This window comes from Spea bombifrons, chromosome 7 (genome assembly GCF_027358695.1).
Source record: "Spea bombifrons isolate aSpeBom1 chromosome 7, aSpeBom1.2.pri, whole genome shotgun sequence".
Classification (NCBI taxonomy): domain Eukaryota; kingdom Metazoa; phylum Chordata; class Amphibia; order Anura; family Pelobatidae; genus Spea; species Spea bombifrons.
The window spans coordinates 16921948-16982895 of record NC_071093.1 but is presented as its reverse complement, the minus strand read 5'-3'; the positions used below and the strand labels follow the sequence as shown (position 1 = coordinate 16982895).

Below are 60948 nucleotides of genomic sequence, written 5' to 3'. Positions count from 1 at the left end.
TGCTGAAAGCGCCTACAATGTTCACGTGAGCATAAAAACGGAACCACAGAGCAATAGAAGAATGTGGCCTGGTCCGATGAATAACATTTTCTTTTACATCGCACGGATGGCCGGGTGCATGTGCGTTGCTTACCTGGAGTACACATGGCCCATGATGCACCTATGGAGGCCCCACCTTGCAACTTACAGGACTTAAAGGATCTGCTGCTAAGGTCTTGGTGCCAGATACCACAGCACACCTTGAGAGGTCTAGTGGAGTCCATACCTCGATGGGTCAGGGCTGTTTTGGTGGCAAAAGGGGGGATCTACACAATATTAAGCAGGTGGTCATACCGTTATGGCTGATCGGTGTGTAACTTTGTCCTTGAAGCAAGGGCATTGCTGTGTCTCCAAAAGATCAAGGGCTAGTTGTCACGGTCAGGACTACTTGCCAAGCTGTAACAAGGCATAAATTACACCAAATTAACCCCCAAATCCTGCCTGTATCCCCCCAGGTAGTCTGCCACCACTCACGATTTTGAGACCGGATTCGTGAGAAATCCGAATTAGAACATTTATATCTATATATATATGTCAACCCACCCCGGGCAAACAACATATATATATATATCCTCTAGAACCTCTCTTAGGGTTTGTGGATATCAATACTAGAGCCCAAAGACAGATTTAGATTATGAATATTTTAATAATAAATATTCAAAGATTACACAGTGCCACAATTACAAAAAAAAACATACAAAATAACAATAAAACAGCAAACAGTTCTTAAAAACAATGGGACTTAAACACAGGAATCTCACTCACGAGTTTCTCCAATAAGTAGGCCTGTGGGAACTCCTTAAGTCCAGACGGTTTCTTATGATGTTGTTCCGATCAGAGTATATCATGGAGTTCTGCTTTGAGCAGTGGCAGAACTACCAGGGTCGCAGGGGTTACGACTGCGACCGGGCCCTGGAGTTCTGCCAGTCAGGGGGGCCCAAGGGGTGCCGAGCGGTTGCTGAAAACGACCGCTCGGCACCTCTTGGGCCCCCCTGACTGACAGAAATCCAGGACTCCTTTGCTCCCGCTGCCGCCGCCTGCCTCAGCGCTGCCCAGAGTGCAGTGTTGGGAGCGTGAGGCGTTTGTCTCGGGTGCCGGCGCTTCACGCTGACCGCCGGCATATGACGTCATATGCCGGCGCTCAGCAGTGAAGCGCCGGCACCCGAGACAAACGCCTCACGTTCCCAACACAGGAGTTGACGGTAAGTGACCTACAAAGGGGGGTAGGGAGGGAGTGGGTAGATCGTGAGAAGGGGGGGTAGGGAGGGAGTGGGTAGATCGTGAGAAGGGGGGGTAGGGAGGGAGTGGGTAGATCGTGAGAAGGGGGGGTAGGGAGGGAGTGGGTAGATCGTGAGAAGGGGGGGTAGGGAGGGAGTGGGTAGATCGTGAGAAGGGGGAGGGGTAGGGAGGGAGTGGGTAGATCGTGAGAAGGGGGGTAGGGAGGGAGTGGGTAGATCGTGAGAAGGGGGGTAGGGAGGGAGTGGGTAGATTGTGAGAAGGGGGGGTAGGGAGGGAGTGGGTAGATCATGAGAAGGGGGGTAGGGAGTGGGTAGATCGTGAGAAGAGGGGGGGTAGGGAGGGAGTGGGTAGATTGTGAGAAGAGGGGGGGTAGGGAGGGAGTGGGTAGATCGTGAGAAGGGGGTAGGGAGGGAGTGGGTAGATCGTGAGAAGGGGGGTATGGAGGGAGAGGGTAGATCGTGAGAAGGGGGGTAGGGAGGGAGTGGGTAGATTGTGAGAAGAGGGGGGGTAGGGAGGGAGTGGGTAGATCGTGAGAAGAGGGGGGGTAGGGAGGGAGTGGGTAGATCGTGAGAAGGGGGGTAGGGAGGGAGTGGGTAGATCGTGAGAAGGGGGGTATGGAGGGAGAGGGTAGATCGTGAGAAGGGGGGTAGGGAGGGAGTGGGTAGATCGTGAGAAGGGGGAGGGGTAGGGAGGGAGTGGGTAGATCGTGAGAAGGGGGTAGGGAGGGAGTGGGTAGATCATGAGAAGGGGGGTAGGGAGGGAGTGGGTAGATCGTGAGAAGGGGGGGTAGGGAGGGAGTGGGTAGATCGTGAGAAGGGGGGTAGGGAGGGAGTGGGTAGATCATGAGAAGGGGGGGTAGGGAGTGGGTAGATCGTGAGAAGAGGGGGGGTAGGGAGGGAGTGGGTAGATCGTGAGAAGAGGGGGGGTAGGGAGGGAGTGGGTAGATTAGGAGAAGGGGGTAGGGAGGGAGTGGGTAGATCGTGAGAAGAGGGGGTAGGGAGGGAGTGGGTAGATCGTGAGAAGAGGGGGGTAGGGAGGGAGTGGGTAGATCGTGAGAGGGGGGTGTAGGGAGGGAGAGGGTAGATCGTGAGAAGGGGGGTAGGGAGGGAGAGGGTAGATCGTGAGAAGGGGGGTATGGAGGGAGAGGGTAGATCGTGAGAAGGGGGGGTAGGGAGGGAGAGGTAGATAGTGAGAAAGGGATAGATGGGTTGGGGGGGCCCTTAACAGATTCTCGCACCGGGGCCCTGAGGTTTCTAGTTAAGACCCTGGCTTTGAGGTCGCTGCATTGTCCTTAAATCAGACTCTTTTTCAAGAAAACGCCCCTCTGACCCCATGGCCAATTATATGACACCTTCCCCAAGAATTGGTTCCCATCTTTGATCTGCCAATAAGTTATGGTGGGGTAAAGGTGATGGAAAATCCCTCCACTTAAGATAGGAATGGAATTCCTACAACTAAGGATCCTTATCTGTTAGGCCATGAATCACCACAGGGGTCCTTTGGGAAGATGACACCTCTTGCCAGAACAGATACAGAGGGCATGTACAAAGAAACACATTTAAATCTACCTCAGATTAACTCATTGAATGATTAAAACAAAGAAACTAACCACCTCTGCTGGATTACCCTTCCATGCATCCACTATATTCAATCATGACACTAGTACCCATGGCAGATTTCATAGAAGTGGACTAACTAAGCTCACATGCTTGGGTAGGCATATAAATGATATATAGATATATCATTATATATATGATGCCAATGAGCAATAGGTACATATAATGGATTTATATGATGCCAATGAGCAGTATCTTTTTATGTGAGGCTTTATACCAATAGAAATATCTAAATAATGTATATGATGCCAATGAGCAGTAAATACATAAAGTTAATCATATCTCCGTTTATCGAGAAGGTAATGTTAAAGGATACATGTGTACAATATAAGTGTAACAAGGTGGCAAACAGAGTTACATAATGAATACAACGACACAGGTATCAATATATAATGAGCAGTACATAAAATTGCAATAGCAAGCCCAGTGCGATACATATAGAGAATGTAATTGAGCTCAGATGGAGTAAACATGTTTCTTAAGTATGATATCAGGAAGTCTAATCAACTGAGACATTTGCTTCAGACAGAAGGATGAAGAACAATTCATCTAGGCGTCTAGCCTGTGTTTCTACCCTGTGCCTGTTTATGTACCTCTTGTTTTGATTTTATGGTCTATGGACTTGATTACATTTTGATATATTCTACAATGGATGCTTCCTCTATATTCCTTGGTGTCAGCTGGCAACCTCTGATCCTATGAAGAAAAATTATTACAGGAAAAGAAGGAATACCATGCTGTCAAGTGTAGGTCACTATGTTAATGTCAGTGAAATGAGTCGGAAATAATGAGTTAAGTAAATACAACTTTGATACCAATGAGCCATCCTTGCCCCCGGACAGCCTGTGAGGCAATTTGCCTGCTACACTCCTAGAATAAGTGCTGTGGAGGTCTCTGTGGGTACAGTGAGCCGAATGCTAAAACTGTCTGGGATAGCACTGTCCCAGGAATAAGAATGAAAACTCTGCATATTTGGGGGCTGGACTAAAGTCTTCTGCCTATGGGCTTTAGGCCAAACACCCCCCCCCCCCGTGATGTCTCTGCCTTGGGCTGAGAGGGATTTGGGAGTTAATAATTTGGTTGGGCTAATCTGAAACAGGGCCTAGAAACTTGATCTATGGGTACGCTAGTTTGGTCAGAAGATTTTACTTAATGTAAATTTACTGCAACTTTTGTCTTTTAAAGTATTTCATTCTCAGAAATGAGTGGAGACTTCTTGATGCTGCTCTATAAAGTTTCTGAAGATCTTGGTGCAAAAGACTGCCAGGACATGATATTCTTGTGTGGTAAAGATATTACTGTTGCTGAAAGAGAGAATATACACAACGCAAGAGATTTATTTACCTGCATGTGCAAGAAAAACTTAATAAGTGAATCAGACATGCTTTATCTAAAAGAGCTTCTATACAGAATCAAACGAATTGACATTCTTAATAATCTGTACAAAAAGCTGCATGAAGATATAAAAGAACATAATCATTCACTTGCCACTCCTTCCAAAATCTCTGCATACAGGTGAGTTGTTACTATAAATCATAAAAAGTTCTTAAAAATGAAATAAGACTTTTATATTAATTTCTTTTTTTGTAACTGAAAACAATAGTGGACATATCAGGTCATATATATTAATTTATTAAGTTCTACATATTAGTAACTAGCTGTGCATTTATATCTTCTATTGATCTGCATAGGTGTCACGAAATAAAAACATTTCGAGTTTGTAAAAAAGAATAGGCATGTTCTCTTTTGTGCCTGTAACTTTCAAAAACCATATAAAATGCCCATATTGGTTATTTCAAAATAAGGACACTTACATTAATATATTTTGAGGTATTTTGGTCAACTGAACTAGTTTGGTATCAGGGGCCCGTGTGGTGGGTCAGGTGGGAGTCCATGTGCAGGGACTGTGATCAAGACAGATGGGTGTTGCAGTGTCCAGTTACAGGCCGCTGTCTGTGTGACACCTGTAGACACTAGCTTTGGTGCACCAAGGAAGGTGTAAGATATTTACCCAATTAAGAAGCAAGACAGATATGCCCTAATCCTCTCTTCTTAAATTTGCAGGGACCTACTGTACACAATTTCTGAAAACATAGATGGCCCTGGACTGGATGGACTAAAGTACTGTGTATCTATCAAAACAGCAGTAAGAAATTTAAGATTTACTGTATATTTTCAGAATATAATGGACAGCCAAATGTTTAAAGTGGAAAAGAGAGAATGTGATATTCAGCGCTTGAAATAAAAATGCCAGATATCTGGTATAATAACACAACTTAAACAAGTATAATACCTTGGGGTGCTGCAGATCCAACACACTGACCACAAGTGTGTAAAAGTACACAAAACTTCACTAGGTTCCACACTTAGAAAGCCCATGAAGCCCCTGGAATGGGAATGGAGCTTCGTCTGTGTACAGAAGAGGACCAGAGGAGAGATAGTTAAAAAAAGTAACAACTTTAATATAAATACAAAAGTAGTATCTTACATAATCGTGCCATGCTAAAGCAGTGACAGCTTGATTCTCACAAAAAAAACAATGCACCCTATGAAGCCGATTGGTGAAACGTGTTGTGCTGAATACGACCATTGAGGAAGTGGACACGAAGGAATTTTGTGAGAGTCAAGCTGTCACTGCTACAGCATGGCAGGATTCCGGTCCTCTCTACGGCTTTAAAGTAGCTTTAAAGTATTTTTTTTATGTAAGATACTACTTTTTTTATTTATATTAAAGTTGTTACTTATTTTAACTATCTCTCCTCCGGTCCTCTTCTGTTATACCGGTAAATGGAAGAAGCTCTGTTCCATTCCCCGAAAGGGGCTCCATGGGCTTTCTAATGTAGGAACCTACTAAAGAGTCCACTTAGGTAAATTTAAGTATTGTTTCATTTTCATATTGTGGTGCTTTTTGTAAAAAAAAATTTTAACATAGCAAAATTCAAATATTATGACCACAAAAAATAAGCTTGTTGTTGCTTAATTAAAAAAAGAGCCTTACCTACTGTCAGTAGTCTGTACAGCTGTGACACTAAATTAGACAAAGAAAAACAACTTTCCTTACACGATAAAAGCAAAAAAATGGAAATCTTACTAAAAGTCTGTACAAAGGAAAGATGGCAGTGCTCTGCATATAGACACAAACCATTTTGTTTTTGCTATTACATTGGCTATTAAAAAGAATACACATTTACAAGTGAAATGTAAATGCAGTGCATTGGATTTCTATGTTTGCTTTTAGAAAACAGTATTAGAGGTATTTGTGGAGATGGAGAAAGCTGGAAAAATTAGCCAAGACAATCTGAAAAACTTGAAACGTGTTTTTGAAACAATGAATCGTATGGATCTTTTGAAGTACATTAAGAAGTTTGAAGAACAAGTCCAAGGTAATGCATTAGAATTATGAGAAATAGAAACATAGTTTGCGATGGCAACTGAGAAGCAGCTTGTCAGTCTTTCAGCCTGCTTTTTCACTTGGTGAATACAATATTTAGCTTTTTACAGAGCCGGTTAGTGTGTTCAGTACCTGTTCAGATCCAGTACTTCCTTTCTATTTGTTGTCAGGGAGGGGGTCTGGGCCACAGCGGGATGACAATTGACCCTGCAGTAGTAATGTGATTAGTCTCAGCTCTTCTAAAAACCTTTCATTATATCCGACATATAGTCCACTTTAACCATGCCTTACAACTCTGCAATCAATGACCCATCTCCAAAAATATTATTAAATTAGACACTCAAGGGCTCTACATTGCAGGGCAGGCATCTTCTGGCCTGGGGCTGGTAAAGCCAAGTGGTCCAATCGACCATTAGTTACTGTTGGCTTTTCCAACAGTAACTAATATACACATTGCCACACATATATACATTGTAACATACATATACACTTATACACATAGAAACAAAGAAAGTGACAGCAGATAAGAACCATTAGGCCCATGCAGTCTGCCTAATGTCTGAGTACTTTCCTTAGTTCCTGACCTTATCCTATATCTAGCTTGGTCTTATGCCTATCCCATGCTTGCTTAAATGTCTTTACTGTATTAACATCTACCACTTCTGCTGGAAGGCTATTCCATACGTCCACTGCACTTGTAAAGTAATATTTCCTGATGTTACCTTTAAACCTTTGCCCCTCTAGCTTATGACTATCTCCTCTTGTTGTGGTAGTATTTCTCCTTTTAAATAAACTCTCTTCCTTTATCTTGTTGATTCTCTTTAAGTATTTAATTGTTTCAGTCATATCCCCCTATCACGTCTTTCTTCCAGGCTATTTGTTCCATCAAGACCTTCTGCAATATCACTAATAAAAATATTAAAGAGAATGGGTCCAAGTACAGATCCCTGAGGTACCCCACTGGTAACAAGACCTTGCTCTGAACAGGGCCGGCCGAAGACTTAACGCCGCCTGGGGCGCTATTATTTACCCCCCCCTGGTACTTACCTTTAAAGAGTCCTGCGGCGAGTCTCCCTGCTCTCCCACGGTGCCGGTTTGTAATGCTGAGCGCCGGAAATTGAGCGCTCATCATTACAGGCCGGCACCGAGACCGAGCAGGGAGACTCGCCGCAGAGGAAAGAGAGAGGGGCGCCGAGCGCGTAAGCGAAAACCACTCGGCGCCCCTCTCTCTCTCCTCCGCTTCAAAACAAACAAAAAAAAAACGCTTGGGGCGGCAAAGTGCCGCCCCTTCTAAAGTGCCGCCTGGGGCAATTGCCCCAGTCGGCTCCATTGTAGGGCCGGCCCTGGCTCTGAATATACGCCATTGACTACAACCCTCTGTTGTCTGTCACTCAGCCACTCCCTAATCCATTTAACAACATTGGGATCTAAACTCAGAGATTGCAGTTTATTTATAAATCTTCTATGTGGGACAGTGTCAAAGGCCTTCCTGAAATCCAGATTTGCAATGTCTACTGCACCACCTTGATCAATTACTTTAGTCACCCAATCAAAAAAATCAATAAGATTCGCTTGGCATGATCTTCCTGAGGTAAACCCATGTTGTTTTTTGATCTTGAAACTTGTTAATTTGTTAAATAAATCCGTTAACAGGGTGTATCCCATCAGGCCCCATCAACTTATTTGTCTTTACCTTAGAGAACTGAAGTAGAACGTTGAACTCACATATATCCAATTATGTCTTTTTTCCTAACTGAGGTCCCTTTCCTTCATTTTCATTTGTAAAAACTGAACCGAAATATTAATTGAGGCAGTCAGCTAGACACACTTACGCATACACACTCACGGTAACACTTACTCCCTCTAACACACACACTTACACACACTAATGCTAAGACATATTCCCTTTAACACATACACATGTATATACTTAGGATTACACACTTATACATACATGCTAACACACACATTCACTCTAACATACATACATAAATACAAACATACATAGATACTTACTCCCTCTCTAACACCCTTATGTCTCTCTCAGTCTTTCCCTCTCCTCTCCCTCACCCATTTACCTTCCTGCAGGCTTCTTTCTAGCTGCTCATAGACAGTTTATGAGCAGTGACGCTTCCACCCCAGGGTCACATAATATCAAATTACGTGACCACTCTGTGTTCCCACCTGTGCAGCCTAAGGGGCATCTGATGATGGTAATTATACAGTATATTGTATGTATGTACCCAAATCAGCCATAACATTATGACACCTGACAGGTGAAGTCGCTCAGCACTCCAGTAGTTAAGTGAGGTGTGTTTAATTCAGCAACAAGGGTGGAGTTTCAACCTTACGGTATTTGTCATGGCTGCCCTTACAATTGCATGGAGGGATTCTGCAGTATTCTTAAAGAGACATTCCAGATATCATATGAACTTTAGTGCATGTGAAATTTTCAGGGAGTCTAACAGGGCCCCTTATGAGGATGCACACATTGAAATCAGTGGTAAGAAAACCACTGGAGGTCTGGAGGTAAAGCTTCTTCAAAAGGTAAATCATTTTAACAGGTTGAAGAATCTATATTAAAGCACTTACAAAGTTATTTAATGTTAATTATTTGCTGGAGAGGTTGCATGGAACACTGATCATCACCACAGCAATGATAAGTAACCTCTGCATTTTCCATCTGTGTGTGAAATAACAGGGTGGGTTTTATATTACATATACCTTTTTGGCCAGTCACAGGTGCACTTTAATATGCATTGTGAGTGTAAGCTAGGGTCTGCGTAGAGACTCCCAGCTGGGACATATTTTACTGCTCCCCCTTTGCATGCACCCTGCTATTCAGAGTGCCCTGGTGCGGTGCAGCATATCTAAAATGTATTGTGATATTATTAAACATTGAAACTTCCTTAGCTGTGTTTATGAAAAGAAATATTGTTTGTGTAAGATACTATGTTTTACCCAAACATCCCATCCCATCAGGCAACCCGATAATGTTCTACTGGGCTGATTTGAACGAAGGAAGACTTGAAGGAATGTCCACTTGACCACTCGCACACTAATGCAATGGGTAAACAAGATCAACTTGTTGAATGAATTTAAAAATAAATACAACTTTTTATATTACAGGTTCCCAAGTGAACAATATTCAATATGGGATACAGGACATATCTTTTCAAGGTAAGCATATCACTTGGTTGTGGTTATATTGATATTCAGAGGGCAAAACAACTAAGCAACCAAAAGTTGGTGTGTCATTAATACACAATACTCATATTATTTTATTTAAAGTTTAAAAGCAAAATTTCAATTGACTTGCATGGGAAATTCGGTAAATCATACAAATGAGTTAAACTAATGTGTGCAGCATTTTTTCCCATGTCCATTATGTTTTTTCTTTGTAGAAAGTACAGTGGAAAATTCAAAAGAAACCAAATCGCAAGAAGAAACATTGGAGGTAACAGCCAGTTGATTATTAATAAATAAGACAAAAAAAAGTAAAACGCCTGCAAATTGTTCTGTCCCTCCCAATTCCTAATCTACAGTTTAATATGAAAAACTGCCCAACACTCGAGTCACTTGAAAACCGCCACATAATGAACAGACACTCTGATATGCCAGACAGAGCCTAATCCAAAAATATGATGCATACCCTTAACTAGGGAATATCACATAGTAGGCACCCCACAAATGCATTACCCCTATAGTTTCTTTATACACATTACTATTAAAATTAAAATCAAAATTAACCCTCTAATTAGAGTATGGGACCTAGCACATGCCTCTACCTCATAAATGTCTACATGTAATAACTAAGCTTTATGCCACTTAGTGACTGGAACCAATGGGTACCTCTGACATAGCACCATCCACAGAAATAAAATTTAAGCCCTCTGATTAGGGGATGGCATATCGTAGGAACCCTTCAAACCAGGGCCGGCCTTAGGGGTGTGCGATCTGTGCGGCCGCACAGGGCGCCATGGCAACAGGGGTGCCTGCCCGGGGCTTAAATTAAAACATCGGTTTGTTTTTTTTTACTTTATTTAACATGGAGGATGTTAAATAAAGTTAAAATAACAACAAAAAAACCCAATATTTTAATTTAAGTCCAGCACAGGGGCGCCGAGCGGTCGCTCGTGAAGTTTTCAGCAACCGCTCGGTGCCCCTCACTCTCTATGACTCCGTTGCGGTGCCGGCGTTTCATGCTGAGCACCGAAATATGATGTCATATTCCGGCGCTCAGCTGTGAAGCGCGTACCACGGCAGAGGGGGAAGACGGATGCCTCGTGCCCCCACCCCAGGACTCAACAAGGTAAGTAAGGATAATGAGAAGTAGGGAGAGGGGGTAGATAGTGAGAAGGGGCAGAGGGGCGAGAAAGGCAGTGAAAAGGGCAGAGGTGGTAGATAGTGAGAAGAGGCAGAGGGAGGAAAGGGAGTGAGAAGGGGCAGAGGTGGTAGATAGTGAGAAGGGGCAGAGGGAGGAAAGGCAGTGAGAAGGGGCAGAGGTGATAGATAGTGAGAAGGGGCAGAGGGAGGAAAGGCAGTGAGAAGGGGCAGAGGTGGTAGATAGTGATAAAGGGGGAGAGGGGGAAGGCAGTGATAAAGGGGCAGAGGTGGTAGATAGTGAGAAAGGGGAGTTTTGTTACAAGATTTTTTTACTTTCTTTTTTTGGGGTGGGGGGGCGCCAGAAGAGTAGTCCGCACATGGCGCCAGAACACCTAAGGCCGGCTCTGCTTCAAACAGATGCCTTAATCACATAACTTCACCCTGTAAACATCTGCTGTTTAATAATAAAGTTGTGTGCTTAATACCTTCACCACATAAATGTCTACTGTTTATGCTTTGTGTTGCTAAGTGACTAGTACCCCTAGTTCTCTGGCAGAGCTCAACACAATCAGATAAAGGAACACCCAGCACCCCAAACAAACTATCCATAATAAGTCTGACACCTTAAAGTGTGGATGACAGGTTCCGCTGCAAGTTAGTATGAGTCATTATTTATAGATTTTGATAGGGAAATAGTTCGAAAATCTACATTCGATGAAAAGTATGTGAAAACCCATCCTAATTGTTGCGTTTAGGTGTTTAATCCCCTATCATTGCTGTATCAAATCAAGCTAATAGGCATTCCATTTCAATAAATAAAAGCAAGCTTATGAGACACAATGATGATCATGCCTGACACTACCATTCAAAAGTTTGGGGTCACTGAGAAATGTTTTTGTTTTCCATGAAACCAGCTAGCTCTGCTAACATAATTTCCAATGGGTTTTTTGATTAGAGAACACAATGTGCCATTGAAACACAGGAGTGATGGTTGCTGATAATGAGCCTCTGTAACCCTCTGAAGATATCCCATTAAAATCAGCCATTACAATGTTAACAATGTCTACACTGTATCCATTTGATATTATTTAAATGGACACAATGTGCTTATCTTTTAAAAACTAGGGCATATCTATGTGACCCCACACTTTTGAATGGTAGTGTTGTTGTGATGGTCAGGTGTCCACATACCTTTTGTCATATAGTGTGTATACTTACTTGCTTACCTGCATGGTGTCGGTACCAGGGACACTCTAATATGGCTGCCTGGGAGTTGTATGAACACTCACCCAGAAAGCCTTCCTTTGTATCATAGTGGAAAGGATTGTTGATGAATGCACAGCCCACCCGGTGGCAACCACCTGATTGTATGCACTCTTTACAGGACTTGACATTGGAATTATACAAGAATAGCAAGTGTAGTATTTATGCAATGTAGGAATGCAGTAACATTTGCAGCATTAGTGAAGGAAGATTGATCCATGGTCTGCATCACTCTTCTATTAGTACACAGGAGACCACCAGTGGTGGAACTACCGGGGTCGGAGGGGTCGTGACTGCGACAGGGTCCTGGAGTTCTGCCAGTCAGGAGGGCCCCAAGAGGTGCCGAGCGGTTGCTGAAAATTACCACTCGGCACCCCTTGGGCCCCCCTGACTGTCTCCTCTGCTCGCTGTCGCCGCTCGCCGCCGGCTGCCTCAGCGCTGCCTCGACTGCAGTGGTTGGAGCGTGAGGCCTCTTCGCCGGGTGCCGGCGCTCAGGAGTGAAGCCATGCGCACCGGGGCAGAGCAGCGAGACAGAGGCCTCGCGCCCCCACCACAGGACTGGCCGGTAAGTGACCTACAAAGTGGGGTAGGGATAAGTAGATAATGAGAAGGTGGTAGGGAGAGGGTAGATAGTGAGAGGGGGGTAGGGAGAGGGTAGATAGTGAGAAGGGGGTAGGGAGAGGGTAGATAGTGAGAAGGGCGGTAGGGAGAGGGTAGATAGTGAGAAGGAGGGTAGGGAGAGGGTAGATAAGTGAGAAGGGGGTAGGGTAGATAAGTGAGAAGGGGGTAGGGAGAGGGTAGATAAGTGAGAAGGGGGTAGGGAGAGGGTAGATAAGTGAGAAGGGGGGGTAGGGAGAGGGTAGATTGGTGAAAAGGGGGTATAGGGAGAGGGCAGATAGCCTGAGAAGGGGGGTAGGGAGAGGGTAGATAGCCTGAGAAGGGGGTAGGGAGAGGGTAGATAGCCTGAGAAGGGGGAAGAGGGTAGATAGCCTGAGTAGGGGGTAGATGGGTTGAGGTTAGGGGTGGGGGGCCCTTAACAGATTCTCGCACCGGGGCCCTGAGGCTTCTAGCTACGCCCCCGGGGGAGGGATAGGGTAGATAATGACCCCTGGCAGCATTTTAAACTTCCCCCAGGCAGCATTAAGTCTTGGGCCGGCCCTGACAGTAACATACACAGGGGTAAATCCAAAGACTGACCTTGAGAGGGCACTTACACTAACACGGACGCTAACACACATACTAACAAACTCAGACATCTAACACACTCACGCATGCAGAAACTCACACTAACCTACCCAGAAACACACAGACTGACACACCAGACACTCACATTAACATATCCACACACATAAACAAGAGCCATACTGTAACGGGTTCACCAAGAGACCTGTAGTAACTCCCAGAGATCACCCACATGTATCCTCCTGTTGTCCCCGGAATCACTTCCAGCACCAGTCAGCATGCGCACCTTGGAACCCTGCTATGTGTACCCAATAAGTAGACACACAACTACCTTGAACTGAGTAAATCAGGAATGAACAGTTTATTGTTGTAAAACATAGACTGATATAGCCACAGAACTTCATTAACATAAATTAACACTGATAAACAGGTAGACAACCCAACCTTTAATCCCCTTTAGCTACTGAATATCCCCCTGGTAGCCATCCTGTTAATGGGATTAGTTTAACAATGGAGTTCCTGCCTGTTTGGCAGCCAGGCTGGAGCCATCTCTGAGTACCTTGGGCCCCTGTATGACAGGTCATTCTGTCACATATCTCCCCTTTTAAAAAGAAGACTGAACTGGGGCCAGACCCCAACCGGGTCTGCATCCAGTTCACTCGGGGAGCACAGCTCCGTCACTCCTAGAGTTGTGGATGCAGGGGGCTGGCAAAGGGCACCTGTCCCACTAACCAGTCCTGGGGTGCACTTAGAGACTGGGGAGTTCGGGTCCCAGACGATGACAACAGTACCACTCGTCAGGGCAGGGAGACAGGGTCCATAATTTGCGGGTAGCAGGCTTGCTTTCAGTCCTCTCCAGGGGCCCCAGTGATGGACAGTTCCGTCACACACTCCATCACATATCTCCTTTTTCTGGGGGAGACTGACGTCTGATAAGACCCCACACGGCTTGACTCCAAAGTCAGTCTGTATATCCGGACCACCACTGCCAGCCACAAATTGGTACTCCCCAAAACAATTTAACAAAGGACCAGTACTCACCCAGCCGCACTATGCTTCTCCCAAATAGTGTAACTGCCGCTGGGGAGAAGGGCCAAATGTGCCTTCTCCCTGGAGTCCTCTCAGCCGCTGGGGAGAAAACAGAGCAGCTGGGGTCCCTTCCATATGGGGTTCTGGGCTGACTGCTCGGCACCTCTGGGGACTGCAGGTGGCGACGGTAGTCCAATCCACCTGCATGGTACAAATGTTTGTATGATCCTCGGCGAGGGGAGGAAAGCCACATGCATCCCTCCTGTGTACTCCATCTGCTGGGGAGAGATGTTGATCTGCCTCTCTCCCATTGCCAACACTTCTGCTGGGGATACAGGATCCATAGAAATCACTGCCTCTGGGCAACATTGGGAGGGGTAAAGCCAATGGAGCTGGGGTCACAGAGGGGAGCGGGCAGAGGCCAGCGGCACTCTGCCCCGAGGGCAACACTTCAGCTGCATTTGTAAAATCCAGTGGCACCATCAACTCTGTGGCTGCCTGACTGGACCCTCCCTGGTTACTGCGGTCAGGCTTGGGAACAAGTGGAAGGGGTGGGCAGAGGCCAGCAATGCTCTGCCTCGAAGCCAGCAGTTCAGCTGGGGGATCTGGCTGGGACATGCAGGGGGGTCTTGGTCAGTTTCTGGGCCATATTGCGGGGAATAGGGCAAAGTGTCTGGGGTGAGGGAAGGGAGTGGGCAGAGGCCAGTTGCGCTCTGCTCGGATGTTTGTGCTTCTGGTGGGGGCAGAACACTCACAGGATCCACTGGAGCACACTGCTGAGCACGGTCAAAGAGTTCTCGGTAGGCCTGCTCCAGGAACCATTCTTGGTAAACCAAATAATCGAAATCAGCCCACAAGTCGGGCAGGTAACAGGGCACATCTGCGAGAATCCCTTCCCTGAACTCCCGGATCTCCTCGCACCGATATTTCGATGGGCTCCCAAATTCTTGGTCCTCTTGTAGGCTTTCCATTATCAATCCCGGGCCGCCAAAGTCATCGCCCTCTGGCATGTAGTCATCCTTCAGCTCTGGACACCACTGCACGGCCTGCCAATACAGGGCCCGGAATCCACAATCCACAGTCATTTCAAGCGGAAGCAACTTCTCCAACTCAGCCACCAAGTTCTCTTGAGGCTGCTCTCCCAGGTACTGCATTCGCCAATCTAGTTGTAGCACGTACCATTACTTGGAGGATGGGAGGACTATTCCCCGGACACCCTGGTCCACTCTGAGAGCCTCCATCCAGGCATTTATGTAACTTGCGACTCTGCTGTGCACCAACACGTCCTGTATTGCTGGAACCATCTTTGGCTTCCTGCTGGTATACCCGCTGGTACTCCGCTAGGACGTTTGCAAGGAGGATCCCACCGCTGCCACCAATGTAACGGGTTCACCAAGAGAGCTGTAGTAACTCCCAGAGAACACCCACATGTATCCTCCTGTTGTCCCCGGAATCACTTCCAGCACCAGTCAGCATGCGCACCTTGGAACCCTGCTATGTGTACCCAATAAGTAGACACACAACTACCTTGAACTGAGTACAGCAGGAATGAACAGTTTATTGTTGTAAAACATAGACTGATATAGCCACAGAACTTCATTAACATAAATTAACACTGATAAACAGGTAGACAACCCAACCTTTAATCCCCTTTAGCTACTGAATATCCCCCTGGTAGCCATCCTGTTAATGGGATTCGTTTAACAATGGAGTTCCTGCCTGTTTGGCAGCCAGGCTGGAGCCATCTCTGAGTACCATGGGCCCCTGTATGACAGGTCATTCTGTCACACATACCTTTGGGAAATACCTTCCAAAAATACTATTATTGCTGCTACTAATAGCCTTGTATATCCCAAAACACATACCACAATAAATAATAACAATAATAGGTTGGAAAATGTGTATGGGTGCCTCTGTGAGATAAAATGTCAGGAACTGAACTTATTAAAAACAATGGGATTCCTGCTGGTTGGCTGGTGGTTGCACTCCTACATATATTTCTAAAAATAATTAAGAAGCCTGAAGAAAAGAAGCAAAAAGATTATGAGATTATGAGATAATCAAAGTTACAGTATTAAATATAAAATTAAACTTAATATTGGGGATTATTATTATTCCCCCCTCCCCTCACAGAATTATATCGCTTTTAATAACGTTGGCACTTTGACACTTTAACATTTTAAAGAAGAATTATCTTTTTGGGAAGTATGATATTATGAAATGTATTTTGATATATATTATATATTTATGTTGAGCCCATAGATACTTGTATATGATACATAATAATTTTCTAACAATACTGTGGGTAATTTAGCTAAATCTATTTAATAAGTTTATAAATAATGAATAAGCACTTAGTAACCATATTGAACAAGCACTATTTTTTTGGTATCTCATCATCAGTGCTAATTTATTGAGATTTTAGTCTATTCTGAAACTATCTGCTATTAAATTCTTTATGGATACTGGGGCATAGGTCAAGCTTAATATTAAGGTTATTATACAGGGATAGAGGGGCAGTCCAACCAAGCTACCGGAATATTTCCTGCGGCGGCTGCAGGATATGAGTTAATAGCTAAAGATATGTTGCTTTGTAACTCATTTGTAATGGTTAATGATTGGTGGTATATATGGTGGTTAATGTGTGTATGCAGCGGGGGAAGACCTTTTAAGATGGCGAAAGAATTGGGGAGAAAACGTCTACTCGAATGTCACTTAGAATAGCTACCCAGAATGTTAAGGGCCTAAACACACCACAGAAAAGAGGCTGCCTATATAGATACTTATTAGAGAATAAAATAGATATAATGTTTTTACAGGAGACTCATTGGAAGGAACATCCTCAAAAATATGGAAATTTAATAAATATAAAGATATTCATACGGCATGTTTCTTGGGTCAAAGTAAAAGAGTATTAGAATTAATACACAAATTAGTTGATATAAATGGAAGATATCAAATTGTTATCATAAAAATTAATGACGTACTGTACACCCTCTTAAATATATACATACGCTCCGAACCAATCACCTCTTAGATTCCTGAAGTAACTTTTCTTAAAATTGGAAAACTATACTATTGGAACCCTAATCTGTGGAGGTGATTTTAATTGTGTGATCGACCCTAGAATTGATAAAAGCTATACTCAAATAAAAGAACTTCATACACATCTTCACGATACTTCGACATCCCTACAAAAAATATTAACGCAATATACACTTTATGACTGTTGGAGAGTTCTACATCCGACTGAAACCATACTCTCGTATAGATTATTTCTTAATGAAACCACAGATATTAAGTCGCATTATTAAAATAGAGATAGGTCCAATTTCTTGGTCCGACCATGCTCCTGTTGTCATGGAATTAAAAAATAATGAGTTATATAAACCACGCACAAAATGGAGACTAAATGAAAGTCTGCTAAATAATGAAAAAAATATAGATTATCTTCAAAAAGAGCTAGAAACATTTATAATACACAATGACAACGATGAAGTATCTCCAGGGACTATATGGTGCGCCCTTAAGTGCTGTATGAGAGGTGTTTTTTTTTTGTTTTTTTTCCATCTATATTTTATAAAAAAAATTAAAAATCTATATCACCATTATTAATGAATATATTTTCAACTCCATTAGAGACAAATAAATTTCCGGCAGAGATGCTCAAAGTAGATATACTTCCTATATTGAAACCAATGAAAGATTCTAGGACTATAGGGAATTATAGACCTATATCCCTAATTAACAATGATATAAAAAAATGTTTCTAAGATAATAGCTAACAGATTAAATGAATTTATTCCGAAATTGATACATACAGATCAAGTCAGATTTGTTCTTAAAAGAAATCCTGTTGATAATACACGTAGATTATTAAATATAATACATAAGATCAAAATGCAACAGCTGGGAGCAGTGCTAATGGCGATCGATGCTGAAAAAGCATTTGATAGAGTAAGTTGGGACTTCCTTGATAAGGTACTGGATAAATTTGGTATATTGGGTACTATTAAAACCAATATTATGAGTCTTTATACCAATCCTACAGCTAGAGTAATAGGACCTTTATCCCAATCACAATATTTTAACATAAAGAATGGCACCCGACAAGGCTGCCCATTGGCTCCACTATTATATATTTTGATCATCGAACCCTTAGCAAGTATGATAAGACAAAACACAGAAATATCGGGTATATCAACTTCTGAGATGGAACATAAAATAGCACTTTATGCAGACGAAATCCTATTGACATTAACAAAGCCAATTTCATCTATTCCAGCCTTATTACGCACAATTGACATTTATAGTAAATATTCCAATTATAAGATAAATTTACACAAAACACAAGTACTTAATGCAAACTTGACTAGTAATGAGTTAGAGACGTTGAGTTATAATTATAAATTTAATTGGAATAGGTCTATTGATTATTTAGGGATTAAGTTAGCCATGGATATCGAAATCATTATAGATATCAATTATATGAGTCTACTCAAAGAGATTAGAGAGAAACTGAATAAATGGAGAAGCCTTGAAATCTCATGGTTAGGACGAGTAAACACCATAAATTCATACGTCATCCCTAAGTTATTATACCTCTTTAGGACAATACCTCTAAGAGTCAAAACTAGGATACTTCATAATTTTCAAAAACTCTTTGCAGATCATATCTGGGCTGGGAAAAAACCCAGAATATCACAACGTATACTTAAACTTAATAAGAATGTAGGAGGTATATCCTACCCAGACGTTGTAAAATTACACGAAGCATCTATGTTAATGCATGCTCTTGCATGGTTTAATCCTGATTCAAAAGTATTTGCCTGGTATGGGATTGAATCAATATATTTGGCTCCTTGTCAGCTATCACAAATCTTCTGGGCTAATACAAAGAGAATTTTAAATCCATCGATTGATAATCAGGTAATTGTAGATGTATTGTTCTCTTTGAATAAATTTAAGACCACATTTAAATTAACGCAAGCAATCTCTATGAATTCTCCAATAGTCATAGCTAAATATGATATAGAAAATATGGATACAACAATATGGACTAATGCCGGTATAGTATACAAATCGGATGTAATGATTGATGGAAATACTATTTCGTTTAGGGATTTGCAAGATAAATATAACATACAAAATAGATATTTGTTTCCGTACTTGAGGCTGAAAAATTATATATCTAAGAAGTTTCTATTACCACCAGATCATCAAATTAATAGGTTATTAAATAATTTACAGAGAAAAGGTCAGCTTTCAAGAATATTGTCTTTAAGTAAAGAGTCTAGCGCTAGGGAAAAATATCCCCCCTTACTGAAATGGGAAAACTCAATAGGAAATGTATATAACATGGAAGATTGGCTTAAAGGGTTACTAATAGTTATACGGAATACCCACTGTATATCGTTGGTAGAACTCCATTATAAAATAATGTACCAGTGGTATTTAGTCCCAACAAGATTACACAAGATATCCAATGCAATTTCGAATTCCTGTTGGAGATGTCAGAAGGACGTAAGCGATATGTTACACATATGGTGGGATTGCCCGTTACTTGATTCCTTAAAGGATAACCTCAATAATACTTTGTCTAGGATGCTAAACATAAATCAACTCATTACAGTGGAATCCTTCTTATTTAATATTAATCTTCCGGCAGTGAGTAAGGTTCAACAAATCTTAATATCTCAGTTGTATTTAGCATCAAAATTATGTATCGCAAGGAAATGGAAACAAGCGGAAAAAATAGATTGGAGAGATGTTGTTGTACAGTTCGAATACCAAAACAAGATGGAAAAAAGCTTTTTTGGCTCTAGAGGTCAATTTAATCTATACAAACAAATATGGAGACCGTGGGAACAATTTTATAGTGATAAAATAGACTAGACGCTCCCCTGTGGGAATTCTTTCGCCTAATACAATCTAATGTTTACCCCCAAGTATACGTGAAAGTTGAATGATAGATGTATGTATGTACAACTTGAACATTATATATAAAGTTGGTAATAGAGACTGTAACGATTATTTACCTTCCTATAAATTGGTGAAAGTATGGAAAATATATTTCTGTTTTATTTTCTATGTTAATCATGGAAGGAATGCCTTGATATGTATAAATTTGAAAATCTTAATAAAAATAAAAAAAAACAAAAAAAAAACAATGGGATTCACCTCTTCAATATGGAAATGTTCCAGATATGCAAGCTGCAGCTGCGGCGTCTACCACTATTTTTTTATTTTTGGAGAACGCATATTAAAAAAGCAATTTAATATGCTTTCTTCTTTAGTAAGGGTGCCATGGTCAGTAAACTACTGTTTTAAGATAGTTTAGTACTTAATTTTTAATGTGCACTATACCTAACGTCAATTTTTTATGTTGTAGCATTTAGAAACATACGCTATGAAAAAAAAACCACACGGCTGGTGTGTAGTCATAAATAATCGTGATTTCACTGAAGCAAGGTCTTTATGTAAAGAGATTGAAGACAGAAATGGAACAGATTTGGATGCAGGTAAAACACTAAAATGCCTTGTTTGATATCCAAAGAAAGCTAATTGGGTAGGGTTGACAGGGTTGGGTAGCATCTAAAATATTCAAAAGTAGAGTACATATCTAAGGTTTGAAGTGCTATCAAGTACTAGGGACTTTAAAGTAAGCTCGCACATATGTTTGATTATCAGTGTCACTCTTTGACAGCTATATACAGGCCCGGACTGGGACCAAAAATAGGCCCGGGCATTTAAGCCTGGCCAGCCCATATTTATTTATTTATTTATTGTTAAAGCCCACCCGTACCATCTTTGCATTTAATCATTCACACAAATCATTAACACATTCATTAATGCAGTCTCACAAATCATTCAAGCAATTCATCCTCACATGAATTCATTAATTGTCATACGCATTCACACAATTCATCCACACATTTATTCATTCATTCTCATACGCATTCACACTACCCCCTCTCTTCATCTTATCTGCCCCTTCTCACTATGTTCCCCCTTTTCACTATGTAACCCCCTTCCCCACTTCTCAATATGTACCGCCTCTATCTATCCCCTTTCTCACTATCTAACCCCCCTCTGCCCCTTCTCACTGCAACCCCCTCCCTCACCCTACTTACCTTGTTGCCGGAGCAAGCAGCAACTGCGACCGCGCCTGTGCCAGGGCAGGCTTGACTTAGGGGCTGATGGAGCTGCAGCTCCAGGCCCCCCCCTACCTCACATACTCTTACACATACACATTCATGCTAGCACACACTTAAACATACACTCTTACTCTAACATACATACATACATACATACCTACATAGCCTCATTCCCTCCACTTACCTCGCTCTTGGTTTTCTTTTACCAGTGGTCACTTCACCTTGCGTTATATAACCTGCTGCGTAACCACATCCCCAGGCAGGTCAAAAAATTATCCACAAAGGCTGGCCTGACCTGGACTAGCCCTTTGTGAAGAATGTTGGAATTGCCCCCCTAGTTAAACCTTTAAACACACAAACATTAAGTTCCACAAAGTTGGAAGCATAGCATTGTCCAATTCAGCATACCAAGACATTTTTGACAATGCTTTGCTTCCAAACAGTTTGTTCTATTTTTATAATCATGGTTGGATGAGTTTGGTGTGAAATAACTTGACTGAATCTCAACCCCATTGAACACCTTTGGGATGATCTGGAAGGGAAATTACAAGCCAGACCTTCTCATCCAACTTCAGTGCCTGACCTCACAAATGCTCTGCTGGATAAATGAACAAATATTCCCACAGAAACACTCCAAAACCCTTCCCAGAAGAGTGGAAGCTGTTATAGCTGCAAAGGGGAACCAGCTACATATTAATGTCTATGTATTTAGATGTCATAAAAGTCCCTGTTGGTCTAATGGTCAGGTGTCCCAATAATTTTGTCTATATGTGTATGTGTTAATCTCATTTCCTAAGTAGCAAGGATGAGGAATGTCGATAGACTTTTATGTAATCTACACAAAATGGCATGGCACCTGCAGCCTAAAATGCTAGGACTGTTAGGAGTGTTTTTAGTAAAATGATTGTACCTGCATAGGCAATAAAAAAACTTGTGTTTGCTATTTAATATTATTTGTATAGATTTTTACAGAACTTCTGTAGAGTCCTCCAGTGTTTTACTTTTCTTTTAAATTCTTTACTTCCTAGCTGAGATAAAGAATGTCTTTGAGTCACGGAATTACATCTTTAAAGAGCACAAGAACTTGACTGGTAAAAGAATACTGGAAACAATGGAAATATATGCCAACGAGAGCCACGATGATAAAGATAGTTTTGTGTGCTTTATCCTTTCCCACGGGAAGTTAGGAGAAATATTTGGTACTGATGGCGAACTAATACCAATCAGGAGACTTACAGCTTGTTTTAATGGCCAGCATTGTAAATCATTAGTTGGCAAACCAAAGATATTCTTCATTCAGGCTTGCCAAGGTGACAAATTACAACAGCTTGTCACTTATGAAACAGACAGCCCTGAAAACACAGACGATACTAAATATGATTGCCTTCCAGTTCATGCAGACTTTCTTACTGCTTTTGCTACTGTGGAAGATTATGTGTCAATTCGGCATACAAGAAGTGGATCGATTTATATCCAGACTTTATGCAAGGCCTTAAATGATCCTGAACTCTAGTAAGTATTCAATATTTTGTTCAACTCACACTGCTGAAAACTAGGATTTTATAACTAACTATAGTATTAGAAATATAATTCATAGCAGTGGCCAGAGTCAGGGTCTCCCTTTCCACATATTTATTTATTTTTTTCTTTTTCTAAATGACAGTGTCCAAAAATATGCCTGATAATAAAATAAATTGAAGACATATTTAGCAGCAAGTATCACCGTGAGAGCTTCCAGGTCCCATTTGTGCATATAAAATCATTGGGAGTCCTTAAGACTTGGGGGTGCCCCTTTCTTTTAAGGGACAGTCTGTTTTACAGCCATAATTCCCAAAGGCCTAAAACATAAAAGTAATGTTATAATCCTATTAAGCTTTGCCCAGTTCCTATTATTTTCTAAGAACTGCTTAATTCAGTTGTCTTCTCATATGCCACAAGAAGAAGACATTGATTGAAAACATTGTTTCCTTTAGTAACATGAAATAATGCTTAAAATTGACAAAGATATAACCATCATAAGATTATAATATAATAATAAGATGCTCTATATATACAGTATCAGTATTTTTTTCTATCTTGTGTATTTTGTTTTAGCATGTGGCATTATATTTTCTTATAACCAATTATAATTATTCATTATTGTAAAGTGTTAGTGACAGTAGCATTTCATCAGAGCTGTAAACTTCCTGTCGGTGCTTTGAATCTCTGTGTTGTAACCCGCTTACTGCCAACATTTTAGGTATCTAAATGAGGACACCAGTGTTAGGGGTGCAGCTAGGGACAGTGAGGAGCATGGTGAGACCTAGGGAGGATATGGTCATGGACGGGGTCCACCATCACATTAAAAAAGCCATCTTGCAATTCTGAGCTTCTGAGATAATCCCTGGCATGTGGACAGCTCTTAAACTATATATGTGATATGTATTGTTGTTGCTGTGATACACTATTTCCTGGTGAAAGGCAATACTTAGTCTTCTGTTTTTTTGTTATATATTACCATGGATTGGTCTGTAGGCTGCTTCTACTCACTATAGCACACTATATGCGTACCTAGGGAGCATGTGTATCTGCTAGGGTATTGCTCCCCCTCCGGTGACCTTTTTTTCTTTTCCCTTCCTACTAGAAGTCTATTAACCAAGATCGATCATTGCTAATGTCAGTTGTTACTCTAATTGTTTGCTGTACAACCTTTATCAATGCTCTTAAATAACATGTCCAATTGAGGACACTTAGATACAGTGGTGAAACTGCAAGATTTCTGACAGTTTTCTAGTATGATATTACTCAGCTGTACTTTGATTATCATGCATTTAAGGTAAAATCTTTGTTAGGGCTCTGCAAGAATATGTTAAATGGCAGAAAGGTTACTACACCTATGAAATTACTGATCTTTTTCTAATATCTATTGGTACAATATCATATTAGCTGGCTGTACATTGTTTATCATGTACTAATTAAATACAGACATTTGGGGAATAAAATCAATGGGAGTGCTTTCTGCACATGTGCACAGTAGTTCATTCAAATCCCTGCGCTCATGCGTGGAAAGATTTCCTATTTATTTTTTTGCCAAATCACTTCTCCAGCACACAAAATAGCTGTGGGTGGGCAATGCATTTGTGGGAAGATCATGAATATTTAAAGAATAACTAGGTATTCTATAAAAAATGCATGCCCCCCAACTGTCCTGATTTGGGCAGGACAGTCACGATTTTGGGTCTCTGTCCCACTGTCCCGCCTATCCCTACCTTTGTCCTGCTTTGCAGGGGAGGAGGAAGGGTGAGACGAGAGCGGTACTCACCTCAGGTGCAGCTGCGGGGGGCGCACAGCCGCCCGATCAGCAGTTGCAGCCTGCAGGACTAGTTGGGAGATCACAATCTTCCTCTAGTCAGCTCAACATTAAGGAGAGCGAGGTCTTTCACTTCAGACCTTGCTGTACTGCTCCCTCATCACTACGCACTGGCAAATAATGCCGAGCTCGGGGATATGATTTCATCCATGTGCTCTGCAGCAAAAGCCGGCGCCTAGTGATGAGGGAGCAGTAAAGCGAGGTCTGAAGTGACAGACCTCACGCTCCCACCACAGGATACAGGATGGAGGATGAAGAATGAAGGAAGGAGGATGGATGAAGAGGTAAGACATGGGGAGAAAGGGGTGTAATGGCAGTGTATATGTATGTATGTGTTTGTAAGTTTGTGTGTGGGCAGGTGTGTGTAAGAGCAGTATAGGTATTTGTAAGCTGTGTGTAAGGGCAGTGTATGTGTATATGTGTGTGTGTAAGGGCAGTGTACGTGTATTTGTGTGTGTGTGTAAGGGCAGTGTATATCTATATGTGTGTGCAGAGCCGGCCTTAAGTGTTCTGGCGCCCTGTGCGGACTACACCTCTGGCGCCCTCCCTTCTGCCCCTTCTCACTGCCTCCCCCCCTGCCCCTTCTCACTGGAGAAGCGTGTGTAAGGGCAGTGTAAGTATATATGTGTGTGTGTAAGCGCAGTGTATGTGTATATGTGTGTTTATGGACAGGTGTGTGTAAAGGTATTGTGTAAGGGTCCTGGGAGGGAGGATAACATTAGCCTTTTTTTAAATTAAAAAACAATCTCTGCTGTTGTTGACTACTCTTCCAATGATAATCAGTCAGCATTATGGTGGACACCTGGCTGGCTGAGAATCATAGGAATTGTAGTTCACAGCTAGCATCTGCAGCTTTACTGTTGACTGCACTTCCCATGATGCTCAACCAGCATTATGGAAGCAGTATGTCTGGCTGAGCCTCATGTGAACTGTAGTTAACAGCAGATGATGTGACAAAACTCCCACGATGCCCAGTCATGGTGGACACCTGGCTGACTGAGCTTCACAAGAATTGTAATTCACAGCTAACATCTACTGTTAACTGCTCTTCCCATGATGCTCAGCCAGCATCACGGAAGTAGTATATCTGGCTGAGCCTCATGGGAATTCAATGTGTTGGTTATTTTTAATATGCATGACTTTGCTGACAAAAATTAAGTGTGTTTTAAGTAGCGATACAAGTAAACTGCAATTGCTTGTATTGGTGAGTTCCGTGAGATCGATTAAAAAAAGAAAGTGTCCCTCTTTCACATTTTGAAATGTTGGGAGGTATGGAAATGTATTTCTCAAAACTTACAAATATTCCCTGGAGCACTGGATTTGTCTATATATTCATGCCAGTTTATGATGTTTGAGAAAACATGCCTTTATTTGTAATGCAGGTCTTGTAGCTCATGATTTTGATTTGCCTCATAATTAATATATGCACTATTTTTTTTTTAATCTAGTAATACAGAATTATGCTATATCCTAACTAATGTGAACAAGAAGATATCTGAAGACATTTTTAAATTAAGAAACAAGAACATCAAGCAAATGCCATCGTTTAAATCGGAGTTACGTAAACGCCTAATTCTACCTGCACCAGTGGCTGCAACACAGTCTTCAGAGTTAACCTCATAATCCTCATGTAAATCTTACAAGCCATTGGGAAACCTGTGCATATCTAAAGATCCTCTGACTGGAGTGACTTTTTCTTTTTTAACAGGAGTAAAGAGATGTGAGGTGTGTGGTTGGAAGTGCAAGACCGTGGAAAGTGGTGGATTAAATGAAAATCTCAAAGCTTGGGCAGCGATGTATTTCTGAAGGTTTCTACTCCTGACTTAAGCAGCACCCCAGCCACCCCCCCAAATAGTATTAACCCCCTCATCCATTACTTGCATTTACCTGACGAGAATGGCTTCTCTGTGGTAGTTCAATGGTGCAGAGTTGCTTGTCAGCACAGATCACTATTATTTGCTATTTCTAGGTGCACTGAAACATTCCAATGCTCTGATTACCATGATGTGTGTTCACAGATTTCCACTCCTTCATAGATGGCATCCATACATTTTTCAGAATTTTTATTCAGAATCTCAGGGGTTTTAGGTTAGTCTCAGATCCTAGGTTGAATTAACAGGTTCTCAGGGTCACATAATAACATAGTAACATAGTTCATAAGGTTGAAAAAAGACCAAAGTCCATCAAGTTCAACCTATATACATATTGTGTCCCTACCGTGTTGATCCAGAGGAAGGCAAAAAACCCTTATGAAGCAGATGCCAATTGCCCCATACCAGGGGGAAAATTCCTTCCCGACTCCAAATGTGGCAATCAGAATAAATCCCTGGATCAACGTTCTGTCCCTATTAATCTACTATCCATAACTTGTAATATTATTGCTTCCAAGAAACACATCCAGGCTCCTTTTAAACTCTTTTATTGAGTTTACCATTACCACTTCCTCTGGGCAGAGAGTTCCATAGTCTCACCGCTCTTACTGTAAAGAACCCCCGTCTGTGCTGGTGTTGAAACCTTCTTTCCTCCAGCCGTAGAGGATGTCCCCTTGTTATAGATACAGTCCTGGGTATAAATAGGTCCTGGGAGTGATCTCTGTACTGCCCCCTTATATATTTATACATAGTTATTAAGTCCCCCCTAAGCCGTCTTTTTTCCAAACTAAATAACCCTAATTCTGATAATCTTTCTGGGTACTGTAGTCCTTCCATTCCCTTTATTACTCTGGTTGCCCGTCTTTGAACCCTCTCCAGCTCCACTATATCTTTCTTGTACACTGGTGCCCAGTACTGTACACAGTATTCCATGTGTGGTCTGACTAGTGACTGGTACAATGGTAGAATTATTTCCTTGTCGTGGGCATCCATGCCCCTTTTGATGCACCCCATGATTTTATTTGCCTTAGCAGCAGCTGCCCGACACTGGTCGCTACAGGTAAATTTACTGTTAACCAAGACTCCTAAGTCCTTTTCCATGTCAGTCGTCCCCAGTGTTTTCCCATTTAATACATATTCCCAGCCTGGATTTTTCTTCCCCATGTGCATAACCTTACATTTATCTGTGTTGAACCTCATCTGCCACATCCCAGCCCAAGCCTCCAACCTATGCAGATCCATTTGTAATTGTGCACTGTCCTCTATTGTGTTAACCACGTTACAGAGCTTAGTATCGTCTGCAAAGATTGATACTTTACTATACAATCCCTCTACAAGGTCATTAATAAATATATTAAAAAGAATAGGACCCAAAACTGACCCCTGTGGTACCCCACTAGTAACAGTCACCCACTCAGAGTATGTACCATTAATAACCACCCTCTGTTTCCTATCACTGAGCCAGTTACTTACCCACATACACACATTCTCCCCCAGCCCAAGCATTCTCATTTTATGTACCAGCCTTTTATGTGGCACCGTATCAAATCACATAATTTGCTTGTATTTTATGATATATCTGTGTATAGTAATTTGATTCACTAGTATGCAAAAACAGATATCACAGGTGTAATGAAGGTGGTTTCTTTTATAAAATCTTGACTAATAGTTTTCATAAAGATTGCCAAACAACCAGGCCCAGACTGGGTATGACGAGGTGGCCCAGGCAGTTTAAGGCCATTGGCTAGATATGGAAGGCCACATGTTGGCAATTGCAACACAGGATTTTTTTTTTCTTTATCAATTCTCTGTTTAATAGAAAAAGTGAAAACACATAATGTAAAACAATATTTGACATGGTGTTTATCATTAGTGCAGTGCAATACAATGTTACATATCACAGCACATGATAAAACAATGTTAAAGTGTTACAAAATAGTCTGTTGCCATTATCGAAAACATTGTGGTGCATTAGAAGGTGTGTTGCAAACCATCATGTAAATCATGAAGCCTCACAAAAATGATATATTGTAGTAGTAGTAGTAGTATTGAGATTTACAGAGCCTAAAATGGTGGTAAAGGATGATAAGGTAGCCACTTTAAATCAGTTTGGTAGCCTAGGCATTTGGCAGACATCACCAGGCCTGCCATTGGAAAAAATAAATCCCACCCTTTTGAACCTGTCGCTGAGGAGTGGGGCAGGTATTTACAGAAGGAAGCGGTCAAGCTTAAGAGGTACTTTTTACCAGCGTGTGAGTAGTTTAAATGAAGTTTCCAGGATTTTGCTTGAGATAGAGACTTTATGAATAGCTGGTAAGATCTTTTCCCACTCTTGAGGTTGCAAGTTGATTGAAAGACCCCTCTCCCAAAAGCTCATAAAGTATGACTTAGATGCCAAATATGTAGACAATAGGAGGGTGTCAGTTTTGGATAGAAGGCCAGAGTTCTCAGAACTGCCATTGCAAAGACTTTCAAATGGAGTAAGCAGTCTACAGAGTTGGGGCTCTGGTAGTAGTGAGGGATTTTTCTTGTTATCATGGCACATGTCAGTAGGTGGGATATATTAGGCAGCAAGTGAACACCTTGTCCTCAAAGTTGATGTGTTAGACTCGTAAGGATCTGAGCGACTTTGACAATGGCCAAATTGTGATGGCAGACGACTGGGTCAGAGCATCTCCAAAGCTGCGGCTCTTGTGGGCTGTTCCCAGTCTGCAGTGGTCAGTACCTATCAAAAGTGTTCCAAGGAAGGAAAAGTGGTGAATCAACAGCCGAGCTACCATAGTTCAAATTGCTGAAAAAGTTAAGAGTGACCATTAGTGCGTTGCATAAAGGATCTGCTACTAGCGTCTTGGTGCCAGATACCACAACACACCTTCAGAGGTCTATTGGAGTCCATGCCTTGACGGGTCAGGGCTGTTTTGGCGACAAAAGGTGGTCATAATGTTATGGCGGTGAATGTATGTCTACCCTGTGTCTTTTTATCATTAAACATGAAATGGCTTTGGAAAGTCTCCAAATGTTATGGTGAACTATGGTACAATCGCATTATAGAACTGAATCTGACCAACTGAACAAGGTGAATCTTGAAATCAAGTTGGAATCAGAGAACTTATAATACTCATTGGCTTTCTGTGCACTTTATGTCCACTTAGCTGTTTATAATTAATAATTGGTTAATTCCAAACAACATGTAGCAGAACAAATAAACCAAGAACCTGCTAACTTAAATCAATGCAAAACTACTAAACAAAATAACTAAACCAGCTACAAATAAAAAAATAGTAAGCAACTAAACTAATATACAAAAGAAATGTATTGTAAATGTATTTTTTCTGAAGTTTGATTTTATTAAGAGGGGAGCTCAGTGTAGCAAAACCACAGCCCCTGACTGCTGACAGGCACCTAGATCATCTGGCAGCATGATGGCCCTTTAGTCCCCCCGGCGTTTCTTACCATGATAGCAAGGAGCCACATTTTTATTTGATTTTTCAATGCCAGTCTCTGACCAATCAACAGAATTACCTCTCCCTCAGAGGGAGTCTCGCATTTAATAGTAAACAGACATCTTGCCTGCACTATTAAACATTTGGGACTTCCTCTTGGAAAAGGTAAGACTGCTAGCTCAGCAGCTTCCACTTAGTTTGTAGTGATTGTGAAGGGGGACAATACAGTACCACAGTGTATGAGAAATGTGGTCGGCTCCAGGCAATGGCGACTCTAGAAACAATATATAGGGGGGAGCACACAAGATACCACAGTCAAACTGGGGAGGCATTAATAATTTCCACCATTAAATCATACCACTGAAAAACATATGTATATATATTGCCAAAAGTAATGTGCTATGGAATGATACTTTTGTTTTTGGACAATACAATACTTGATCATTCAACATGGGAAGCCTAAAGCTACAATTTAGTACGACTAATCCTTGAAATCCTTTAAACAACACAATACCTTAACTTTTCCACTGAATGATTTCAGGGCCTAATATTAGACACTGCTGCCGACATATATATAAATATTAGATCCTGCTGCTGATATATATTAGCCCCTGCTGCCCATATATATTAATATTAGCCCCAGTTGCAGATATATATATTAATATTAGTCCCTGCTGCCGATATATATATATAAATATTAGACCCTGCTGCCGATAGCAGGTATAGATCAACACATTAACACACAAACCCAGCTTTGCATGTATAGATCAATTGAAATTCACTTGTGATCTCAGCACTGATGGTATATATCAAATAAACAGAATCAGACATACAAATCCTGTATTTGCAGGTATACAATAAATAATAATATATGAAACATAGCATTGCAGGTATAGATCAAATAAATACATGGAAACAGCATTGCAGGTATTAATCAACTGAACAAGACATACAAACCCTGTATTTGCAGGTATACATAAATAATGTATGGAAACATAGCATAGCAGATATGAATCTACAGAATAACACACAAACCCAGCTTTGCGGGTACAGATCAATTGGAATTCAAATAAAAACACGGCATTAAAGGTATATTTAAAACCCCCTAAATTACAGGCATTGATCACAGGTTGCACACCCCAAAGCCAGCCCTGGCGTCCACACTGCCCACATAGAACCTGGCCAGCACCCAGATAACACACATAAGATTTGCCATCTTTGTCCCCAAATAGCCCAGCACAAGTCAACTTTGTCCCCAAACAGCCTGGCCTGTGCCATCTTTGTCCCATATACACCCTGCTTGTGCCATCTTGGTCCCCAAGGCTCAAACATCCTGCTAGTGTCTGTCGGTCCGTGGGCAATTGCCCCCCAGGCCGGCCGAAATCTAATCTAAACGGCTGGTGGTTGCTGATGCCGCCGGCCGGTGCTACTTTAATACTTTTTTTTTAAATTTAATATGGCAAATTAAAAAAAAATCAGCGCCCAGCGGCCGCGTGTGAAAGCCGAGTGCGAGGAGCTTTCACCCCTCACGCTGCTCCCATCATTATGCGGCCATTAGATTGCTGGAAAACTAATCTAAACGGCTGATGCCGCCGGCCAGCGCTACTTTAAGACTTTTTTTTTAAATTTAATAATCCGGCTTGCCATATTAAATGTAAAAAAAAGTATTAAAGTAGCGCCGGCCGGCGGCATCAGCACGTATCGGCCGTTTAGATTAGTTTTCCAGCAATCTGATGGCCGCATATTGATGGGAGCAGCGTGAGGGGTGAAAGCTCCGCTCCCTCGCATTCAGACTGCTGGAGCACCGGATGTCGTGTCACTGACATCCTGTTTATGTAGAAAACAGTCTGCTGCTACCAGAGGAAGGAGGTATAGACGAAATCCCCCCAAAGTGGAAGAAGTAGAAGGTTAGTAAACCAATTTATTTTTGTACAAACTATGTAATATTTTTTTGTATTAGTTAAAAACAAAAAAATAGGTATGTGCGTGTATGTAAATGTGTCCGTGGGGGACAAACAACATAATGCTTTTTTAAATTATTAAACAAAAAAAGAAATCTGTGTCTGTATGTGTTCACAAGTTCAGCTCCCCAGTGTCACCTCTGTCCCCAATCAGCCCCTCCTAGTGTCACCTCTGTCCCCAATCAGCCCCCCCGTGTCACCTCTGTCCCCTTTCAGCCCCCCATGTCACTGCTGTCCCCATTCAGCTCTTCAGTGCCACCTGTGTCCCCAATCAGCCCACTTTAAGATATGATCCTGGTAGGGTACTCATATTAGCCTTTACAATTTCCCTGCTGCTGTGTACTATAGTTCCCATAATCCTCAGCCAGTATCATGGGGGGCATTTAACTGGCTGAGCATCTGGGGGACATTAGGTTTTGCTTTTTTTACCATCATTTGTTGCTATTAAATTTACTTATGTTAAACCACATTTGAATCATATTTGTATTTTTTATAATCAATACGCATTAGAAAATCAGGAAAAGCTGGGCATGTATGGTGGGCTGATTCGGTGACATAATGGGCCACTTGACTTGACTTGCCCCCCCCACATTCAAAGTGGCTGCCCGGCTGTAAAGTTCAAAGCAGCCATTGTGCGGCTTTGAACACGTGACGTTCGAGGGGCGGCCCCACAGAAGGTGTTCCTCGTCGCAATCACACTCCTATCATGCCAAGTCAGCCAGTGCATGCTGGAATCTGGGTATGCCTGGGCATGATAGGAGTGTGATTGCTGTTAGTAATCATATATTTTTAACATAGCAATGAGACTCCTATCATGCACAGGCAGCCAATACATGCACATGCACAACCTACAGCCTCCCTGTGCCCTGCCCCCCTACTTACACATCCATGCTATCACATGCATATTCATTCATCACAAACATTCATTCCCTCATTCACGTATACTCATTCATACACCCAACCCCACCCTTACCTGAACTGCAGATCTTCTGGTGTCGCTCGCAGACTTACGCAGGGAAACAGGAACGGAGCGGAGTCATGTGCGGTGACGCGCATTCACGTGAGTCCGCTGGGTTCCTGCATCCCCTCAACGGAGCAAGAGACGCTGCTGAGCAACACAGAGGGAAGCGGTCCCCGGTCTTGCGGGGGACATCTATTCTACGCAGAACGGTATACGACTTCCGACATCTATTCTACGCAGAACGGTATACGACTTCTGCACTGGTAAGGAGGATTGTTAAAGCTTACCGTGCAGACGTTCACCGGCGAGCGTAAACAACCTCCACTGCCGGCTTTAACAATCCCGGCAAGGGAGATTGTTAAAGCACACCCAGCAGACGTGCCGGCAGCGGAGGTTGTTTACGCGCATCGCCGCTGCCGGTGAACGTCTGCACGATGCGCTTAGACAACCTCCTGTGCCGGCATATATATTCCTTTTGAAATTAATTGAGATTAATCAATTTAATATAAGAATATAACAAGCATCAGATCTAGGGATGCTTATTTTTAACATACAGTTTTAAGTAGATTTTTTTGAGGTGATTATTATTTAGGTGCAAATAAAGTTATTTTAATATTATACAATATTGCATAATGTCAGTTTCTGATCATCCGATACACGGATGTATACATGTATGGTATTTTTACCACTGTATTTACTATATAGCATGTCACAACAGTATGCTATCAGTTATACATTTTTAGTTTATTTATATTCACTAATTCAAAGTTCATCACTTCAATAAGCACAGCAAATTTCTTTACAGGTATTTAACACATCCTTCAGAAGTACCATTATATAATTTTAACATAGCACCATTAGTATATTCACTTTCTACTTTCTGCACTAACCTATCATCTAGATTGGCAGTTAAATGCTACGCTTAATCTTATATACACGGCACTTAGCCGCATTCACATAATATACACATACACAAGTGTAGTAAAAGGCACTACACGCCGGTTGCATCCCAGCATACATTCACTTAGGTGGAGTAAGTTCATTGTATATTTAGTTGCTCATTAAGTTAATTGATTACATTGAATTGCATTTACTGGTTTAATGGGTTGTGCTATATATGTATGTTCTGCTCATATACTCATTTGTGTCCTGATGAAAGTCAAATAAAGACTGAAACATTGACCTGCAAAAGAGGAATCTGTATTTATTGGAAAAAGACCTAGAGTGCTGGTAACTATCCATAGACTGTGTATATATGTGTATATATATATTTTGTTGGAACTGGATGGTTCCCCTGATGATGACGCCATCACTGGATAATTATTTTTACATGTTACCACATTTTTGTTTATTTTGTTAATTCTTTGTATACATTTTACTAATCACACTGTGCTTAGAAAGCTCCGTTGACTTACATGGTTAAATTCAGTATCTGTGGAGCCCAGAGTTCTCAGGAGGGTATGAAAAAACCCTCTTGGAAACTTGTTTATTTTTTAATGGGAACCGCTATCTTGCAATGATGCTTGTGACTGCTCTCCAGAGTTCAGTAACACAGTTGAAGGCGACCAGCGAAAGCTCTTTTAAATCAGGCATCTGCCACCATATTGTATATCGTGGACATTGATGCCCTGGGACGGGGGATAACACGGAGTCCTTGGGGCAGATTTCGGTCTTGCTGAATGCCTCAACGCCGGCAACACAGTTGAATGCCTCAATTACAGCAACACAGTTTAAGCAAAAAAAGCGACATTTGATCACTTTCTACACTTATTTAATAGCATAGGTCATTTACTGACTGTTTTTCCATGATGTGCCTAGCACATCATTCGTTGTTAAGGGGTTAATGAGATCCCTGTACAATGGGACTTATATGCACCAAGAAAAAGAGCAAATAAAATGAAAATAAACCCTGCTCAATGTCCTATCTGAACAATTAGCATCCTATCTATAGTCTTTCAGCTACTCTACTTACTATTCAGCATTACCCTGGGGCTGTAGAATTATTATATGGGGACTAAATTGTGCAGAATGCCGAGTCATATGTACCTTCCTTCTTCCACAAAACCCTGGATAATGTCACATATACACAGGCACACACCGATATGCATACACAATTTTTTCTTTAAATGCTGTACCCTTTGAAGTGTTACAAAATGTGTGCCAAAGAGTTAAACTTTCTAAATACACTTTCAAGCACATTATTAAACACCTCCCTTTGAAGTTACGTCAAACACAACGTAAAGATTTTCAGGAAATAATGTACAAACGTGTTTCCTTATTCCAATGATGCAGCCGTTTCGCCTTGTAACAGCTATGCAAGTTTTTCTCTAGGTAAGGACAGAAATCCAATTATTGGTTTTGTCTAGAGACTTACTTTTTTCCCTTTATGTTAAGCTTACTTTATTTCCTTGTGTTAAGCTGGCCATACTGATGGAATTTAATCAGAGTTAGTGTTCTTGGAGGGTAGTTTGCAGCTATGATTTTGACATCCTTTTCCTCTAGCTTATTTTGATATAATCCTAAATACCTGGCGGTACAGAATAACTGTCAGGGTAGCTTTCAAGCTAATTCAAACATAAGGACATGGTAATTCTATTTAGAAATGTATCATACATCTGTCATCGAGTATCGACTTTCTCCCAAAGCCTACTTCTGTGTTTGGGATGAAATATCACTCCAAACCAGGGTTGTCTTTAATATTGATTGGACCCTTGGCAAGCATTTGCTTGCCACAACACCGCCCCCCCGCCCTCGCTGGCATGCAATTATGCCCTCCACCCCGACACAAAAAGAAAGTACTCGCCACACTTACTCTGCAGCGCTGCTATGGCGACAGAAGCCGCCGTTACGTTCCCGATGCTCAGGACTCTCCCTCCAGGCTACTTAAAGCTGTCTCGCCCTTATGCCAGTGCTCAGTTGTACTGTGGCTCCCTAGTGGATATTCATGCTTCTCAGCTTACTTCTGAGCATTTTCCGTGTATCTGATTTGTTCCATGACCTCTGGTATCCTGACCCCGGCTTGTTACTCGACCACCCATGCTTATTATTATTGTTTTGTTTTATATAGTGCCATCAAGTTCCGTAGCGCTGTACAATGGGTAGACAGAACATAACAAGTACTATGTAACATAACAAATTGACTTACAAAGACAACAGGTGAGGAGGGCCCTGCTCAAACGAGCTTACAATCCTATAGGCATTTAGGGTGTATTACACAATAGGTATAAGGTAAAAGTGCCATTGTAAGGGATGGACCAGCCACAATAGTGTAAGTATTGCATTAGAGGGACTAGGAGAGGTGAGCTAAGGGAATATGGGGGTGTTAAAGTGCAATATTATAAGCGTCCTTAAAGAAGTGGGTCTTGAAGGAATTTTTGAAGGACCAAAGGCAAGGGGAGAAAAAGGAATAGACTGGGGGAGGGCATTCCAGAGGATAGGGGCAGCCCTGGAGAAATCTTGTAAGCGTGCATGAAAGCTAGTAATCAGAGGAGATGATAGAAGGAGATCATTGGATGAGCGGAGAGACCGGTTAGGAGTGTATTTAGAAATGAGTGAAGAGATGTAGGGAGGGGAACCGCTGTGAAGGGCTTTGAAAGTAAGAGTGAGGATTTCTAAATGAATCCTGAAGCACACAGACAGTCAGTGAAGAGACTGACAGAGGGGAGAGGCAGCAGCATTCATTGTGGATTGTAGAGAGGTGAGACGGTTAAGAAGGAGACCAGCTAAGACAGAGTTTACAGTAATCAAGACAGGAGATAATCAGGGCATGGACAAGAGCCTTAGTGGCATGCTGTGTTAGGAAGGGACGGATGCGGACAGACTGAATGTGGGGGGTGAACGAAAGGTCAGAGTCAAGGGTGACACCAAGACAGCGGGCATGAGTAGACGGGGAGATAATGGCACCATTAACAATGAGGAAAATTGATGGGGGAATCTTAGCATTGGAGGGAGGGAAGATGAGAAGTTCTGTTTTGGAGAGGTTGGGTTTCAAGAAACGTTTAGACATCCAGGTAGAGACAGATGCAAGGCAGTTAGTTACACGATCTAAGACAGAGGGAGAGAGATCAGGGGAGGATAGATAGATCTGGGTGTCATCAGCATACAGGTGGTATTGAAAGCCAAAGGATGAGATCAGTTTGCCAAGCGAGAAAGTGTAAAGAGAGAACAGAAGGGATCCTAGAACAAAGCCTTGGGGTACCCCAACTGAGAGAGGGAGGGGAAGCGTTACTGGAGACGCTGAGGGTACAATCGGAGAACTAGGAAGTGAACCAGGAGAGAGCAGTGTCACAGAGGCAGAGATTATGGTAACCCCACAACAGTTTCCTGTTATCAACCCCAGGCCTCCCAGTGCGTGTTCCGTGTTGAGCATCGTGTTTATTCCTGCAGTTCGGATTCCTTCAGGTAAGACGTGCTTACAGACCTCACACCCTGTGTGGGCCCCTTCACCGTCATCCTCCGAGTAACTGTCCCCTTCATTGTGTCACGCCTCTCTTTTCCTTCTTCATTTAGCATCGGTATAGATCAAATAAATAATACATGGAAACACAACATTGCAGGTATGGATCAACTGAATAAGACATACAAACCCAGGTATATAGACTAAATAAATAAGAACATATAAACATATTATTGCAGGTATAGATCAACTGAAAATTGCATGTAAACTGAGCACTGAAGGTATAGATCGAATAAATAATGCACTCGAAAGAACAGCCCTGGCACGTAGATTGCACACATAGGACTTGTCCCAACACCCATAATGCATCCACAGGACCTGCACCCAGATTAGATCCATAAAACTTGCCATCTTTTTCCCTCAACCAGTGTCTGTGCCATCTTTGCTACAAACAGCCTCTCTGTACCATCTTTGCCCCCAAACAGCCTGCCTGCACCATATTTGCCCCCCATTTACAGATCCATGCTATCACACACTTATACATACATACATACATGCATTCACTCATTCACAGGTACTCATGAGCTGCACCTGGGTTCCTACCTGAGATCGCTGACATTCACAGTAAAAATTAAGGACAGGAAGGATGTGTGCATGCTGACCACCACCCACGATGATGGCACTGTGCCTGTTTCTGAGGTCCGTTTAAAACAAAACGGCCTTCATCAAGGCCTATAACAGGCATATGAGGGGAGTTGATATGGCAGATGGGGTGGCCACATGTCTCAGATTTCCCGGAACAGTCCCGCTATGGGACTTTAAGTCCCGGGCAGCCTCAATTAAAACGCCCTCCTTTTTCTGACGAGGAAGAGAGAGAGGTGCGCCGAACGGTCGCTGAAGTCGCGGCGCTGGTATCTTATGCTGAGCGCCGGAATATGATGGCAGAGGCCTTGTGCTCCCACAGCAGGACCTCTACAAGGTAAGTGAACTTCAAAGGGGCAGTGTTGATGCCAGGGCTGGCTTTGGGGTGTGCAACCTGTGATCTGTGCCTGCAATTTATCTATACCTTTAATGCTGAGTATTTATGTGAATTCCAATTGATCTGTACCTGCAAAGCTGGGTTTGTGTGTTATTCTGTTGACCTATACCTGCTATGCCGTGTTTCCACACATTTATGTATAACTGCAAATACAGGGTTTGTATGTCTTATTCAATTGATCAATACCTGCAGTGTTGTTTCCATTTGGTGTTTGTTTGATCTATTCCTTCAGTGCTAAGTTTACATGGGATTTCCAGTTCATCTATACCTGCAATTCTGGGTTTGTGTGTTCTGTTGATCTATACCTGCAATGCTATGTTTCTGTCACGTACAAGTAGTAGGAGACACCGTAGTCAGGTAGGACTCCAGGACAGAACAAGTTCAGACAAGCCGAGGTCAGGATTCAGGAGATCAGGATAAACAGTAAACGAGCCGAGGTCAGGATTCAGGATAACAACGTAGTCAGGCAAGCAGAGGTCAAACACAGGAATCAGGAAGGTAAACGCTATCTGGGCATTGACGACCATCAGAAGGCAAGGTGTAGCTGGTCTTAGCGGTTTAAATGGGGAACCGCGGAGGAAGTCCGAATCTCCCATCAACCCATCATGACATCACTTCCGGAGTCCGGGAATCGCAACCATTTTGAGTGTGGCGTAATCTCCCTTCATAAAGACCTGCAGTTAGGGAGTTTGCACCAGGAGGTCTGCCTCTCCTGTGCGGCACTTCAGAGAATGGCAGCGGAAGTGACCGTGCGGTGGAGGGGGGTCTCCCTCTCTTCCGTGGCGGCTGGTGCGGAGGTGGCCGTGCGGTGGAGGGGGGTCTCCCTCTCCTTCGTGGCGGCTGCTGCGGAGGTGGCCGTGTGGTGGAGGGGGGGATCTCCCTCTCCTACGCGGCGGCTGTTGCGGCAGCGTGGGAACCGGGGACAGGTGAGTAACAGTTTCAATACGATATTATTGTATACGCAAATACAGGATTTGTATGTCTGATTCTGATTCAGTGTGGCAAATAATGTTTTGGGTGCAGGAAAAAGGGAGTGATTGCATCCTAGGGACCGTGCAGGAGGGCCCATTTTTTTCAATATAAAATGAATTGGCAACAGGGTCTAATATTTATATATATCTGCAGCAGGTTCTAATATTTATATATATCGGCAGGAGGTTCGAATATTTATATATATATCAGCACCAGGGGCTAATATTTATATATATATCGACAGCAGGGGCTAATAATATATATTGGCAGCAGGGTGTAATATTAATATATTGGTAGCAGGGTGTCTCTGTAAGTCAAATTGTTGTGTTATATATAGGGCTGCAACTAACGATTATTTTCATAATCGATTAGTTGGCCGATTATTTTGTCGATTAATCGGAAAAAAAATGAATGTAAATTTTTCATTTATTTCATAAATCATTTATTTAAAATAATTTAATAAATGATGTTAAATACAAACAGCAGAATAAAAAAAACTTGCATTTCTTGTCTTTATTTCCCAACCAGCCCCCACAATTGATGCACATTTGAGCCCAGGCTTGCCATGCTGCCTCCCAGACATGCCACCCTGCCTCCCACATATGCCACGCCACCCTGCCTCCCACATATGCCACGCCACCCTGCCTCCCACATATACCACTCCACGCTGCCTCCCACATATGCCACGCCACGCTGCCTCCCACATATGCCACTCTACACGCTGCCTCCCACATATGCCACTCCACGCTGCCTCCCACATATGCCACTCCACGCTGCCTCCCACATATGCCACTCCACGCTGCCTCCCACATATGCCACTCCATGCTGCCTCCCACATATGCCACTGTGCCTGATACGCCTTATACCCCCTGATACACCACTCCATCCTCCCCAGACATGCCACACTGCCTCCCAGACATGCCACGCTGCCTCCCAGACATGCCACTCCACTCTACCCCCAGATATGCCTTATACACCCTGATACACCACTCCGTCCTCCCCAGACATGCCACACTGCCCTCCCCACATATGCCTTATATACTGTATATGCCTTATACCCCCAGATATGTCACTCCATCCTCCCCAGATATGCCTTATACCCCCCAGATATCTCATAGTCCCCTCATAGAGTCACAGACCCGTTCGCATCACACTGACACCATACTTTTATAAATAAGTACTGGGTTAATCTTCACTGCCCCCAGGATTTAGATTCCCCTTAGTCTGCCCCCAGGATTTAGATTCCCCATAGTCTGCCCCCCTTTATCTCTAACTGCACCTTAAGTTAACTTTATTAAATTAATTAAATTAACCCTCAGTCCTCATCATTAAATTAACCCTAAACACCCCATTAACCATAACTGCCCCTAAATTAACCCTAAACACCCCATTAACCACAGCATCCCCTAAATTAACCCTAAAGACCCTGTCAACCACAACAGCCCCTAAATTAACCCTAAACACACCATTAACCACAACTGCCTCAAATTAACCCCTAACACCCCATTAACCACAGCTGCTCCTAAATTAACCCTAAACACCCCATTAACCATAGCTGCCCCTAAATTAACCCTAAATCCCCTATTAACCATAGCTGCCCCTAAACACCCCACTAACCATAGCTGCCCCTAAACACCCCATTAACCATAACTGCCCCTAAATTAACCCTAAACACCCCATTAACCATAGCTGCCCCTAAATTAACCCCCACCTCCCCTAACTTTCAGCAGCCCAAATATTAATTTTATACTTACAGTTAGATGAGTGTCACAGCCATGTGGTTCTGGCCTTCTGGGAGAAGGAAGAGGGCGGGGCCAGTTGTCACAGTGATTACAGGGAGGGACTGGTAAGTAGGAGCTGCTGCTGTGAGTCACTCAAACGGATTATATAATGAGGGATATTTTTCAGAGCGTTTGCTCTGAAAAAACCCTCATTTTATAATCGATAATAATCGATTCAACTAATCGATAATGAAATTCGTTGGCAACGAATTTCATTATCGATTATTATCGATTTTATCGATTAGTTGTTGCAGCCCTAGTTATATACTACTTGTGTCCTGTCCACCCATTGTACAGCGCTACAAAATTTGATGGCGCTATATAAAACAATAAATAATAATACATCGGCAGCGGGGTATAATATTAATATATATTTGCAGCAGGGGCTAATATTAAAGAATAAAAAAACTGCCAGTTCAGCTGTTATTTTGAAATTGTATTTCAATCGCGGTCTTTACTTCAAAGAGATAAGTACATATTAAGTAGATAAAAGTATATATTATATATACCATTACTTAAGTTATTACTGGATAGGCGCATGCAAATAAGGTTAACAATTATCACCTTTGCCTCTATATCCACTTTATACATGGATATACCCCCATATATATTTCTACTACCCCTATATATACCGTATTGGCTCGATTATAGGTACTTTTTTTTCAAGAAAAAATTTTGTAATAGATATGCTACCACTCTGCCCCCCCTGAGATAGGCTGCCACTCTGCCCACCCAAGAGATATGCTGCCACGCTGCCCCCAAGATGTGCCCCCCCCGACTTACCAGAGCAGACTCCCGGGTGTCTTGCGGGGCCGGCGGGGGACATCTACACAATACACGTATACAACTTCCGGTGCTGGCACTCAGCGGAAGCGCAAGACACCTGGGAGTCTGCTCTGGTAAGTCTAGGGGGGGGGCACATCTTGGGGGCAGAGTCAAAACGCATCGTGCCGACATTCACCGGCTGCGGCGATGCGCGCCTAAACAACCTCTGCTGCCGGCACGTCTGTGCGATGCGCTTAGACAATCTCCCGTGCCGACACTCCCCCCCCCCGTGGGAAGTGCTGGCAGGGGAGGCTGTCTCAGGGTATTGGAGAGTAGGATGCAGGTCCCCTGCAGCCCTGCGGGGGATCTGTATCCTAACCCCGCCGCCTGCGCAGAGCCCGGAACTGCATGTCCCGGGCGTCGGGCGATACGAATTGTGCATTCCTGCGCTAGACCCCGAATATAGGCGGCACTCCCACTTTAAAAACCTAAAGTGTGTGTGTGGGGGGGGGTGCGGCCTATATTCGGGCAAATACGGTGTGTATGTGTGTGTGTATATATATATATATATATATATATATATATATATATATAATATATTTATACACAGGTGTGTGTATATATATATATACACAGCTGTGTGTGTATATATATATATATATATATATATATATAATATACACAGGTGTGTATGTATATATATATATATATATATATATACACACCTGTATATAATCTCACACACCGTTGGCAGAACTAAAATGTGGTCTCCCTATAGGCAGATCAACTTTTTTGTATCCATATCTCATCATAAGGAACACTAAAGCCTTGTATAAGAAATCTTGATGCAGATTGCAACCCATAATGCATTTTAGAAAGGCATACCCTGCCAATTTTACAATTAAAACTCTAGTTAATTAGCAAGATTTTAGTGCAAGATGATCCTGGTCCTTCAGGATCTGCAGGAAATCTTGCAAGAATTGGGGCAGCCTTCAATTTCCCTCCTTAAAAACTAAAGCACAGAAACGATGGTGAGTGTGCTGTGCTAAAGTATACTGGACAGACAACATTTTACTGTCCTGATTACCCTGATAAGCCTAGTCTGTGCAATGACAGCTTTTCCAAGCAGTACCATGCTGTTGGCAATTATTGAAAATAAGATTTTTATTTAGTTTATGTATTGCTTCTCTTCCCCAATCATATGGTTAATATTTTTAGTTTGATGTCACTTCATATGGTTTCAAGCTTACAATCTGCTATTAAGGGCCAATTTAATTACCATTATGAAATTCATATGAGCACATTACATACAGTGGAGACATAGCTCAATATAATTTAAATACTGCAATTTAAATTTGGGGCATCTAAACAGAAATGCACTACACAGATTTGCAGAAGTGGAGCAACTTGCAGTTATATACTTAGTAAATTCATTACTATGGGATTTAAGGTTTTCCTAAAACATGCCTAATCTATGGATCAGGTCAGGGGATGTATGTGAACACAAATGTGTGGTTTTCTACAGTTGCACAGAAATCTAATTGCAATGTAAAAACACAAAGATATATACCATATTTGCTCGATTATAAGACGACCCCCCCAAAATCTGAATATTAACTTATGAAAAAAAGAGAGCCTGAATATAAGACGACCCTGTAGGAAAAAAGTTTTGCCAGTAAATGTTAGTTCATGTAAACTATGTGAACAATTGTTTGTTAATAAAAGCTATGATTGAGAAAAATATTTTGTTTTTATTTCCTTTTTTTTTTTTTTCACTCTGCCCCAGGAATGCCTTATACCCCTATATATGCCACTGTGCCCCATGATATGCCTTTTAACCCTCTAAATGCCACTGTGCCCCATGATACGCCTTTTAACCCTCTATATGCCACTGTGCCCCATGATATGCCTTTTGACCCCCTATGTGCCACTCTGCCTTTAGGGGGTTAAAACTCATATTATGGGGCAGAGTGGCATATAGGGAGGTAAAAGGCGTTTCAGGAGGCAGAGTGGCATTAAAGGGGTTAAAAGGCATTTCACAGAGCAATCTGCCTCCAGAAATGCCTTACACCCCCCCCATTTAACACTCCCCCTCCCTCCTCCAAACTTACCGGTGCTTCTGAGTTGGGGGGGACGCATAACACAGGAGGATCCAGGTCCCCTGCATCCTCCTGTGTTATGCCCCCCCCCTCCTCCAATTTACCGGTGCTTCTGAGTCCCCAGTGCTTAGTCCGGGAAGCGTGTAGAGCTCTACCCGATTGTATCGGCTCTACACGCAGCCCGGACTAAGCACCGGGGACTCAGAAGCACCGGTAAGTTGGGGGGGCATAACACAGGAGGATCCAGGTCCCCTGCATCGCTGCGGGGGATCTGGATCTTAGTCTCATAATCAGACCTATTTGAGGTCTGATTATAAGACGACCCTGATTATAAGACGAGGGGTATTTTTCAGAGCATTTGCAAACTTTAGCAGACATCCGTGAAAATGGCTCCCTGGAAAGTGTCAAAATTACACTAGTTAAATACCTTGGGTTGTCTACAGTTCGTATGCTAGTGTGTGTAGCATGAGTGTGTAAATGGGTGTGTATAAGTAGATATTAGTGTGAGAATGATGGGTGATGTACAAAAATGTAAAAAACTGCGTAAGAATTTGGGAATTGGTACACAAACTTATGAAATAACCTAGGACAGGTTTTTTCTTCTTTTACAGACCCATTTTTATATTTACAATTCTTCACACTACCATGGTCGAGTTCCAGAGTATGTTGCTCAAACTAGAACATGAACTGGATGCAAATGAGGTGAAAGAGCTTATGTTCTTGTGCAAGGACCTTATTCTACCAACACCAAATATAAAAGTACTCTTTGATAAGTTACAGGAGAATGGCTTGTTGGGTGAAGACAACATATTTATTATTAAGGAGCTTTTATACTCTATACGCCGATATGATCTTCTCAAAACAGAATTCAATACACAAAGGGAACAAATGATGGAAGATATGAAAATTCCAGGATTGTCCAAAATTATCCCCTACAGGTAAGACGTTACATACTTAAAGGTGCTTTTCCCACCAAGGGTGCCTCATTCTATATCAATAGGTAAATGCTAAATGATGCAGATAAAAGGAAAATTTGCAGAAATTTAATTTCATTTTTTCCTATGGTCAGTGCCAGGCTGGGAATTAAAACCTGCAATGGTAATAATTGAATACCAGCCCCATATTTGATGGTGCCATTTTTGGGCACACTGTACATGTCAGGTTCTGGCTTCTTTTTAGAAGACGGATAAACTCTGCATTTAAAGTATATTTGAAAAACACATTAGTCTTAAGTAAGATACATATGAAAACACATAATTCCTAATATCACTGTGTCCCATGACATCATTTAATGGCCTGGGGCCAACTGAGAGATCATCGGTATAGTTCAGATAATGTGAAAGAACATTTTAAGTATGAAATGAAACATTTTCAAATTACATTTAAATAAATTACTGAAAACAGAGTTATTTGAAACAATAACTTTGGGGCAAAGATGGCACAGGCAGACTGCATGGCACTGGAAACTGTTTGGGGGCAAAGATGACACAGACCAGCTTTTCAGAGCAAAGATGACACAGACCAGCTTTTCAGAGCAAAGATGACACAGTCTAGCTGTTTTGGTGACAATGATGAAAAAGGCAAGCTCCTTGGGAGCCAAGATGACAGACAAGCTGTTTTGGGGGACAAAGGTTTCACTGAGGGACATGTCCATCGCTTTGGGGGTTCAGAGCTCACGTTTACTTTTATAACATCGAAATCTGACTTACAGAAACAATAGGTGAGGAGGGCTCTGTTCAAACGAGTTTACAATCTAGAGTTCCACTTAAGACCAGAAGTTCTTACTATAAGCAGTCACCCAAAACATTTCCTTTATCTTGAAACAATTTGCTTTTTCAACACTCTGTATGCTTCTACGTGCTTTTATTGTGATTCTGTAGAAATGACTGATGTCTGTTTACTTTTCATGCAGGCATTTACTCTATGATTTATCTTTACACGTCTCCAATGATGATCTGAGCAAAGTCAAGCATTTATTGAGCAATGATATTTATATATCAAGGATGCAAAATATAGAAGTAAGGAATGATTTTAAACTTCATATTACAGACAGACTTTTAAGTGACTATGATAATGAATATTATACAAATGAATGGAGTGCCTTGGATTACTACATCTCCCTTTTTGTTTCAACCAAAGAATATAATGCAAGTAAAACCTTGCATGATGGAGGATAATAATGAGTAGAAAAAGTGAATTGAAAGGAAAAGAAAAATAATATATATATATATATATATATATATATATATATATATATAATTGACAAGTAATACATCAGGATTTTTAGATGTTATTGAGAGCCTGTAACACATTTTTCCAATATACTTCTGCATAGCTGCAAATGCTCCTGTACTCACACTGAGATTGGAGGTTACACGCCCTATGGCATGGAACTACAGAACTTAACTGTATAGTGTGCTCTTTGTGGATTGGGCATGAGACTCACAATTGCAGCACATGCATCTTCTCATTGCTAGTGCTGACGCTAGGAGGGCACGTAAGCTTACCTAAAGCAACAAAATAAATTAATTTCAGGGAATGGTAATTGTAGGTAAAGTGTACAAAGATGCTCATTTCAAAGTTATTTGGATAAATGATTGGTTTTATCTATGTTTTTTATATAAAAATGTGTTCTCCTTTTCCAGGATATGTTGGACATTTTTACTGAAATGGAGAAGAAAGCCATTCTACATCCAGACTCACTTGAGAGGCTTAAGAACATAATGAAAACCATTGATGAAAATCTTATGGAAAAAATTGTTAAATACGAACAAAGCAGGATGAGTTTTTAAAAAATGTAGGGTAAAAAAAAAGTATATATATATATCCAGGATCCTCCACAATCTCTACTAGTGGTGGACCTAGGGTTAGACTTAAACTCCCTCCTGAGATTCTAACACCATATACTGATACCTTGCCACACCGGTTAATCTCTTAATAGAGCTGACAAAGGCAAACGTAAAGGTTAAGCAGACCTCAGAACAGGCATTTCAGGCTTTAAAATAAGCATTATGTGCTGACGCAATTTTAGTCACCACAGACATTTTTAAGGAATTTATTGTATAGACTGATAAGTTTTTGTGCATATGGTGTTTATTGGCATGTAATGTTAGAGTGTGTATGTGTTCGTGTATGGGGTTAGTATATCTGTTACCCATCACAGAAGCACCTGCCCTTCATGTTATTCAATGGGGATCGCCACAGGCAGTCTGGCTCAACCTTTATTGTATGTGGGCGTCCTACAATGGGTGGGACACCATTTTTCTCTCCACAGAGGCAGAGAAAGCTTTTGACAGGGTTGACTGGTCATTCCTGCTGACTAATCTCCGCCATATGGGTTTTTATCGGCCGATTCCGCTATGGACAGCTGCGTCACTTTTTTCGATCTTTGAGTTGGCCTCATCCTGTCCTCAGGAGCCTTACCACATTTGAGCGTCTATGCACTGCTTCCTCGCTTCCTGCCCATGGCATCTCCCTCCTCTACGGCCTCTTTCTGATGGTCTTGCACCCCGTCCCCCCTTCCTTCATGGGCAAATGGGAGTCCTCTCTGCACATGGTCTTCTTGGAAGACCAGTGGGAGAAGATGTGTTTTCTTGTACACCGCTGTTCCTTTAGCAATAGGGACCAAGAAATGTGTTTTCTTGTACACCGCTGTTCCTTTAGCAATAGGGACCAAGAAATGTGTTACAAGCTACTCACCCAATGGTACCGATCCCCAGCAGCTACTGCACGCTTCAACTCTGCTGTCTCGGATGCGTGTTGGAGATGCGGCTTCTCGCCTTGTTCCATTCTTCACCTTTGGTGGGACTGCCCACGCATACGCCCTTTCTGGTCCACTGTTCACTTGTTTCTACAAAACCTCTCCGATAACCCTATCCTCCTTACCCTCGAGTTTTTGCTCCTTCATCACATGTCTTACCCGATTACTTGGTACAAAGCCTCTGTGATCCGTCACTTGGTAATTGCGGCAAAGGTCCTGATCCCCTTACACTGGGGGGATCCTGCCCCCCCCCACGATTCGGGAATGGTCTCAATGCGTTGAGAGGACAAGGACCCTTGACGAGCTGATATGTTCCGCCTCGGATGCGGCGTCTAAACACCTCCACACCTGGTTCTATTGGATGCAGCTCCTTTCTGATTCCCCGGTCAGCTCCATGTTTGACACGCCACCCGCGGGAACGTTGCGGAGTTAAGATGGGCTCTTCCTTCTATTCCTGTCCCCTGTTGCCCTGTCCACCCCCCCCTTTTTCCCCCTTCTCCTCCTCCTCCTTCCTCTCCTCCTCCTTCCTTTCCTCCTCCTTCCTCCCACTTCCTTTTGGGACCGCGCACACCTATCTCCCTGACATGCCCCATTTCCGCAACCATGTGTCACCATAGGATACACTGCTGTGACATGCCATGCATGTCACGGATTTGTGGCGATATACATATGTCAGGTTCCCTGTATGACTCTACTGGGATGCTTTTACATTCTGCCGCCACACGCTAACTGATGGGATCTCTCCCATGATGTCTTGGTGTTTCATGCCTCCCATATGGGTTGCAATCGCACGATCATGCTGGTTTGGCGTATAACGGATGTGCTTCCTCTGTTTGTTGATCTCACAAGCTATTGTGCAGCTGTATGCCTACTGGTGTTACCTCGTGAATACTGTATTGGTGACTGTGTTCCCCACTTTCTTTTTTTGTACCCCTGAAAAATTTGAAACTTCCAATAAATATTGATTTACCCCCTACAATGGGTGGGACAGTGGGACGAACATGGGAAGATTGGAGGGGCATGGGAGCCCAGGCAGTGCTGCAGGGGACCTGGATCTTCCTCTCTGGCAGCCGGTTGACGTCTGCATGATGCATTACATGACCTTCCAGTGCTCCACCATGGAAGCCCCAGCGGAAGTATCGGCAAGCAGCAGCAGCGGAGGTTGTCTGGTAAGTCGAAGGGGTGGGGCAAAGTGGCATATCTGGGGGACATAAAGCATATGAAGAGGCAGAGTGGCATACCAGGGGAGAAGAGTGGTTGTTTATGCCCCCAGATAAAACATATCTGGGGCATAAAGCATATCGGCATATTGAGAGGTTAGCGGCATATCTGAGGGGGCAGAGTGGCAAATCTGTGGGGGCATAAAGCATATCAGCGGAGCAGAGTGGCATATTTGGGGGGGTGGAGTGGCATATATATATATATATATATATATATATATATATATATATATACACACACAAGTAAGATGCATTATGAGGGGGGGACCTTAAAATGGCTATTGGTTTTCTGTTTGTATATAACAAACTAACTGTATAATAGATAAAAAAAAATGTTAAAATACATGCAGTTTTATTCATTAGATAAAATACTGTTTTACTATTCCGCTCATGTGTTATTTATTTTCTTTAAAATAGCACCAAACTTTAAGGGTGCGGCCTATAATCGAGCCACTACGGTACATCTCCTCCAATGCCTTCTTTAACCCCTTCAGTCCCTTATTCCCCTTTTCCAACATGCCCCCCCTGTTATGCACATCTGCCCCCAGGCTTGTCACTCTGCCCCATAAATGCCTTAAACCCCCTATATGCCACTGGGCCCCATGATATGCCTTTTAACCCTCTAAATGCCACTGTGCCCCATGATATGCCTTTTAACCCTCTATATGCCACTGTGCCCCATGATATGCCTTTTGACCCCCTATTTACCACTCTGCCTCCAGACATGCCTTATACCCCTATATGCTCCTCTGGCATTTAGGGGTTAAAAGGCATATTATGGGGCAGAGTGGTATATAGGGAGGTATTAGGCATTTCAGGAGGCATAGTGGCGTATAGAGGGTTAAAAGGCATTTCTGGAGGCAGAGTGGCATTAAGGGGGTTAAAAGGCATTTCATAGAGCACTCTGCCTACAGAAATGCACATTTAACACCCCCCCCAAAAAAAAAAGAACTTACTAATGCTTCTGACTCCCGGTGTGTTGTCCGGGCAGCGTGTAGACTTCCGCTGCAGCCGGAAGGAGGTGCGGTTAGCAGTGGGGGTTGTCTGCGTCCATCGCGCAGACCTTCCCCGGCTGTCAGAGAGAATTCCCCGGTGAATACTTGCACGCCTGGCCTGTTATTTAAAAGCTAATAATGTGTTCAAATTTTTTAATTGTAATCCATGCAAGTATTTTTTTCAGTAAATAACCTGCACCCACATCACAGGAACTACCAATGAGAGATGTATAAATTAATAATTTACAGATATAGGATAAGGATAAACATCAATCTAGCACCGTAACAGCAAAATGTCAACAGAGCACCAAAAGGTTATGTCCCTAACTTTAGAACAATTAAACTAAACATACCTCATTAGTTATCAATTCACAATTAAGATTACCCTTAAAACACACAATAGAAGCATATCATTTGACTGCTGATAAGAAACATTCGGCCCATCTAGTCTGCCCAATGGGAGACCAAATACATCATAAATGGTTTTCAGAAAGCCCATTCAAAAATATCAGTGACAGTAGCTTCTAACAGAGTAATGTGATTTTTGTACTACTTTTTTAGCTGAATGTATGACATATGCTTAAAGCTAAAAGGTAGCTTTTTGGTAGACTCCAGTGTACAACACATATTTAGCCTCAGCAGTATCAAAGTAAGGGGTTTCCAGTGTACTGGTACTTCCATCATTCACAACCATACTGTTATTTAAATGTCAGGGCTTATTCATAAACTTAGTTGGCAGGAGAGTTTGTAGAAGAGTTTTGGTTTCATCACCCTCAGTTCACTATATGGATCATGAAATACCAACATTGGCAAATCTGTGTAACAGCTGAGCAGACACTGCATTATACATAATTCAGTGGGAGAATTGCTTTATATGGGTCCATTACCATTCCAGAAGCTCAGAACTAATATATAGTTAGGTCAAACCAAAATTGTCCTGCCAACTCTCACTTTAGCAAATAGACACCATCTATGTTTTGGGTATGATGAGCTTCAGACTTCAATAACAGCCAGGGCACTGCATTACTTATCATATTTACTGATTAATGTCCACTACGACCCCTTTATCTTGACATCTTGCACCCTATGGCGATAAATATAAATTATAACAAAGCAACCGCATATAGCTCTATCCGGGGGTTTTGTGTGTAACATCCACATACAAATGTATCTCCTGTTCTACACATTTGAAATTAGGTAAATGTGAAAATGGCAGAAGCTCTATGTCCCCAAAGAGGTGAGTTTCCACAGCAATGTGATAATACAATTATCTGACACACTGAATTTGGTTCAGGATGTGTAAATTGGCTGTTAATATGGTTTATATTAGACTTGTGCATTTGTATTGGGGCGAACATGAAAACGAACACGAAGGGTGCTACTTTTCTGAAAAAGTGCCACAATGCTTGAATCCTCTCCACATGACTGGAAATATCAGCCCTTGAAGTTATCTGGCTGAACTTACCAATAAGCACCCTCAGCTTATGTTGCTCCTTAACCAGAGGGTTCAGAGGTACTTTCACTGACACATCTGCTGAGACGGAAGCCTTGTTCACCTGGATTGGTAAAGCGTTGGAGGCTCCTTTGTCTTAGATTGAATGAAATTGGGCTTTAAAACTAGTAGCCTCTGGTAAAGAGTCCGGGTCCAGATCGCTTATGATTTGATGGGGTATATTGAACTTACCAACTTCAAAGATATCCCAAATAGGATTTGTGAGTAAAATTTTCAACATGTCAAAAAGTAAAAAAAACTGAATTGTCCATGCCCCAAATGTGGCCTATTACCCCCAAAACAACCAGACAAACCCATGCATGGGAGGTGTATTGAAGTGTTGTTTGATAGTGGCATATACCAGGAGCTGAAAATTCATACCTGAATGAAAATATGTAAAAATATACAATAAAAATTACCACCACAAAGTTTGACAAAAACTGCTTTGGAAAAAAAGGTTTTAAAATAGCAAAACACTACTTTATTGCCCTATAACTTGTAAAAACACATAAAAACATTGGGCATTTCTAAACTCAGGACAAATAGTGGAATCTATATAGCAAGTGTTTTCATTAGCGATTAGGGCTGCATCGATAAAATCGATAATAATCGATTATGAAAATTGTTGTCAACAATTTTCATAATCGATTAGTTGAATCGATTTTTATCGATTTATAAAATTATGTTTTTCAGAGCAAACGCTCCGAAAAACTCCTGTCCCTCTATAATCCGATCTCAAATAGAGATCGGATTATAACTGTAGAATCCAGACCCCCTGCAAAGCTGCAGGAGACCTGGATCCTCTCTGCCGCCCGGTGAGGGTCTGTGCAAAACGCGCAGATATCCTCCGCTTCTCCCCTCCCCGTCCGCCGGGGCTTCTATTACTGAACCCGGCGTCATGTGACCTTCCGGTGCGGCTTCCATCATGGAAGCCCCAACAGAAGCGGAGGGGAGAAGCGGCTGTCTGCGCGCATCGCACAGACTCCTACCGGCTGCCACAGAGGATCCAGGTCACGTGCAGCACTGCAGGGGATTTGGATTTTAGTGCGCGATGTGCGCAACCTCGCTACTTCATCTCGCTGCCACTTCCACCTGCCCCACCAGGGGTTAATATATCAACAGAAGAAAAACAGGACAAGTAAGCAGCACTGGGTAAGTATTATCTTTATTTTTATGCTCATTTGCCCTGTGTTTCTTCTGTTGATATATTAACCCGTGGTGGGGCAGGTAGAATTTTTGCGGGATCTATTAATTAGACATAAGACATATCAGGGGGCACAGTGGCATAAAGGGGCTATAAGGCATATCAGGGGGGACAGTGGCATAAAAGGGCTATAAGGCATATCAGGGGGGACAGTGGCATAAAGGGGCTATAAGGTGTATCGGGGGGACAGTGGCATAAAGGGGCTATAAGGTGTATCAGGAGGGGTATAAGGCATATCAGGGGACAGAGTGGCATATAGGAGGTATCCCCTTATTCCTCCTATATGCCACTCTGTCCCATGATATGCCTTATACCCCTCCTGATATGCATTATAGCCCCCTATATGCCACAGTGGCATCTCTGACATATAGGAGGGTATAAGGCATATATATAGGGGCAGAGTAGCATATAGGGGTATAAGGCATTTCTGGGACAGAGAGGCAAGCTGGGGGTGAGATGTGCATAACTGGGCAAAAATAGTTTACATGAATATTTACTAGTAGAGCTTTTTTTGGTATTTTTGGGGTTCTTGTTAAAATATAGCTTTAATTATTATGTCAGTAAAATAAGAAGGCGAATCGTGAAATGCCATTGTAAATTATAAGTTTTTATTTTAAATAAACAAAGAATTTGCATATTGTTTTTTTTACCCGATTAATCGAAAAAAATAATCGGCCAACTAATCGATTATGAAAATAATCGTTAGTTGCAGCCCTATTAGCGATTGTAGATGAGTAAAATATTTTTCAAGTAAAACTCAAATTTCACAATATTTTATACTTTTCTTATAGTAAATTATATGATACAATCTAAAGAAAACCCTTCTTGACTTGAAAAAACATATAACTTGTGTGGGCGCATTAAATGAACAAGAAGAAAATTACAGCTAAACGCAAGCACCGCAGAAATGTTAAAACAGCCATTGTCACAAAAGGTTTAAAATATATTTCAAATAATTTTACAGAAAGATAATTAGAAACATCTGGGAAATACATGTGTGAAGATGTGGGTACAGTATATAGAGACTCTGACAACTCCAAAAATGCCAACCAATCCTTAAATAATGGAGACACACAAATTATATGGTGAAGACAGGCCACAGCGTTTATTAATTCACCAATAATAAAATTTTGCTCACTGCAACATAAAACATATTAATATATAATAACCCTGAAAAACTCATCCTTGCCAACCGTCATTAACAATGACATAAAATAAGTATTCGGGTGCATCTCCTTCCCCCTCGTCCACCAACCAATCGGCCTTACCTCCAATTAGTGCCAACCACTAGCTGGCTTTTAGCTCAGTGGGCACGGCCATTATCCAGTACCATTACCAGAGGCTAGGGGAGGGATAGCCCCATCAACTCCTGAACCACCCCGATTGGCAAGGACACCCCCGCCAGCTGTGACAATAAAATAACATTACCATACAAAACAAACAATAAGTAATAAGAGGAGGGCGGGTGGGAAGCTGTTACCAAGCCATCACTTTCACAGTGGATGAGGGAAGCGTGAGGGGAGATGGCACCCCTATATGCCCTACTAGACTGGACTCCTCCCCTCCTCACTATCACACCACTAGCCACCTGCCCCCCAATTCTCTATACTTGCCTCACACTCACACATGACCCTTGTCCGCCTAGCTGCGCCCTACTCCCAACTGTCCTATACAGGTTATCTATTATTGTAAAGATAAACTGCAGCATAGTTATTTAATTAAACACAATCATGTTAACAAATATTAATGTGTTAAATTATGTTATAACTTGCTTTTTGATAGCATATTAATGTGGTAGTAAAATCCAATAATACTTAAGGCCTCTGAAAAAATCCATGCCAGTTCATAACAGCTTGGGGCTTATAGATTTTGACCTGAAGTCTGTTGCTGTCGTGTTTAATGTTTCACATACAGAGGACTTGTAGTTTGACTCACAGTTCCACACTGGTTTCTGTCGCTGAAAAGCTGCTCATTCTTAGTGATGAGTTTCCTCCTGAACATGTCAACAAAAGGAGTATTGTCAGTGGAAGGACTGATGCTAGTTTCCAATCCTAGTCTAAAATAAATTAATTGATTAAACATTTGGAATGCAAAAATATGTTGGCCCTTCAAAGCTCCTCAGTTGCAAGTAATGAATATCATGCAGAAAAGATCAAATCACAACCAGTGCCATGTATCTTTAGGTGCAAAATATATGTGAAATTGTCACACACACACACACTGGTGCACTATAGAAGTCTAATAATAAAATAATAATAATAATAATTCACCACCTACCTTAAATCTGCATTTTCATTCAAAAGTGTGTGAATTCTGTGGCTGTATTTTCCCTCTACTTTTATCACTCTATGTTCAAAGCTTCTTTTGAGGTCATCTAATTGGCTTTTCTAAAACCATAAAAATTGACACTTTAGAATGCAAAGACAGCATTGGTCTAACTTGTGTACCAGAGGTATTTTTAATTTATAATTTTAACTACAACAAAACTATTTTTGCTCACTTATGACTTCTGTTTGCGCATGGGTTTGGACTATAAGTAGGCACATTTCTCTTTTGTGTATACTGCAATGCTAAGCTGAAAAAGGGAATCTGTCCTACTTTAAACTGTGAATGCAGATGCTTGGACTCTGTTTATGTTACTTACGAGGTGACCAATCTGTACATGTGCTTTCCGTATCTCAGCATTCAGTGAAATAATAACCTCCTTTTTTTCGCCTAGTTCTGCCTGTAGGTGCTGCAATGAAATATATAAACACACTCACAAAATAGAATGAAAAGTTGTATTAAAAATGATCCCTGTAAAATAAGAGAGAAGAATGCCTGGTCCATGTGATGCTAAATAAAAATCAGTTACCGTTTTCTGTATGTCCTGCATCTTTGATTCTTGCAAAATGTCTTTGTACTTCCTCCAGGATTCCTGAAGATATAGAAAATATTTTCAAGTAACTCAACCTTTACCAGTGCATGACAGGTTGTTTAACTGTATCCTACATTAGGTTCCAATGCAAAAGGGTTTTCCAGTCAAATAATAGAACAAATAAGCATAACATAATGGGGGATCTTCTGGAGGTCTTGTTTTCACATGTGTGTATGATTAATCTCCACCTTCTTCAAACCAAACTCCAAATGCGCATCACTTTGTGAAACATTGCTGAATACTACTGATCACAGCTTTGAGTGCATCCTATGTAAGGGATGCTGGATCCTCATTTTAGATGATAAAGGCTGCAATTGTATATTGTGTATATGGACTTGCTGAGTTACATTGTAACATTATCAACCTCTTGTATGAATTTGTTTATGTACTAAGAATTACTCTGTCTAATCTACTTTTAAGAGTTACTTCCCTAATACCTTTACCTCTGTTGTGCATTCACTCTTGTTGTATGTGAGATGAGATTAGTTAGGTGTAGATATTGTCTGTGTAACCCACTGCCATTATGTTATATGTTAATCCTTTTCGGTTTCCTGTATGTCAACTTTCCCTTTCCTGGTAAAGTGGCTATATAAACTATGCCCAGTCCCAGTAAAGCAAGTTTTCTTCAATGTTGAGCGGTGTGTCATGACTGGTGGTATGGTTCTTTTGGAGATCTTTTTCCGTGGATGAGCACTTTCAGTCCAAGATTTGGACCTGTTATGTTGTCATCTTGTAGCTGGCTTTCTCCACGAAGAAGTTGGCATTGATGGCCAATGACATCCCTTAGACTCCATGGTTTCTTGTAAAACAGATCATGGCCAAATTAGATCTTGATCTTAACTGCTCTTGCTTCAGTCAATAAGCTTAATTAAATATTAAAAACATTCAGAAATGGAAGATCAGGTCAAACATATTCAGATATCTTTGTTTCATACTTTATTATTTTTAAGAAACAAGGGATTACAAAAGGGTTTAAGAAAGATCACATAGAACTGAGGCCTTGGACATTATTCTAATCAGGGAACTACACACTACACCACCTGGAAGTAGTACATTCTACCAAACTATAAGGATCCCTGTCCTGTACTTCAGTATCTTTAGTGTCCTGTGTAGGAAAGAACGGCCATCCAGTGGGGAAGAAAGAGGAGACCGGAACTTTGGAGCAGGAATAAGGTATTTTGTGTAGCCTTTGTCTCAAAGAGAGCACATTTTGAGATTCCCAGTGCAAGGGTATGAGCCATCAAACTCCAACTACATCCTATAGATTTCTATGGATACATCTCATCCTGGCTCCTGAAATAGTATGCCTTTTTATTTAGGTATAAATGTGTTCAGCTGTACCCAAATGTGTAGATTATGTAACAACAAGAAATAAAACATTATTTCTTCAACGTTATAATGCAGTTTACCATATGGTTCAAAAATATTGTTACATGCTTAAGGTGTCCACATTATAAACTATAAGAAATCATTCACTCAAATTAAGTTCTGTAACTAGCCAAAACTGAATTAGATGAGGTGTGCTGTAGTAAATGTGTTAGAAAACACTAGACATCAAAAATAAACTGCACATTTTCTACTAAACTCATGGTCAAAATGTAAGCATACACAACCTTAAATAAAATGTTCTGTACGTGTAAGGGCTTCCATTTGCATTCTAAATCTTGAGGACATTTTATAAAGTGATGCATAGGAGTAATATACTTGATCCCCACTAAAAAAAAGACAGGAATTTAGGGAAAAATCAGACTACTTTTTGGATTTGTGAATCTCTGAAAATGAGGAGAGACCGCCAATTAAACAAAAAAAAAAATAATAAGAATCCTCAAAAATATTTGTTATCCATTCTTTTTTTTTCACTTCAAGCATTCTCTCCTTAACCTAATCACGTATTACCTGGTTGATGTAATCCAAGAATCAATTAATGCTTGTTATATTTTATTGGAGTCATAAAATCAACTGTTAAATAACTGCTTGGCGGAATCCAAGAAAATCTGAGCCAGGTTTCAAGTGATTAAGCTAAGAAGAGGAAGAGTGGAGGTAATAGATTACAGGTGAGTTCAGGAAGGAAGGAAGATAGAAAAAAAAAGGAGAGAGAAAAAAAAAAGAGAGAAAAGTGGGGGGTAAGGGAAAGAAAGGGAAGCAAATGGAGATATGCAAAGAGGTAGAAAGAGACAAAGAAAGAGGATGGGAGAGAGAGAGAAGAAAGTACAGGGTGTAGAGAGACATAGAAACGAAAGAGCTAAAGAGCATGTTACTTATTATTAAAGATGTTCTGAGGCAGCTCTGCCTTTTGTAGAGCATGGGCAGTGATACCTACGTATCATGTAACAAGCAACTTTACACCCAACGTTGTACCAAAAGCTTAAGTATCACTCAAGCCATTTAGAAAATGGTTCCATTTGTAGAACTGTTAAACAATGAGGAACATTGGTGCTATACAAGTAAAGGACAGTATTAATGACTACTTGTCTCAAAAGGCTGTAGTGTAATGCTGATCATGGATCTGCAACCTATTTGGTATTCATATAATGTTGCAAAAGGTACTTACATTCAACTGCTTCTCATGGCTCTGTTGAAACATGGCCATTTCTTCCATGGCCCTTCTCTTCAATTCTTTCTTCTCATCCTCAAATGTATCCAGAAGAGACTCTCCTGTAAATAATGATATTGTTTGTATATCTGTGTGCATTTGTTAATAAAACAAAAAATAACAGTAAAGAAATTCAGGTTGATAATCATGTTTAATACATTCAAACACTCTCAAAAAAGGGCTGTCTAGAGGGAGTACAGAGATTATCCAGAGCAAACTTGCTTTAAGCTCAGCTTGAACAATCTCATATACATCAACTGTTGTTAGCAATATGTAGAACTGCACATGAAAAACTGAGCTGTTGGCTTCATTGTCTGCAAATCAGAGCAACTTAATGGACAAAACTGCACATGTTCAAGATGTTAGTGTCAGGGTCCATCCAGGCTGCGGAGCTGCGTTTCTCTGTTTTTCTTTGCCTTGCTTCAGTTCCAATGTTTTGCTGTAATCCGTTCCTGGATTTCCATATGCTCTGGTCTGTGCTTCTTTTTCCTTGATTCTAGTTCTGCTCTTTGCTTCAGCTCTGTTTCCTTTATCAGGTGTCCCCCACCCGTTCGTTCTGTTTGTCAGTCTGCAGTCTAAAGGTATGTCCTTGGTTTTGTGTTTAGATTCAATGTTTGGTTTCAGCTTATTACTGATTCGGTAAGCAGGGTTTAGCGTTAGGACCCACCGAATATTGGAGTACTTTGGCGTAGTGGTGGGCTAAGCATACTATGGCCATATGATGTGACGGTATCTCCAATTGTTATCTTATAGTCCTAGGCTAGTCCTGTATCCATGTGCGTCTGTATTTTGTGTACATTTGCCCTCCTTTCCCTGAATCATCTGAGGATTTCGGTTCCTCTCTCCTCTCCCCATGTCCCAGTTAAGATGTCCTATCCTTGCTTAATGGAGAAGCGTCCGAGGATTCTGGCTCCTCACTCCGTCCCCTGTGTTCCTTGGCTTGTTCCCTGTCCTTTGTTGTGCCCTGTATCATGTATGTCTTGTCTGGTTATGTTCCTTGCTCGGTCCCCCTGTTCCTTGTTCTATCCCACTTGCTTGCTACGTTTCTGTTGATACTCTGCTTAGCTTCCATTCTTCCAGCCTGCAGCATCCTGCACATGATTCTAGTGCTATGTCTCATGCCTGCTCCAGGGTGCCTGCAGGATATCTCCTTGTGTTGCTTTGTTCTGGACAACATCAGCTGCTATGTCAGGGCGCTGGTATTTGGTTTGTATGGACCTTTAACTGTTGGAGCAGGGAGACCAGTGGTCTCTGCTGGCTAAGTTGCGGCACCAGGAATTTAAAAGTCTGTACGAGCGACTCTATTGGTCGCCAGCAGGGGGCTCGTCTGCCATCAACCAATGAAGTACAGGCGACCGATAAAGTTGCTCGTACGGGCATTTAAAATCCTAGCGCCAAAGCTGCTGCGTAGTCCGTACCGCGTTAACCCCCTATTAACCCCTTCTGGAAAAAACAAAGAAAAAAATGAACACGAAGAATGTACACGAATATTCGCCCAAACTGAACACAGGAATTGCGGAATACGAAGATTGTTTCCCCCACGAAGACGAACACAAAGAGTTGGCCAGCGCCCAAGTCTAATTTAAATTGAATAAGAAACTGCTGAATTAGCATTTCTGTATTGCCCATACAAAAGGAACAGGACCCTTCATTGCTCTTGTATCTGTATGTCAATTTCTGTATTGTACTTGTCGTTATCTGTAAAATTTTCATCTTGTACAACGCTGTGGAATCTGTTGGCGCTTTATACATAAAGTATAATAATAATAATAGAGATACAAAAATGCAAATCTTTTATGCTTTTTGCTTTTAATAAAGCATCAATGCATTTATTGATCAGCAATACAGGAGACCATTCATTTATATGATAACCTGCTTAAATGTTTGCTGTCTGTACCAGTTTCACTCTATATATATTAAGTAGCAATAGGATGCTACCTATTAAAAAGATAGTTTATAGCCCCGTTAAAGAAGAATGCAAATTAAAGTACCCAGAGAGTACTTTAATATGCATTCTTCACAAATGAAAAAATATATAAGAACATGAGCTAGAAGCTCCCAGGAGATGACCAGAGCTAAGTATATCACATGCAAGAGATGTGTTTAGCATGTATGGAAAATAGCAAGGAGGGGTTCTGCAGAATCCTCCCATAGATTTGCAAGGAGAAAACACAGAAAATGAAAAGGGACTATGCAGCTATCATATGCATTAAACTGCATTTAACAGCTGGAGTTTCCATTTTGGGACATCACAAACTCTCCTCACTGGCACAAAACACAATGAAGCCCCAACTTACTTTGCTTTCTCAATGCCTCTAGCTTATCGTTTTCAGAAGTCTCTTTCCACAGGGCTTCCTTTTGTAGCCAACTTTCATTGAGCTCCTCTGATAGGCTTTCCTGAAACAGACAGGTATAAGACTAAAGGTATTGTTAGCACGTTTGCTATCTTAATTTTAAGCATAATCTCTCCCTTTCATAGATAGAATGCATGAACGCATTACAAACTTGAGGCTCAAATCATTAGATGAAGATAAAGACAAATCTTCCTTTTATTCCTGTCCGTAGTCCCGTTACTTAGAATAGTACAAAATATAATTCAGCCAGTCACATGTTTGATTTCCAGACCTATCTTGTACTTATGGGTAGTGTCCCTTTAGAGATATAGGCCATTTATTGTGATAATTGTCACTATATGATATAATATATAAAGATTTATAAACCCATAATTATATTTCATTCTTCTACTGTGTAGTGACCCTGAGGATAGCTCATTATTAAGGGCCAGTCTGGGCCGATCCTCTTTTGGTCCTCAGCCTAGGCCCCCACCACAAGCACCACTTAGCAGCTGTTGATTTATTAGTTAAAAATGCGCTTCTGTTATATGGAGC

The 60948-nt window shown here is 41.7% G+C and overlaps 3 protein-coding genes across 4 annotated transcripts in view; 2 read left to right on the top strand and 1 right to left on the bottom strand.

Annotated features, from left to right (window-relative positions):
• Nucleotides 1-4354: 4354 nt before the first annotated feature.
• Nucleotides 4355-26375, top strand: LOC128502428 (caspase-8-like). Its single transcript, XM_053472258.1, has 8 exons — nucleotides 4355-4409; nucleotides 4959-5040; nucleotides 6133-6277; nucleotides 9415-9465; nucleotides 9690-9742; nucleotides 20477-20606; nucleotides 22271-22754; nucleotides 26040-26375. The coding sequence occupies exons 3-8, from the start codon at nucleotides 6160-6162 to the stop codon at nucleotides 26212-26214; spliced, it is 1011 nt and encodes a 336-aa protein (XP_053328233.1). The 5' UTR covers nucleotides 4355-4409; nucleotides 4959-5040; nucleotides 6133-6159; the 3' UTR covers nucleotides 26215-26375.
• Nucleotides 26376-44514: 18139 nt separating this feature from the next.
• Nucleotides 44515-47044, top strand: LOC128502430 (caspase-8-like). The gene is made up of 3 exons (XM_053472261.1): nucleotides 44515-44817; nucleotides 45792-45897; nucleotides 46525-47044. The coding sequence occupies exons 1-3, from the start codon at nucleotides 44525-44527 to the stop codon at nucleotides 46669-46671; spliced, it is 546 nt and encodes a 181-aa protein (XP_053328236.1). The 5' UTR covers nucleotides 44515-44524; the 3' UTR covers nucleotides 46672-47044.
• Nucleotides 47045-54234: 7190 nt separating this feature from the next.
• The window catches only part of FLACC1 (flagellum associated containing coiled-coil domains 1), a 21725-nt gene continuing 15011 nt past the window's right edge, over nucleotides 54235-60948 (bottom strand). The window contains exons 11-16 of one of the 2 annotated variants that reach the window (XM_053472253.1): nucleotides 60358-60457; nucleotides 58019-58122; nucleotides 55405-55467; nucleotides 55195-55284; nucleotides 54828-54937; nucleotides 54235-54543 (exon numbers count right to left, since the gene is read on the bottom strand). In XM_053472253.1, the coding sequence (XP_053328228.1) occupies nucleotides 54447-54543; nucleotides 54828-54937; nucleotides 55195-55284; nucleotides 55405-55467; nucleotides 58019-58122; nucleotides 60358-60457 (564 nt within the window). In that variant the 3' untranslated portion in view covers nucleotides 54235-54446. Of the gene's footprint in view, nucleotides 54607-54827; nucleotides 54938-55194; nucleotides 55285-55404; nucleotides 55468-58018; nucleotides 58123-60357; nucleotides 60458-60948 lie in introns of both variants that reach the window. The other variant, XM_053472252.1, reaches the window with a different exon arrangement.

Excerpts from the sequence above, each read along its gene's own strand:
- LOC128502428 (XM_053472258.1), top strand. The coding sequence starts at position 6,160 with ATGGAGAAAGCTGGAAAAATTAGCCAAGACAATCTGAAAAACTTGAAA. Across the intron at positions 6,278-9,414 it reads GTTTGAAGAACAAGTCCAAG|GTTCCCAAGTGAACAATATT; the intron begins GTAATGCATTAG and ends TTTATATTACAG. Across the intron at positions 22,755-26,039 it reads TTAAATGATCCTGAACTCTA|TAATACAGAATTATGCTATA; the intron begins GTAAGTATTCAA and ends TTTTTAATCTAG.
- LOC128502430 (XM_053472261.1), top strand. The coding sequence starts at position 44,525 with ATGGTCGAGTTCCAGAGTATGTTGCTCAAACTAGAACATGAACTGGAT. Across the intron at positions 44,818-45,791 it reads TCCAAAATTATCCCCTACAG|GCATTTACTCTATGATTTAT; the intron begins GTAAGACGTTAC and ends CTTTTCATGCAG. Across the intron at positions 45,898-46,524 it reads CAAGGATGCAAAATATAGAA|GATATGTTGGACATTTTTAC; the intron begins GTAAGGAATGAT and ends CTCCTTTTCCAG.